Source organism: Myodes glareolus, chromosome 4 (genome assembly GCF_982192425.1).
Source record: "Myodes glareolus chromosome 4, mMyoGla1.1, whole genome shotgun sequence".
In the NCBI taxonomy this organism is placed as follows: domain Eukaryota; kingdom Metazoa; phylum Chordata; class Mammalia; order Rodentia; family Cricetidae; genus Myodes; species Myodes glareolus.
In genome coordinates this window covers 66,320,077-66,392,165 of record NC_142029.1, presented here as the reverse complement: position 1 = coordinate 66,392,165, position 72,089 = coordinate 66,320,077, and the positions used below count along the sequence as shown (strand labels likewise).

General features: G+C 38.8%; 1 protein-coding gene and 2 pseudogenes across 2 annotated transcripts; 2 read left to right on the top strand and 1 right to left on the bottom strand.

Moving 5' to 3' along the window:
* Positions 1–10,095: 10,095 nt before the first annotated feature.
* Positions 10,096–11,028, bottom strand: LOC125389153 (olfactory receptor 8B3-like). The gene has a single exon (XM_048417600.3). The coding sequence runs from the start codon at positions 11,026–11,028 to the stop codon at positions 10,096–10,098; it is 933 nt and encodes a 310-aa protein (XP_048273557.2).
* A 36,489-nt stretch (positions 11,029–47,517) lies between these two features.
* Positions 47,518–48,258, top strand: LOC125388772 (elongation factor 1-alpha 1 pseudogene; annotated as a pseudogene).
* A 3,279-nt stretch (positions 48,259–51,537) lies between these two features.
* Positions 51,538–69,151, top strand: LOC125388887 (centromere protein H pseudogene; annotated as a pseudogene). Its single transcript, XR_015737710.1, has 5 exons — positions 51,538–51,840; positions 59,090–59,185; positions 59,853–59,907; positions 61,434–61,577; positions 64,684–69,151. The product of XR_015737710.1 is annotated as a centromere protein H pseudogene (transcript).
* Positions 69,152–72,089: the final 2,938 nt, after the last annotated feature.

Sequence of the window (72,089 nt, the reverse complement as noted above, 5' to 3'; positions counted from 1 at the left end):
CAACACATACAGATTAACTTTGGAGTGGAGGGAAAAGTAATTCTATATCTAAATTCTGGTGTAATGCCATGTGGACTTAGATTTCATGCATAGAGCAGCAAACAAAATAGCACAAGTTAAAATTCATTCTGAAAAGTATCAGGTAAGATTATAACTGAAGTATTACTATATTCCTTAAAAAATTTTTATGAAATAATAAGAAAATTAAAGTATTAGTGAAGAAAGATATTTAGATTCTAAAGTTTATATCCCTTGAATCTAGGAAGAAACTATAGAAAAGACTTAATACCTGATATAATCTAGAAATACTTCTGAATTGCAGATAATATTTTGTAATTATTGCTTTGAGTGTTCACCAACAGCAAAGTAAATAACTGTGTTTTGATTTTCACCTGGCCACAAGAAAAGACAAGATTTTTTAAATTTAATTTTATTTAATTAACATTTTATTTTCATTTATTTTACATACTAATCACAGTTTCCTTTCCCTCCTTTTCCTGTTCTCTGCCACTAACTCCCATCTAACCCTCACCCTCCACTACTCCTCCTCCTTCATTCAGAAAGGCAAAGATGTCCCATTGGCTTGAACAAAACAAGGCACATCAAGTTGATAAAGGACCTAGTCTTCCCCTTGCACAAACTTGTCAAGGCAATCTATCATGGGAAACAGATTTCCAATGGTTTTAGTATCACTTAAATGGTTTAGTTCACTGGCTGATAAATGGGATAGAAATAGAGTTACTCCCTTTAAAAGGATTACATTTAAAAATCAAAAGGAATTGAGATGGTTCTCTTTACAGCTAGGATCAGGATATGCTTTTAGTTCCCTAGACACTCAAAATTTAATGCTAGTTTCTCTTTAGGGAAAATACTCCCTCTTGTAGAAATGGAAATATAACTGCTCAATTTACCCAATTAATTTTTAAAAATATATTTGTGCAGATATACATAAATATATGTATATATGTATAATATGTATAATTATATATACACAAATATACATAATTTTCTTTATTCTTCTCTCATACCATACATCTTGACTCTAGTCTCCTCTATTTCCTCTCATCCTAGTCAGAACAGTATTCCCATACCTATTTCCAGTCAGAATGATATTCCTCTGAAATACAAAGGATAACAAATGCTTCGATGAATGTTGAAAAGGGGAAATCCTTATAAACTTTCAATGGATGTGTAGATTAGTTTACCCCATGTTGAAAGCAGTCTGGAGTTTTCTTAGCAAATGATTGCTTATATAATACATTGAGGACCCAAAAGGAGTTTAAATCTTTCTATTGTGATACTTGCACATTCACATTCATTGCTATTTTAATTACAAAGGACAGAAAATAGAATCAACCTAGATGTTCTTCTGCTGTGGGACAATGGTCTTGTATTGTTTTATAAAATGCTGATTGGCCAGTAGTCAGGCAGGAAGCATAGGTGGGGCAACCAGGTAGGAAGTAGAGGCTGGGGTTATGAGAACAGGAGAACTCTGGGAAGGGGAAAGGGTAAGTTTTCAGTCATCACAGAGGAAGCCAGACACAGAGGATGCAAGATTAGAATGCCTCACTGATAAAAGGTACCAAGCCACGTGACTAACACAGACAAAAATTTTGGATTAATGTAAGATGTAAGACTTAATAAGAAGCCTGAGCTAATAGGCCAACCAGTTTATAATTAATGTAGACCTCTGTGTGTTTCCTTTGGATTAAATTACTGTGGGATCAGATTGGACAGAAACCTTGATCAACAAATGGTGCCAATATAGACAGTTAAATCCACTTAAAACCTGTTAGAGTTTGGGGGGAAAAAATCTATACACAAAAGAACAGAGTTAAGCATGGCTTCTTGGTAGCAACATTTTTTCAGGTATGCTCTGTTTGCTAGAAGCAAGTGCGTCTCATTTAAGATAGGTTTCCTGACTTAGCTTTAGCTGTAAAAACCTTGCAGATCTTTTAAGAGGATCTACCAACAAATTTTAAATGGTGTTTCTAGATAGCGGATAGCATGCTTCTTGGCAGTGGCAGGGACCTTGAAATGCCATAGTTGTGGCAATAAAAATGGATCTGGTAAGTATCTCTTGCCATGAGGCTAGACTCTCAGAAATCTAAGGAATGGGGTAGATTCAGCCATCAAAGTCACAGCTTTAATGATAGCCATATTGCTTAGCAAATTAAAGACTCATACAGTCAGAAAAAGAGAGATATACAGTAATGATAGATCAGAATAAGAAAACCTCTAAATAGATAAGAGTGTGTTTAAAAATATATGTAGAATTGAGAGAGAAAAGAAAAAGGATAAAGTCCTTAAAATAAAAAAGAAAGAAAGAGAGTAGCCAATTGTGGTAGCACATGCTGATAGTATTAGCTGAAGGAAGTAGAGGCAGGAGGATTGTGAATTCCAGGGCAGCCAGGCCATGGTGGTACACACCTTTAATCCCAGCACCTGGGAGACAGAGGTGGATCTCTGTGAGGTCAAGGACAGCCTGGTCTATAGAGTGAGTTTGAGGAAAACCAAAGATAGATAAAAAACCATGTCTCAAAAAGTCAAAAGTTAAAAATAAATATAAAAGAAATAAAGTTTAAAATAAAGCCACATAAAGATGAAACATACACAGAGATTTGGATACTGTATGTTACTGTGTTATTTTTGAATGGTTTGATGGCTAAGGAAGAAAGAACAGCTCTAAGAGATATTTGATTACAAATGCTGCTGGATTAATGCAACATATGCTTTGAAAATTCTTTAACCTCTAGAAAATAATGAGGACCCTAAGACAGACGTACATAGATCTAATCTACATGGGTAGTGGAAAATGGCAAGATCTCCTGAGTAAATGGGAGCATGAGGATCTTGGGAGAGGGTGGAAGGGGAGGGGAGAGGCAGGGAGGGGAGCAGAGAAAAATGTAGAGCTCAATAAAAATCAATAGAACAAAAACAAAAAAAATAAGTCAAAAGGTATGTTACTTTGGAGAAAAAGTTTTGCTTATGTTTATGCAGGAAATGAGAAGCTATCTATTCATTCAGGGTTAAGAAAAATCAGGTTTGAACAAGGAAGACACACTGAAAAATCTGAAATAGTAGCAGATGGTCCAGATGTCTGAATTCTTCATTCAAAACAGTTTCAAGACTCCTGGCTGAGATGACCAAGCCTCACAGAATACTCCAGTCAGGACTTGATAAAAATTCTAATTCTTTTTTAGGTCCACATAATATTATCAGCACCCCCAATCAGCAAGAAGTAGCCTGGGAAACTATGACCACATTCCCAAAAAAGGTATTGTGGATATTTATGTTTGTTTAGCGTGTTAGTTACAGGTTGTTATGGATAATGGTCTGGAAGAAAATCTAAACAAAGGAGATTAGATTCAGAGCTCTTGTTTTGGAAAAACAAAAAGGGGGGAGTGCTGTAGGACAATGGTCTTGTATTGTTTTAATAAAACACTGTTTGGCCAGTAGCCAAAAGTAAGGTGAGATGACTAGACAGGAAGTAGAGGCTGGGCAATAAGAAGAGAAGAATTCTGGGAAGAGGAAAGGGTCAGTTTTCAGTCATCACAGAGGAAGCAAGACACAGAGAAAGCAAGATGAGAAAGCCTCAGTGATAAAAGGTACCAAGCCACCTGGATAACACAGACAAGAATTATAGGTTAATATGAGCTATAAGAGTTAATAAGAAGCCTGAGCTAATAGGCCAACGAGTTTGTAATTAATGTAGGCCTCTGTGTGCATTTTTGGGACTGAACAGCTAAGGGACCAGGCAGGATAGAAACCTCTGTCAATATTCCTCCCCTGATTAATGGATATTGAAATTATGTTATATACATACAACAGAATATTGCATATGTATAAAGAAAATTGAGATTTCATTTATCTTGACAGACAGAAAATAATCCAATTTTATATATCATATTTTGCTTGTCTACTAATGTAAAGACATTGAATTTCCTTTCCTGTTTTTATCTATTGTAAACAGTATGCTATAAAATATATTCACATGCAGACACACAAGATTATATTTTAGCTTTTGTAATGCTGGTGATCAAACTTGGGGGTCTTAAGCTCTTACATATCTGCTCTATCTTCAGCTCTGGTGTAACTGTATAGCATTCATACTCTTGTAAACATTGAGAAGAGGTTCTAAATTATTGAATCTTCTACGTTTGTTTTTTTCTGCTTTTTTTTTAAATAGTAAACAAGATCTGTAGAATTATCATCTGATTGCACCTTTGGACTAAATATTTCTAGTGACTAATGATGGTATGCATTGTAAATGAACTCATTTACAATTTAGCTGTTTCTTTGGAGACATGTATATGTAATCCATGGCTTTTGCATTAGCAGGTTGTTATTGTTGGAAAAGAAGAGCTATCTGTTTTTCTATGGTTATACAATACTTTTTTCTGTGCAGTGATGCAACTTTTACTATTCTCATTTCTATGAAAAATACATGATAATAGCCACTTAAAAAATAGAAAAGCATTATATTTGACTCAAGGACCAAGGTAAAGAGTATCAGGGTAATCAAAGTGACAGAAGTGATGGGAAGCTGATCACACAGTGTCCAGAGTCAGGAATGAGAGAGGATTGCTGCTGCTCTGCTGAAATTATTCTTCTCATTTGGTCTGATATGTCAGCCCATGGAAAAATGCAACATCGAGCCAGGGTGTATCTTTCCATCTATTAACTCAACCTAGAAACTCCTGCATAACATGATGAGGAGGTTGTTTCCCAGATGATTACAGATCCACTCAAGTTATGGTATAGACCCTCACAATCATAGGAGAAGTATCTCCCCATGGTCAGACTCCTCTATTTTTCAATGGCTGCCTGTGTTTTCCACATTATTGTACAGAAGTCATCATCATATGTAGGACAGTGTAATTTTGGTCAAGTGTTTTCTTGAAAACACTTTTATTTTTACAAAGTTACTCTGTGTTTGACCCACTTGTAGTAACTGATAAACAGTGTTTCTAGGGTACAATATAATTTTTAATACCTACATTCAGTTATCCTAACTGAAGAGACTATCCAATCGATGGTATTAAGAACATAGTCAAACTATTTTTTTTTCAGTTAGACTTGTTTATTCAAGTATCCGAAAACACTCTTTCCACTCCTCCCCTCCTCCCAATACCCTCACGCTCCCCCCACTCCCTCTCCTCCTCCCTCACCATTCCCAAGAGCAGTCAGGGTTTCCTGCCCTGTGGGAAATCCAAGTTCCTCCCCCCTCCCTCCAGGTCCAGGAAGGTGAGCATCCAAACAGGCCAGGATCCCAAAAAGCCAGTCCATGCAGACGAAACAAGACCCAGTGCCATTGTCAATGGCTTCTCAGTCTTCATTTGGACCTTGGGGGCTCAGTTAGCCCCCATGTCAGCCACATTCAGAGAATCCGGTTTGATCAAATGCTCGTTCAGTCCCAGTCCAGCTGGCCTTGGTGAGCTCTCATTCGATCAGTCCCCTTGTATCAGTGGGTGAACGCACCCTTCGTGGTCCTGACTTCCAGTGCTCCAATGTGGGTCTCCGTCTCTATCTCCATCCATCCTCGGATGAAGGCCCCCTCTGATTTTGCTTTCCTTGCTCACGATCTCCCTCCCTCTGCTTCTCATTTGGACCTAGGGAGTTAAGTCCAGTGTTCCAATATGTGTCTTGTCTCTATCTCCATCCATCGCCATATGAAGGTTCTGTGGTGACATGCAAAATATTCATCAGTATGGTTATGGGCCAAGGCCAGTTCAGGCACCCTCTCCTCTGTTGCCCAGAGTACAATCTGGGGACCTCTCCTTGGGCCTGGGAACCCCTCCAGAATCAAGTCTCTTGCCAACCCTAAAATGGCTCCCTTAGTTGAGATATAAACTTCCCTGCTCCCAGAACCATCCTTCCTCCCTCCCCCCTGCCATTCCCCCAAGCCATCCCCAATCCTCCCCCTCTCCCCTTTCCCTAACCATCTCCCCTTACTTCCACTCCACACCCCCCCCCCGTGTACCCAAGTGTGCCTGGCAATCTTGCCTACTTCTAATATCCAGGAGGATAACTATATGATTTTCTTCAGGTTCACCTTCTTATTTAGCTTCTCTAGGATCACAAATTCTAGACTCAAAGACCTTTAACTATGGCTAGAAACCACTTATGAGTGAGTACATACCATATTCCTCCTTTTGGGTCTGGGTTACCTCACTCAGTAAAGTGTTTTCTATTTCCATCCATTTGCATGCAAAATTCAAGATGTCATTGTTTTTTTACCGCTGAGTAAAACTCTAATGTGTATATGTTCCACACCTTTTTTAACCATTCTTCTATTGAGGGGCACCTAGGTTGTTTCCAGGTTCTGGCTATTACAAATAGTGCTGCTATGAACATAGGTGAACAAATACTTTTGTAATATGATAGGGCATCTCTTAGGTATATTCCCAAGAGTGGAATTGCTGGGTCCTGAGGGAGGTTGACTCCCAGTTTCCTGAGAAACCGCCACACTAGTCAAACTATTTTTAAACAATTATCTAAGATCTTGTTTCTGTGCTCTCTATATTATACCATTTCTCCAATTACTTGGTCTTATTTTCCCAGCACACTCTTCTCTTAATCAGGCTTCTGGTGAGTTTTTAAATTTGGAAATGAAAGCAATTAAGGTTTTTTTTTCAAGAGGGCTTTGCATATTCAGAATTCATTAAAATTCTTAATGAATATTAAGATAAAAATGTCACTGGGATGTAATAGGGATAACCTTGATTGTACAGATGGCTTTGGAAAGTATTGGCACCATAGCATTAGTAAGATCTCTACTAAGTAAGGTTAGTTAATCTGACCAATTAACAGAGACTACCTATCCTTCTAGGTGCTTATACCACAACTTTTAAAGCAGAAATTTGTGGTTTTCTTCTACACACTTTTCTACTCAGGTTAATTCTTCAGTCTTTCCCTTTTGTGTGCAGGAGGAATGTGTATATTCCATTGGGTGTGTGTGCACAAGATATGTAGGCACACAGGTGCTCAGTGGCATGTCCATCTGTACTTGAATGAATGTGAAAGTAGGATATTAGTCAAGGCATATCTAAGTCAAGAGCAAAGGACGTTTTGGGTATTTTTGCATTAACTTCTTTTAGGAATGGTATGCAATTATTGTTGTATAAGTAGTTTAGGTCTTTGATTATGAATGGTATAGTAATTCCTCATTATTTTATTCTATGGGATTTTTTGGTATACACAATCATTAAGGTCCTTATTAAACTTTATCTTAGTTACTGGAAAAGAAAATTAATATGCTGTATATTCAGCCCAATGGTAAAGAACTTTCGGGCATAATTGAGACCACTGGATTAACCCCAGCCTGGGAGAATAATTATTGTTCTAAGAAGAGTTTGAGGAATTTAATTCAGTGAAGACTTCTATAAATGGTGTCAAAAATATACTGTCCTTATACAATATTAATATACTAGAATTTTATTGCACTTTACAAATCTATACAACCGAATTGAACTTTGTCTTCCCTCCTCTAATGGACATAAATGAAAATGCCTCCTTAGGTGTGGGAACAGGTTTATAAGTCTAAATTGCCCTGCAGTTTTGCAATGTGTCCATAGGTTCACTTCCATGAGATCCATTTTGTGCTACAAAGGCTAATTACAAACACTTGAACTTTTATTCTTTCTGTTTTCTTAAGTTTATTTATTGTTCATATATATAATAACCTTATAGTTTATAACAACATTTTATTGGGAAAATCACGACATATACAGAAGTACATAAATATTTTATAAGATTATGTAAAGTATGCAATATAGAACATTTTGGTGAAATTGGAAGTCTATGATGGTTATGTGCTTATACAAATAGGATATGGCTAAAACCCCTGACCCAAGATTCCTTCTTAGGAATTTTTTATTTGTTTTGTTTTTCTCATAATCAGTTTATACCCCAAGGATTAATACATATTAAGCAAATACTCAGCACTGATTTAATTCTTCAGCTTTCTTCTTATGCAGTTGTTTGCTAAATTTCCCATGGTGTCCTTGGTCTACTAAGTGCTTGCTCCATTAAGTATGGAAACAGATACTTACTAATGATTATTCTATATACCACCATCTTTTATCCTGACTATACTCAAATAACTTCCTGGCTTCCTTTACAGTTTTAGGATCTAAGCGAAACCTCAATATTTTCTAATTTCTCAAGTAAGGACAAAGAGCAAGCGGAAGGTGCACAATCTTCTGTTACGATGGTGTTTGTTTTGCTTTGACCTAGCTTGAAACACTTTGTTTCCACAAACAGTGGCAAATGTCTGTTCTGCAGAAGTGTACACGGTCATCTCTGCATGCTATTGTAGGCAATTGGACTATAGATATGTTTTACTACTACTCATAATGTTACATTAATATGAGAATTGTGATCATTTCTTTTAGGCAAAGAAAGGTTTGTTAAAAAGATTCACAGGATTCCACTCTCTCCCATGCAGTATGGAGGACAGCTTCTATCTAGAATGGAAAGTCTTGCAACAGTTAGTGCAATTTTTTTATGTTTCAGGTAGACAATTTAAAATGATTCCTCATTATAAACATTTCATCTACTCACACTGATTTACAAAAGAGAAAGCTATTTACAAAAGCCAGTTTTTAAAGAGTTGTGTGGAAATAATGTCTGTCATTGACACGTTTATTGCACTAGCACAGGCCATTTTGATTATATTTTGTTAAATTGCAGAGAAATTTTATATGTGAGTCCCATATGAAAGTCAAGTACTCCTAATCTTCCCAGGTTAAATTTTTCTTTATTGTCAATTAACTTGGGCCTTTTAAACTATCCAGAGAGATGTTTTAGTACCCACAATATTTCCAGGAAGTACAAGAAAATATAAAAAAAAAGTCATTGAAAGAAGATTCTATTGCCTGCCCTTCACTGTCTTGAATCTTCTTTCTAACTAACGTCTCAATGACCACACATTCTTTATTCCTAAACTATGCTGTCCTACTTTACATGGACTCAAGAAATATAGCCTGTTGTCATTTCCCAATAAGGCAATCTTTATTACCAAAAACAACATTAATGCACAGTCAGTATGGGTACTAATGGTAATGTGAGATTAATAAAGCAAGGGAAATATTTGCAGAGTTAGACAGAAGAAAGTTAAGATTCAGGCAGAAATATGATTTTTAAAACTCATCTGTGAATCTTTTCAGGGAAAGAGTCTTATTTTCTCCCTGTCTGTCTACTTAGTTCCCAATTTAATGACTTTTGTTGGCACAGTTTCTGTCCCATAACTTCTTTTCCTTAATTACTAGACCTCTAAAACTTTCAAATTATTTCATTTTAATTTTGCAGCTGAACTACAATCCCTACTGCAAAAACAAAAACAATAAAAATAAGAAAACTTGATGATAAAATATCCACTACAACAACACTAGATACATGTGTGCCCTGTAAACAAATAATAATGAAGGTCCAAAGCAGAAATGGTGTCTTTTGTTCATATTTCCTAAATAATAACAATATTAATAGGCAAAAATATTTAAATTAATAGCATGCTGGAAATCTGGAACCATTAGTTAATTCTACACTTTTAATTAAGCTATTGATTAGCAATAAGTCAAAATTGACACATTGGCAGTTGAAAGAGATATGATACTTTTCAATGGAAGATGTAAAGAAAAGAACAGAATCAGATGTTTGAATTACATATTCAGACATTCTTTCAAACTGAGAATCAGCATAGAGTTGATAATAACCTCCTAATATTACTTCATTTGACATTTTGAAGATCTCTTTTAGTTTATAAGAGGAAAAATAAGTTTGTAATGAATGTGGATAATATGTAAGTTCTCTTAGAGGTACTATGTTTAAATAAGAAATAGAATAGAAATGGCAGAAATGAAAAAATATGAATATGGCAAATCTGGTAATATTAAATGCAGAAGTCTCAAGTTTCTTTTTATGGTACACAAATCAAACTATTTTTCATAAGTATTCCAAGGGTTTCTGCTTGTTTAAAATTGAGAACAAGTAGAATATGTTTAAAAAACAGGTAAATTATACAGCTGAAACATTGTCCATGATTGGAAACTATCTCTGTGCCCAAAACAAGAGGCAAAACACAACTTTGAACTATCAAAAATTCTTCCTAATCAGGGTTTTTTTAAGGGCAAATTTAATATCTTTGTTCCTCAAGCTGTAGATTAATGGGTTCATCATGGGAACCACATTGCTATAAAAAACAGAAGAGACTTTTCCTACATTTATAGACCCAGCTGAGGAGGGTTTGAAATATGCAAGTGTACCTGTACTGAAAAAAAGAGAAACAGCAAGGATATGGGAGCTGCAGGTGTTAAAGGCTTTGGACCTACCCTCAGAGGAACTGATGTGGATGATGCTGGAAAAGATGAAACCATACGAGATAAATATAGTTGAAGTAGGAACAATCACGTCGATGCTCCCAACAATAAGAATTACAACCTGATAGACATATGTGCTCGTGCAGGAGAGCTGGAGCAAAGGAGGAACATCACAGAAGTAGTGGTTGATGGTGTTGGCATCACAGAATGTCAGTCTTAGCATGCACACAATGTGAGCCACAGCATTAGAAAATGCAATAAAGTAGGAACCAAACATAAGGTTCAAACATAGTTTTGGAGACATGACAGCATTATATAACAATGGATTACAGATAGCCATGTAGCGATCATATGCCATTGAAGTCAACACAAAGCACTCAGAAACCGCAAAGAAGACAAAGAAATAAACTTGGGTCATACATTCCAAATAAGATATTGCATTCTCCCTCGATACAAAGTTAATCAGCATCTGGGGAGTAAACACAGAACAGTAGCAGAGGTCTATAAATGACAAGTTGAAGAGAAAAAAGTACATAGGAGTGTGCAGGTGAGAATTCATCACGGTCAGAATTATCAAACACAAATTTCCCAAAACAGTGACCAAATACATTGCTAGGAACAGAAAGAACAAGGGCATTTGGAGTTCAGGCTGATCTGTTAATCCAATCAGAATAAATTTAGTCACCAGAGAGACATTTACTGAGTGCATTCTTCTCTAAGGTAATCTGTAGACACAGAAAACAGACCTGTATTAGAGGATGGTCTGTACTCTTCATGGATCCTTCTCACCTGTGACAGTTTGTTAGGAATGTTTCCTCTAGGCTGGACTAATCGCATAGGATCAGGTGGTGAAGCCACAAACAATCCTAAGTCAGAAAAGGAATTGATAATAAATTTCATTATGATTTCTGAAAAATATCACAAGATAAAGAATACATGAAGTAGGATTCAAACTTTTCCCATCACCAGTCTTTCCCCACTACAGCCCTCCCCACAAAAATTACATTGCATTGAGATGCCTGGACAGTATGCTTCTGGTCGCTGCTGCAAATTCTTTTTGCTGCAGTACAAAGGAAAAGCATGTGCATAAACTAAAAATAAAAGGAAATTAGAGAGGCTTGGCAAGAATGTTTCCAATCCCCTTGTCACAGAGTCATGAATCTGGATGTCTTGAATACTGACCACGCAGGAGAACCCCAGTGAAGATGCTGCAAGTTCACTGGCCAACACCTCTTAACACTCTCTGATCATCCTGAATGATTTCATCAGCCAGGTTCACTTAATTGCCATTTTACCCAGGAAAAGGAAGAAATTACCAAAGTCCATGACATATTTAGAGAAACATAAAGAACTTAAATTTGAGTGAAGGGGAGGTGGGGAATAACTCAAAGGAGTTGTGGAACAGGCAACAGTAATCAAAATACATCAGATGAAAAAAAAATTCTTCAACAAAATAAAACAAAAGTAGCAAATATTCATTAAAAAAAGAAAACATAGGAAATAAGAAGGACTATTAGTATACCTGGATTTCAGTACTCACAGTTTTCAGCCAAAATCTTAGAGCAGTCTTATTTACCCTTTTCCCTATTTATCTGGATAAATATTTCAGATTCAAGGATTTCAGATCTTTCAATTCAAAGTTCTTCACAAGCCTTAATTTTCCAAGATCAGTTTCTGAATTGCAGAATATTATTTGTGATTAAGACTTTGAATCTTTTTTGAAAGCAGAGAAAGAATCCTTTTACCTCAGGATGAGTGTTCTTATGAGCAGGGAAGAAGAATGTCTAGACCATTCCTCAAGAGAGCCTTTAAATCAGAGATGGAGCTGAGGAAAATATATTACACCCTGTGTCATCATCCTTATTTCCTGAGAGACCCACAATTAAACACTTCCTTTCTATTCACTCTGGAGAATATACAGCATGCAGTGTAGATATTGAGAAAGACTATTACCTCTCCAAAAAGCATAATATCAGCAGGGAAATCTGAGTTCTATGTTTTTCCTCTCTTGTTTCCTGAAATTAAGTAATATTTGTCCATAGGTCTTGCTGCTGATCTATTTCTGTCTGTTTCTGAAATTTGCGGAGTGCTGTAGAAGTTCACCTCCAGTGCTGTGGTATAAGAAACATTAGAGATACTAATCAAAAAACTATATTTCTGAAAAAAGATTGATACCAGAAGACATGCCTGCATGAAAGGGGGAGAAATCTCAAGGGGCCTCAACCCAAGATGAAGAACTTAAGATAATTAAGGAGTGTTGGGAATGCTAAAACTAGACTTTTTAGGAAAGAAACATATCACGATTTATTATTTGGTGTCAAATGGTCAGGAGTGAACTCATACAAAAAAGAAACATTACATTGACTGAGATGTTGTGTATATAGGTAGCAACAATTAAGGAAATAGAAGCCTGAAATTTAGAGAGAACATGTGGTGTGTGAGTAAGGTTTGGAGGCAGGAAAAAGAAAGAGAAAAATTACGTTATTATATTTTAAGTTTAAAAGATAGAAACATGAAATAGAAGCTCTAAAGATTTTTAATAAAAATAATTAAATAAAATATGAAAGATTCACTTTCCCTTCTCTTTAAATAAAACATCTACTGTTCCCTAACTAACTTGCTACAAATTAAATAAATTAATGACCTCTTTTTCTTTTATTTTATTACTACATATATCTGCAAAAATTTGTAAATTAATCTAGCCTCAATAAGACAAACACCATTTTTCCTTCATGGCACTAACAGATTTTATGTGTATACATGAATAATATATACACATATAATATTAATGTAGGGGGAAAAGTGGCACTAAAGCACACTGGGGTGCTGATACAGAAAATGAGATGGGAGGATATATGGTGGAATTACGATCAATGAGTCAATGAAAATCTTCTTATGTCACATATTTACAATAAATGCACATATTTGCAATAAATATAGAAAGTGTTAGTTTTGATGGTTAATAAATATATATATATATATCACAAACAGCATTACATACAATTTTTTAATTTTTTTAATTTATTAAAAATTCCCACCTCCTCCCCGCCTCCCTTTTCCCTTCCCACCTCCCCCTCCCTCTCTAGTCCTAAGAATAGTCAGGGTTCCCTGCCCCGTGGGAAGTCCAAGGTCCTCCCCCCTCATTCTAGGTCTATAAAGGTGAGCATCCAAACAAACCAGGCTTCCACAAAGTCAGTCCATGAAGTAGAGTCAATACCCAGTGCCATTGTCCCTGGCTTCTCAGTCAGCCTTCATTGTCAGCCACATTCAGAGTGTCCAGTTTGATCACATGCTCCATCACTCCCAGTCCAGCTGGCCTTGGTGAGTTTCCATTAGATCGGTCCCACCGTCTCAGTGGGTGAACGCACCCCTCGCGGTCCTGACTTCCTTGCTCATGTTCTCCCTCCTTCTGCTCCTCATTAGGACCTTGGGAGCTCTTTGGCCTGGAGAAGGAGGGGGAAGGAGAGTGGGGGGAGGGGAGGGAAGGAAGTGGAAATTTTTAATAAAAAAAATAAATAAAAAGATATTCATCAGTGTGGCTTTAGGATAGGGTCAGTTCAGGCACGCTCTCCTCAGCTGCCCAAGGAACAAGCTGGGAACATCTCCTTGGACACCTGGGAACCCCTCTAGAGTCAAGTCTCTTGCCAACCCTAAAATGGCTCCCTTAATTAAGATATCTACTTCCCTGCTCCCATATCCACCCTTCTTCCATCCCAACCATCCCATTCTCCAAAGCTCTCCCCATCCTCCCTTTCTTTCTTCTCTCTCCCCCTCTCCCCTTCCTTTCTAAAACTCAAGAATCTTAGTAACTATTGAATGTTTCCTACTTTTTCAGTCCCAGTCCGGCTGGCCCTGGTAAACTCTCATCAGATCCGTTCCCTTGTATCAGTGGGTGATAGCATCCCTCGCAGTATTGATTTCGTTTTTCATGTTCCTCCTCCTTCCGCTCCCCCTCCGGACCTCGGGGGGCTCAATCCGGTGCTCCAATGTGGGCCTCCGACTGCATAGCCGTCCTTCGCCAGAGGAAGGATCTATGGTGATAAGCAAAATATACATCAGTATGGTCATGGGCCACGGCCGATTCAGGCACCCTCTCCTCTGTCCAGAGAGCAATCTGGGGGATTTCTCCTTGGACCTGGGATCCCATATATAATCAAGTCTCCTGTAAACCCTAAAATGGCTCCCTTAGTTGAAATATATTGTTCCCTGATCCCATATTCATCCGACCTCCCTCCCCCCCCCATCCCCGGCCACCAAGCTTTCCCCGTTCCTCCCCTACTCCCTTCTCTCTAGTCCTCTCCCCCTCCATCGACCCTCCCACCCCCCCATGCACCCGAGGTTACTTGGGACTCATGTATATTTCCTACCTCCTGGTGGATAGCTAAATAATCTTCATCAGGTTCATCTTCTTATTTAGCTTCTCTAGGATCACGAATAATAGGCTCAAAGACCTTTAATTATGGTTAGAATCCACTTATGAGTGAATACATACCGTGTTCCTCTTTTTGGGTCTGGCTTACCTCACTCAGTAAAGCGTTTTCTATTTCCATCCATTTGCATGCAAAATTCAAGATGTCATTGTTTTTTACCGCCGAGTAAAACTCTAATGTATATATGTTCCTACTTTTTCAATGTGTAAAAGAAAATTATCTTGACTAAATTAAGATACCACCATCTGAAATTTGAAATCACAGAAGATTACATATTATTTGGGCTTACTGGAAGTCCCAGACATTTTGTTCAATATAGGTATACAGAAAGATGGGCCGATAGTCAAATATAGAAACAGAGCAGCAGAGAAGTAGATATAACATTTTCTAAGAAGAAAAAGTAGAATACAAAGCTGCCAATCAAATGTGTTTACTAAATAGGCATTAAACTTGTACCCAAAAGTACTGGAATGAAGACGTATATATCCAGCCAAATCTTCCACTTTGTCAAGGTTTTTCTCAGTACAAATTTAACACTTACCTCACTTGAGTATAGTCTAAATAAGGTGGGTCATAGCATCTCTTGGTACTGTATGCAGAATTTATATTCTTGATTTACCCTAATAAAAGTAACTTTCATTTATATGTGTATGTGTGTGTTTTATAGTTCTGTGAACAAGGATGCTCAAACACACCACAAAGACACATGCCCAACTATGTTCATATTTATTTGTAATAACCAGAACTGGAAAACAACCTAAATGTTCCTCGACCAAAGAATGGATAATGGAAATGTGGTACATTTACACAATGGAGTATTACACTGTGGGAAAAAAATCATCTTGAAATTTTCAAATAAGTGGATAGATCTAGAAAACATCATATTGAGTGAGACAACACACAGACCTAGAAAGACAAATAGAGTATTTACTCACTTGTAAACAGAGACTTCTTGTTTGCTTCCCAGTTGCCCAGACCTGAAATAATCACAAAGAAATTATATTAAATACAACACATCTTTGCCAATTGCTAAATCATATTGCTAGCTAGTTCTTAAATTAACCTATTTCCATTATTTTATTTATTTTATAATTTACTGATTTACTGATAAGGTTTCAGTATCTGTCTCCTGCGGTGGCTACATGACATCTCTTTGCCTTCATCTACTCTCTCTTCCTCTATTTGCTTGGAATTCCTGAATTACAATATTTAGTGCTGCAATAGGCCCGAAGAGCTTCTTTATTAACTAATGGTATTCACAGTATGCAAAGGGAAATCTCACATCTCCTCTCCTTTTCTGCCTAAGTAAAAGGAACGTTTTAAGTTTAACTTAGTAAAATTACATAAAATCCATGAAAGTTTACAGAAGGATATAATGGTACCTAAGTAAACAAGAAGTGCATTATAAGCAACTTCCAAAGTTCTAGAATTAACAGAGATATCTTGCTGCCCAGACAGTCACACAAAGTTCTTCTTTAACATTGGGGCATCCAGTTTTCAGCCTATAGGCCCATAGTATCTGGCAGAATTTTCCACGAAGCAGGACATTTCAAGACATTTCAATATAGTTCTGCCTATATTGGCAGTTTGTCAGTCACTTTCTTCTATGTCCTACAGAATGTCTCACAGACTCTTTCATGAAGCAGAAATAAAGGACTGTCTCAACTTCTTTAGGCAAGTTGAACAGTCATTTTTCTGTGGGTCCTCCATGTCCGTTTCATACAGAATAACATCAAGTAGTCCAGGCAAAAGCAGTTTCTTGCCTAAATATCTAGAAAACTCCATAAGGAGACTTAGCTACCTATCTTCCTCTTGAAGTAATTGGTGCTGCCAGGAGCAGATGTGTCTCATGTGTCAAAAAAAGTCCTAAGATTTTAAAATATTATAAATGTCATATTCTGTTAGTTTTTGAAAGTTTTGAAGAATAACTATCCATCTGAAATATATTTCTGTATATATAGAAAACATAACTAATAGAACTACAGGTTTGATTATTATAGATGATTATACATTAACCTGTATTTTTAAATTATTTTTTTTTGAAAGTAATTTTATTAAATTATAAAAGTTTCCATTTACACCCCTCTTCCCAACACCCTCCCACTCCCCCCCTCCCTCTCCTCCTCCCTCTTTGCCCCTAAGGGCAGTCAGGGTTTCCAGCCCTGTGGGAAGTTCAAGTTCGTCCCCCCTCCCTCCAGGTCCAGGAAGGTGAGTATCCAAACCGACTGGATCCCCAAAATCCAGTATATGCAGAGGAAACTAGTCCCAGTGTCATTGTCCATGGCTTCTCAGAAAGACTCCGGGCCAGCCACATTCAGAGAATCCAGCCACATTCAGAGAATCTGGTTGGATCACATGCTCGTTCAGTCGCAGTCCAACTGCCCTTGGTAAACTCTCATTAGATCCAACCCCTTGTATCAGTGGGTGATAGCATCCCTCGCAGTCCTTCGTCATTTTCTTCGTCCTTATGCTCCTCATTTGGATCTTGGGGGGCTCAGGCCGGTGCTCCAATGTGGATCTCCGTCTGTATCGCCATCCATCGCCAGATGAAGGATCTATGGTGATAAGCAAAGTATTCATCAGTATGGTTATGGGCCAAGGCCGGTTCAGGCACCCTCTCCTCTGTCCAGAGAACAATCTGGGGATCTCTCCTTGGACCTGGGATCCCATATATAATCAAGTTTCCTATAAACCCTAAAATGACTCCCTTAGTTGAAATATATTCTTCCCTGATCCCTTATTCATCCTTCCTCCCTTCCCCCCATCCCGGTCAACCGAGCTTTCTCCATTCCTCCCCTACTCCCTTCTCTCTAACCCTCTCCCCTTCCAACAACCCTCCCACCCCTCCCCATGCACCCAAGGTTACCTGGGACTCTTGAATATTTCCTACCTCCTGGCGGATAGCTACATAATCTTCATCAGGATTGTCTTCTTATTTAGCTTCTCTAGGATCACGAAAAATAAGCTCAAAGACCTTTAAATTATGGTTAGAATCCACTTATGAGTGAATACATACCGTGTTCCTCTTTTTGGGTCTGGCTTACCTCACTCAGTAAAGCGTTTTCTATGTCCATCCATTTGCATGCAAAATTCAAGATGTCATTATTTTTTACCGCTGAGTAAAACTCTAATGTGTATATGTTCCACACCTTTTTTAACCATTCTTCTATTGAGGGGCACCTCGGCTGTTTCCAGGTTCTGGCTATTACAAATAGTGCTGCTATGAACATAGTTGAACAAATGCTTTTGTTGTATGCTAGGGAATCTCTAGGGTATATTCCCAAGAGTGGAATTGCTGGGTCCTGAGGGAGGTTGACTCCCAGTTTCCTGAGAAACCGCCACACTGATTTCCACAGTGGCTGCACAAGTTTGCATTCCCACCAACAATGGATGAGTGATCCCCTCACCCCACATCCTCTCCAGCATAGGCTATCATTGGTGTTTTTGACTTTAGCTATTCTGACAGGTGTAAGATGGTATCTCAAAGTGGTTTTGATTTGCATTTCCCTGATCGCTAAGGAGGTTGAGCATGACCTTAAGTGTCTTCTGGCCATTCGAAGTTCATCTGTTGAGAATTCTCTGTTCAGTTCAGTACCCCATTTTTTAATTGGGTTATTTAGAGATTTAGTGCCTAGTTTCTTGAGTTCTTTGTATATTTTGGAGATCAGACCTTTGTCTGATGAGGGGTTGGTGAAGATCTTCTCCCAGTCAGAAGGCAGCCTTTTTGTCTTACTGACAGTGTCCTTTGCTTTACAGAAGCTTCTCAGTTTCAGTAGATCCCATTTATTCATTGTTTCTCTTATTGTCTGTGCTGCTGGGGTCCTACTTAGGAAGAGGCCTCCTGTGCCTATATCTTGTAGACTACTTCCCACTTTCTCTTCTATCAGGTTCAAAGTGGACGGATTAATGTTGATGTCTTTAATCCATTTGGACCTGAGTTTTGTGCATGGTGATAGGTATGGATCTACTTTCATCCTTCTACAGGTTGACATCCAGTTATGCCAGCACCATTTGTTAAAGATGCTTTCCTTCTTCCATTGTATACCTTTAGCTCCCTTGTCAAAAATTAGGTGCTCATAGGTTTGTGGGTTAATATCCGGGTCTTCTATTCGATTCCATAGGTCGACTTCTCTGTTCTTATGCCAATACCAAGCTGTTTTCAATACTGTAGCTCTGAAATAGAGTTTGAAGTCAGGGATGGTAATGCCTCCTGAAGTTCCTTTATTGTATAAGATTGTTTTGGCTATCCTGGGTTTTTTGTTTTTCCAAATAAACTTGATTATTGTTTTCTCAAGGTCTGTGAAGAAGTTTGATGGGATTTTGATGGGGATTGCATTGAATCTATAGATTGCTTTTGGTAGAATTGCCATTTTTACTATGTTGATCCTCCCAATCCAAGAACAAGGGAGATCTTTCCATTTTCTGGTATCCTCCTCAATTTCTTTCTTCAAAGACTTAAAGTTCTTGTCAAATAGGTCTTTCACTTCCTTGGTTAGAGTAACCCCAAGATATTTTATGCTATTTGTGGCTATCGTGAAAGGTGATGTTTCTCTGATTTCCCTCTCTGCTTCTTTATCCTTTGTGTATAGGAGGGCCACTGATTTTTTGGAGTTGATCTTGTATCCTGCCACGTTACTAAAGGTGTTTATCAGCTGTAGGAGTTCTTTGGTAGAGTTTTTGGGGTCACTTATGTACACTATCATATCGTCAGCAAATAACGAAAGTTTAACTTCATCCTTTCCAATTCGAATCCCCTTGATCTCCTTATGTTGTCTTATTGCTATTGCTAGAACTTCAAGCAGTATATTGAAGAGGTATGGAGAGAGTGGACAGCCTTGTCGTGTTCCTGATTTTAGTGGAAAGGCTTTGAGTTTCTCTTCATTCAATTTGATGTTAGCTGTCGGCTTGCTGTATATTGCTTTTATTATATTTAGGTATGATCCTTGTATCCCCAGTCTCTCCAACACCTTTATCATAAATGGGTGTTGAATTTTGTCAAATGCTTTTTCAGCATCCAATGAAATGATCATATGATTTTTTTCTTTCAGTTTATTTATATGATGGATTACATTGATAGATTTGCGTATGTTGAACCAGCCCTGCATCTCTGGGATGAAGCCTACTTGATCATAATGGATAATTTTTCTAATGTGTTCCTGGATTCGGTTTGCCAGGATTTTATTGAGAATTTTCGCGTCGATGTTCATGAGTGAGATTGGCCTGTAATTCTCTTTCTTGGTTGTGTCTTTGTGTGGTTTTGGTATTAGGGTGACTGTAGCTTCATAAAAGGAGTTTGGCAATGACTCTTCTGTTTCTATATTATGGAATACATTAAGGAGTATAGGAATTAGCTCTTCCTGGAAATTCTGGTAGAATTCTGCATTGAAACCATCGGGTCCTGGACTTTTTTTGGTAGGGAGATTTCTGATAACAGCTTCTAGTTCTTCACGACTAACAGGTCTATTTAGATTATTCACCTGTTCTTGGTTCAACTTTGGTATATGGTACTTATCTAAAAAAAATGTCCATTTCTTTTACATTTTCCAACTTTGTGGCATATAAACTTTCGTAGTAAGATCTAATGATTCTCTGAATTTCCTCTGTGTCTGTGGTTATATCCCCCTTTTCATTTCTGATCCTATTAATTTGCATGTGCTCTCTCTGCCGTTTGATTAGTTTGGATAGGGGTTTGTCAATCTTGTTGATTTTCTCCAAGAACCAGCTTTTTGATTCATTGATTCTTTGGATTGTTTTCTCTGTTTCTATTTTGTTGATTTCAGCCCTCAGTTTGATTATTTCCAGTCTTCTACTCCTCCTGGGTGAATCAGCTTCTTTTTTTCTAGAGCTTTCAAGTGTGCTGTTAGGTCTCCAATGTGTGCTTTCTCCGTTTTCTTTATTTGGGCACCTATTGCTATGAACTTTCCTCTTAGCACTGCTTTCATAGTGTCCCATAGGTTTGAGTATGTTGTGTCATTGTTTTCATTAAATTCAAGGAAGACTTTAATTTCTTTCTTTATTTCTTCCTTGATCCAGGGGTGATTTAGTAGTTAACTGTTCAACTTCCATGAGTTTGTTGACTTCCTGGGGTAGCATTGTTGTTGAATTCTAATTTTAATCCATGGTGATCTGACAAGACACAGGTGGTTACTAATATTTTTTTGTATCTGTGGGAGTTTGCTTTGTTGCCGAGTATGTGGTCAATCTTCGAGAAGGTTCCATGAACTGCAGAGAAGAAGGTATATTCTTTCCTATTTGGGTGGAGTGTTCTATAGATGTCTGTTAAGTCCATTTGATTCAATACCTCCAATAAATCTCTTAATTCTCTGTTTGGTTTCTGTCTGATTGACCTGTCCATTGGTGAGAGAGGAGTGTTGAAGTCTCCTACAATTAGCGTGTGTGGTTTGATGACTGCCTTGAGTTCTAGAAGAGTTTCTTTTACATATGTGGGTGCCTTTATATTAAGGGCATAGATATTCAGGATTGAGACTTCTTCCTGATGAGTTGTTCCTGTTATGAGTATGAAATGTCCATCTCCATCTCTTCTGATTGATTTTAGTTTGAAGTCGATTTTGTTAGATATTAGAATGGCCACACCCGCTTGTTTCTTAGGTCCATTTGCTTGGAAGACCTTTTCCCAACCCTTTACTCTGAGTAGGTGTCTGTCTTTGTGGTTGAGGTGTGTTTCTTATAAACAGCAGAATGTTGGATCCTGTTTTCGTATCCAATCTCTAAGTCTGTGCCTCTTTATAGGTGAATTGAGTCCATTGATATTAAGAGATATTAATGACCATTGGTTGTTGACTCCAGTCATTTTTTTTGGTGGTAATAGAGTGTATGTGTTTTCCTTCTTTGAATTGTGCTAGTGAAGGGTCGCTAGATGTCTGAATTATTGTAGTCAGTGTTGGCAATGTTGGATTCCTTGGGATGTAATTTTCCTTCTAGTATTCTCTGTAAGGCTGGATTAGTAGTTACATATTGTTTAAATTTGTTTTTATCCTGGAATATTTTGTTTTCTCCGTTGATAGTGAACGAAAGCTTGGCTGGGTAAAGTAGTCTGGGCTTGCATCCATGGTCCCTTAATTTCTGCAGTACCTCTATCCAGGACCTTCTGGCTTTCATGGTTTCTATAGAGAAGTCTGGTGTAAGTCTGATAGGTTTACCTTTATAGGTTACTTGACCTTTTTCCTTTGCAGCTCTTAATATCCTTTCTTTAATCTGACTGCTTTGTGTTTTGATTATTATATGGCGAGGGGACGTTTTTTTCTGATCCAGTCTATTCGGTGTTCTGTATGCTTCTTGCACCTTCATAGGAATATCCCTCTTTAGGATGGAAAAGTTTTCTTCTATAATTTTGTTGAATATATCTTCTGGACCTTTGATCTGCATTTCTTCTCCTTCTTCTACTCCTATTATTCTTAGATTTGGTTTTTTTATTATGTCCCATATTTCCTGAATGTTTTGTGATGAGAATTTGTTGGATTTGCTGTTTTCTTTGGTCAGGGCATTTATTTTCTCTATGGTGTCTTCATAATCTGAGATTCGTTCTTCTATCTCTTGTATTCTATTGGTTAAGCTTGATTCTGTAGTCTCCGTTCATTTACCTAGATTTTCCATATCCAGCCGGCCCTCAGTTTGTGTTTTCTTCACTGCCTCCATTTCAGTTTTCAATTCTTGCACTGATTCCATTACCTGTTTGATTGCTTTTTCTTGGTTTCCCAGGGTATCATTTACGAATTTACTCATTTCTTCAAACTTTTTGTTATATTTGTCTTCCATTTCTTTACTCATTTCTTCCATTTTTTTGTTATATTTCTCTTCTAATTCTTTAAGTGAGTTATTCATACCCTGTTTAAGAGACTCTATTGCTTTCATAATGACACTGTTTTCCACTTCTTCCGGAATAGGGCGTTCAAGTCCTTCTGTCGTAAGATCGCTGGGATCTGGTGTTTTCATGTTGTTTTTCAGATTGTTGGAGGAATTCTTGCCTTGGCGCCTGCCCATCTCTTCCTTCAGATGCTCTCCAATGGCTCTTCCCTCCGCTGGGTCTTCTTCTACTGGATTAGTGTCCCTTGCTATCCAGGAAACACTTTGCCTGCAGTCTTAGCTCGCTGCAGGCAGGCTACTAGAACAAAAGGACTTCCTTCCCTTTGCACTCACCACCTATCCAGACTCATGGTGCCCACCCTGGCTGAGATGGAGGAATTTAAGCCCCGAAGAAGGGAGAGAGGAGGGGAGGGGTTCGAGGCCAAAAGCTGGGATGGCGTAGCAGGAGAGAGGGATTAGCTGGGGGAAGCTGCCCCTTTGGAGTAGCCAGGGAGATAAGGATGGCGGGAATATTGTGTGTCCCCTCACCGGTCCACACACTTACCCCTGCACAGGATCAGAGCCCCTCGCTGGTCAGAAGAGTCCCTGCCTGCGGTCTTAGCTGCTGCAGGCCGGCTATCAGAACAAAGGGACTCCCGTCCCTCTGCTCTCACCGCCTGCCCCCTGTATTTTTAAATTATACATTACATTTTTGAATGAGATGCACAAACGCCTTAATCAAGAGCAGAAATATAACAAAATTGACCTTAAATTTCTATCAGTAAACCAAGATCTATATCAATGGAAAGTATTCATTTCTATAGAATATTCATGTTTAAATGTAAACAAATATTTATAAACAATATTTGGAAATTTGGGTGTAATTCTTTCCAAACTGTTCCTTGACTTTTGTTGGCTGAAGTATTTGGAGGTTCACAAAGTTCTTTTTTGGGGTCTTGTTACACCAAGTCACATAATCCAAGAAGGAACACAGGTTCTCCTCTTCTGTGGAAACAGAAGCAGAACCTCTTTTTCAAAGCAACGTATTGTTAAACCAAAAATTTTAAGTCAACATATCTTTAAAATATATATGTTGGTTTAGATTAGCAGCCCATACAATATAATGTCTCTCTGTATTTAGTTCATTCACAGTCAAAAAACTCAAAGAAAACATAATAATGTACATAATCCAGAATCTCTGTGTGTATTCCATCTTCACTGCTTATTTTTCTTTATTCCTTTAATCTATGACTCTCTGTAATCTGTTACTTTAAAGATTTTGTTTTATTTTTTCTAAATTCCTTTTCCCCTCACTCTCAAGCTTATGTACAGTTTTTAAACACATTGTGGCCCATTCAGAACTTTGTTTTTATCCAAACCTGTCTTTATTGCATATTTTACTATTTTTTGACCAGGAGTGCTTTTAAAATGCTAAAGCAGTGTGGCTAGGGCTAAGGCTGCTCTGTCTTTTGGCTTTCCCCATCCAACATGATGGAGATATGTTTATTGCCAGCTCTACAAGATGAACCATGCTCTCAACTCCAGCTCTAGGGTTGCAGGGGTTCTATGTCTCTGTGAAGCAATTTGTAGCACACTGCTCACAGACCTCATTTAAATACAGGACCTCCCAAAAGAGCCAGAGGTCATTCTGCCAGCACAAAACAAGAAACCATTTTCTAAAGAAACTCTGAAGTTTTTAACCACTAAAACTGAGTCAGGAACCCACTTAAAGGAGCCACAGTATCCCTTCTCGCCACTAGCAAACAGAGTCCATCTGAGAAAAACATGCTGCTACCAAAAAGCTGCACTAAACACTGTTCTTTTGTGTCTAAAATTCCTTTTCCAAGCTCTCTCAGGTGTTATGTGGATATAGTTGGCCCACATTGGTTTGCCAATTTGTTAGTGGAGACTGCTTATTTGTTTCCCAGCCACCCAGACCCAAAATAGTCACTCATACACTAATGTATTAATTAAATTAAATTAGTGTGCTAATTAAAGCACTGCTTGGCCTATTAGCTTATGCATATTTCTAGGTACCTCTTACATATTAAATTAACCCATTTCTCTAATTTTATATTTTAGCACAAGACTTGTTGTTCAACATTAAGGTTCCAGTGCCTGTCTTCCACAGCAGCTACATGGCATCTCTTTGACTTTGCCTAATCTCTCTTCCTCTATTTGCTCATATTTCCCCCTTGCCCTATTCTATACTACAGTATGACCAAAGATGATTCTTTATTAACAATAGTATTCACAGCATACAGAGGGGAATCCCACATCACTCACTCATAAGTGGCTTTTAGACATAAAGCAATGAAAGAAATCAACCTATAGCCCACAACCTCAACTAATCTAGACAACAAAGAGTACCCTAAGAGTACATGGATCTAATCTGCATGGGAAGTAGAAAAAAGATAAGATCTTCTGAGTAAACTGAGAGTGTGAATATCATGGTAGAAGGTAGAAGAAGTGGGGGAGGAAGGAAGTGGAGTTCAGTAAAATATATAGCTCAATAAAAGCAACAAATAATGGGGCTGGAGAGATGGCTCAGTGGTTAAGAGCACAGGCTGCTCTTCCAGAGGTCCTGAGTTCAATTCCCAGCAACAACATGGTGGCTCACAACCATCTGAAATAAGATCTGGTGCCCTCTTCTGGCGCACGGGCATACATGGAGGCAGAATGCTGTATACATAATAAAAATAAATAATAAAAAATGGCAAACTGGAGCATTAAGAGGCATCTCAGGGAGTGGCACTGTTAGGACGGGTGGCCTCGTAGGAGTATGTGTGGACTTGTTGGAGGAAGTGTACCACTGTGGAGATGGGCTTTGACATCTCACATATGCTCAAAATACTATTCAGTATCTGTGATTACTTTATATGGCCAGTACTGGATGATAGAACTCTCAGTTACCTCACCAGCACCATGTTTGCCTGCGTGCACCATGCTCTACTGTGTTGAAATGGACTAAACCTCTGAAAATGTGAAGCACACCATTAAGTATTTTCCCTTCCTAAGTGTTCCTGTGATCATGCTGTCTCTTCACAGCATTAGAAACCCTAACTAAGACGTATGTGTTGATAATGTCTGAGTGCAATTCTTTTTTTGTTGTTTGATTTTGTGTTCTGAAATGTCACTGAATTTCTTTGCCATTTTTAGCATTTTTTTTTCAGTTCTGCCTTTAAGACTGTGTAGACTTAATATCATTTTATTTGCAGAGACAATTTAACTTTTTGTTCCCTTCAATTTAATTAGAGCTCATGATTGATGCCTTTAATTTACTTTCCTGGGATACATGTCAGGGCTAGAACTCCCAGCATTGTCAGGAACAGAAGTTTGGGAGTGAGAATCCTTTTCTTCTTGTTCCCTCTACCTCTCCACAACCACAGCTTCCACGCTTCCTGGATATGATCTTTATTAGGATGAGAAATTTTTCATTTATAACTAATTTGTTGCATGTCTTTATTATAAGAAAAGGCTTCATTTAGCCAATTACTCTTTTTACATCGATCAAGACAACCAGAAAGTTTTGTAATTCCTTGTGTTAATATAGGTGAATATATTTAATGGTTTGTTGATAACAAACCATGTTGACTGAGGTTTTTGTACTGCCTGGTTTCCGCAGTCATTAGTCCCAAAGAAGTCACACAGAGGTCTACATTAATTATAAGCTGATGGGCCTAGTATCTCAGCCTTCTTATTAACTTTTTTTTTTTGGCAAAAATTCAACTGGGCAATGTTTAGTTTCTAATCAAGTCTCTACATTTCCACTGACTCTTTTCCACCTCTCCATGAGAGAGTATTGTGAGAAATTTTTTTTTCAAGTTTCCAATTGGTTGTTTTTATTGAAACTGAGAGGAATTTGACAATCTTACACATAACTAGAAGGGTATGATTCAGTAAGAACTTTATATGAAACAATTCAAAAGTATAAATTTCAATCTCAAAAGTACATAAACATTAACATTTCTATCTGTAGTAATAGACTATAAATATATAATTAGAAGATGCAAAATAATAAAAAAGACTCACCATTGCTTGCAATAGCAAAGTATTAGGTAAAAAGATAAAATGGCTGTCTAACTGTCCACATGTATTTTTTTTCAAAGTTTATTAAAATATAAAAGTTTCCATTTTCGCCCCTTCTCCCAACACCCTCCCACTCCCCCCACTCCCTCTCCTCTTCCCTCTCCATCCCTAAGAGCAGTCAGGGTTTCCTGCCCTGTGGGTAGTTCAAGTTCCTCCCCGCTCCCTCCAGGACCAGGAAGGTGAGTATCTAATCAGACTGGATCCCCAAAAATCCAGAATATGCAGAGGAATCAAGTCCCAGAGTCATTGTCAATGGCTTTTTAGAAAGACTTCGGGCCAGCCACATTCACTTATTTTAGCCCACAATTCTTGTCTGTGTTAGCCATGTGGCTTGGTACCTTTTTTGGCAAGGCAATCACATCTTGTGTCCTCTGTATCTGGGTCACGACTGGAGACTGAGCTTCCCTTTTCCCAAAGTTCTTCTGTTCTTATTGCCCTGCCTCTAATTCCTGCTTGGTTGCCCTGGCTCTACATCCTGCCTGGATACTGACCAATCAGCATTTTATTAAAAATAATACAAGTGAGAGGGTACAGACCATTGTCCCACAGCAAAACCAATCTTATATTCTATAAATTAAATTGATAATCATGTTTAAACCATTTATACAGTTTTGAATAATCTGCTAATATTGTTTATAAAACCACTGTGTTTGATCATAGTGATAATGGCATATAGATATAGATATAGACTTAAGTCTATTATATATTGACTTAAGGGCTGCAAAAGTTATATTCTTTAAATTTAATTTCTTTAGTTCAAGTGGTCAGGCAATTAGTCCTGTATTATAATGGCTCCTTGACCTGGCCATCCATGTTAACTCTTCAATATTAATTGCTTTTTTATTTTTCTGTTTATTTTCATGTACTACATTCTAGACACATATAATTGACATTCAAATCTCTTTGTAATAAAGGTTAAAGACATTCACAATGTATAAGTGTATCTATTATACTAAGTTATATGTTAAAAATGCAAACAAACCTCAAACTAACTGGTTGAAATGAATGTGTGTGTTGGGAGATTGCTCAGTCTGTAAAGTACTTGTTGCATAACATGAGCACCTATGTTATGTACCCAACAGGTAGTTATAATCTCCGTGCTGGGCATGCAGTGAGAGTATATATCCTGTGGCTAGTTGGCAACCATGGGAGTCAGTGAGATGCTTTCTCAAAAAGAAAAAAGGAAAGAAAGGAGGAGAATAGCTGAGGAAAGCACCATGTGTCAGTATCTATCCTTTAAATACAGGAATATATATTTGTGCAAATGCAAACACACAAGAGATACGAATGTTCACTTGTCCTTCATGTATACTTCTCAAGGGAAGCAATCTGGCATGGGTGTGGGTGATTTGTAAAATAATGTTTCTGGAGAAACAAACTCTTTCCTGTCACATGCAATTATGTCAATTATCACTGAAAATGTAGCCTTTATCCTAGCCCAAACAGACACTCAAGCATTGTCAATGATGTTTCAAGCAGAATAATGAATAAAAGAGGAAATTAGAATGTGGTGTTATCACACAGCATGTCTACCTCTGTCTCTTTAACTAGACTTTTGGCAAGAGAACATGGTGTCAAAAGGAATCTTCAAAACTAGCTATTTTTCAGGCATCATTGTACACTTGGATAATCCCAGCACTAAGAGAATGAATGATAGAGGGTTGGTGCAAGTTTGAAACCAGCCTGAGTGGTATAGTGGATTCTAGTTTCGGGTACTTAGTGAAAGTCTGTAAATAAAATTGAGTCTCATCTCAAATGTATTCGCCAAGGTCTGAGGTCATTACCATTGACAGCAGTTTCTTTTCTGGTGTAGAGATTCTCTAGGGTCTTTATATTGCAATTTAAGCTAGATGATATCAATTTGTTTATTAGAACGTTTACTTTGTTGTAGTGTTTTGAACCCGTTTCATTTAAAGCAACAAAATATTTACAATGCTGGGGATTCTCAAGAATTCAGTATCTGCTTCCCTTTTGATATGCAATCATCCCCTCATGTGATTCTAGTCACTTAAATCCCTTGGAATTTCTACCTGAAAACTTGTACCCCATAGAGTTAACAGAAAATAACTGTATTTACCCTATTCCTAATTAGCAGTTATTTCTCTTCATGTGGCTTTTATTAACAGGAAAACAAGTCTCTTGAGTTCCTACCAGGAAAGAAGTTAATTCACTCTTCGGATCATGAGAATAAAACCATCACCAGCCTTTCTTTTTACTGTGTATGGACCTCCTATCACCTCACATCAGAGTGTGGAAATTTTGATTCAGTAAAATTGTTACAAATAACTTTATGATCCTAATGAATAGCGTGTAAGCACATAACATTACAACTTAAAGCTTTATTTTAAAAAGCTTGCTACTTTTTAACATATTATAATAATATGTTAAACACTTTGTCACTGTGAATTTTACTGCTGATGATTATTGCCAGAGCAAAAACAATTACTTCTCTCCTGATGAATCTGAACTCCTTTTGCATTTTGCATTACCATGCTAGTAGCAGTATAGTTCCAGACAGGTAATACAGTGGATTCCCTGATAATGTGTGGAGTTCAGATAATTGACCTAACAATCTGGGTAGTTTCTTCACACGTCACGCAGAAGTTCTGTTGTGTGCTACATCACAAGAGTGCCATGAAGATAAAATGTTTCTAGAACATGAACGAACAATAAATCTTAACTATTTTATGTCCTTTCCATGTGTTATTTTGCCTTAACTAACTGAATATTTTAAATTATTTATTTCTTTCCCAATTTAGCTCATCTGAGTCTTATTTTTTATTTTGGATGCTCTGAGTCTATCTGCTATCTTGAAAAAAATGTGCTATTGCAGAGCAGGCCTGTTTTTCTAAATAATGATTTACTGTAATTCCTCATTTTGTTAAAAGTATTGTGTGTTTGTGTGTGTATGTGTATGTGTGTGTGAACATTTATACATTGGTGCAGGTATGTATGGGGTGCTCATGTAAATGTGTTTGCATTTATCTGGAAGATGAATGTAAGCTTCAGGTGTTAACCCTCAAGTAACCTCGCATTTTGAAACAGACTTTCTCATTAGCTGGGACTCTCTAAGCAGGCTAGTGGTTGTTCAGAGAGTCTTAGGGACTTACCTTCTGCCTCCTACCTTCTACTGAGATTACCAATACAGACTGTCCTGACCACATTTTTCTAAGAATTTCTAGGACTTGATCTCAGGTCCTCATGTTGCAATGTGCTCTGGGGTAGTTCAGAGATTCCCCAGTCTGATCATAAATAAATTTAACAAAGAGGCTTTTATTTATATATAGGTGGAGTTCTACACCTGGGACTTGGAATTCTAAACTGCAACCACCAGACACCTCAATCAGGATCTTTATAAGGCAAAGAACACAAAGGTCATCACATACTAAAAAAGCTTCTGTTTACATAGGCAAAAGCATCAGCCCAAACACAGGACATCATAGGATGACCATGTTGTTTTAGTTTAATTGTATTTATTCATTTTTATGTGCACTTGTGTGTGTGTGAGTGTAGTGTGTCTGTGTCTGTCTGCATCAGCTTGTGTGTGTTAGTGTGTGTATCTTGTTTGGTGTGCATGTGTGTGTGTGTGTATGTACATGTGTGTGTGTGTCTTTGCACTCATGCCGTGGTGTGGAAGTCAGATAAAACTTCCAGAAGTCAGTTTTTATTTGCACCATGTGGGTCTCAAGGATAGAATTCAGATCACTTGACTTGGAAGCAAGATCTTTACACTACTGAACCATCCCACTCAAATGATGACACACTCCTATCTCTAAATCAGTGGTTCTCAAACTGTGGGTCACAACACCTTTGAGAGTCAAATGGCCCTTTCACAGGGGTTGCTTATCAGATATCCTGCATATCAAATATTTACATTGAGATTCATAGCAGTAGCAAAATTATGACTATGAAGTAGCAATGAAAATAACTTCATGGTTGGGGATCACCACAACAGGATGAACTGTGTTAAAGGGTCTCAGCATTAGGAAGGTTGAGAACCACTACATTTCTAATGGCTTTCTTTTCGTAGTATTCCATATAAACTACTCAAATCTGGTGTTTAATACCCTGCAGTGTCCCAAAATCATTTCCCTCTCAGTTCCATCTGACAACAGTCAAACAGTCATTGTGCCCCACATAGGCTGTTACTTAACTTCTCCTTGCAGATGTAAAACTTCTTGCATAGAAAGAATTTTTGAATTCTTTTTTAAAAAAATTAAAATGCATTAAAAATGGCAGACAAACTAGGGTGTCCCCACATTGGGTGCCAATTTGATTTAATTGAAAAAAAGATAGTTATAATTATAGTTTTTCTTAGTTATAAAAATATATAAAGAGACAAGATAAAGTAGATATAAATGTTGTAACTGTAATTCTTACTTGATACCTGACTTGTTTTATGTAATTTTACTATGTTGAAGTTAAAACCTTCCTTTTTGTAAACAGAAAATGGGAGAGGATGGGGGATTCCCCTCCATATGCTGTGAATACCTTTGGTTAATAAAAAAAAAAAACTATCCTGGGCCTAAGCAGGACAGAATAGAAGTAAACGGGGAAAACTAAACTGAATGCTGGGAGAAAGACTGCAGAGTCAGGGGAAGCCGTGTAACCCCCATGGAGACAGATGCCAAACCTTGCCAGTAAGCCACAGCCACATGACAATACACAGATGAATAGAAATAGGTTAAATTAAGATGTAAGTGTTAGCCAATAAGAAGCCAGAGTTAATGGGCCAAGAAGTGATATAATTAATACAGTTTCTGTGTGGTTATTTCAGGAGTCTGGGAAGCCAGGAAAGGAACAAGCAGTCACCTACTACACTAGGGATGACCCACAGGAATCCACAAGGATGACCCCAGCCAAGACCCTAAGCAATAGAGGAGAGGGTACCTGAACTGACCTTTCCTTGCCATCAGATTGGTGACTACCCTAATTGTCATCATAGAACCTCTATCCAGTAACGGATTGAAGCAGATGTAGAGACTCACAGCCAAGCTCTAGGAGTCTAGTGGAAGAGAGGGAAGAGGGATTATATTAGGAAAGGTGAGGGATCCAGATCATGACAGGAAACCCATAGAGACAGCTGACTCTAGCTACTGTGGGCTGTGGTTAGAGCACCTCCATTTCTAATGCCAGTCTCCTGGGACTCTAGTTTGCTGATGATATACAGTGACAACCCTAAAATACATGACCCCCCCACCAGAAAATTCATATATGCTTTCTCCCGTTAACAGCTTTTTTTATCTGGAGCCTGCCTTACCCATATGCTTGGATTTTGCTTCCATGAGGGTACCTGCTTCCACCACTGATTTTGTCCTCTTGGCAAAGATAGCCACAGGAGATTTTGCAATTTGCATAAATAGTCAACCCCAGGGAGAAAAGTACTTTGCATTACCATATACCTCCCCCGAGGCTGATGGTACCAAGGAACTCTCACTCAGAAATTGACCCATAGCCAGGATCAAGGGCACTTTGTCAATACAATGCCTAAATGCTTCATTGATGCCCTGTACAACTTCGCACCCAAACATCCGCTATTTATGTGATGTTACAATCTTCGTGGAAGTTGAGATGTCTGCTCCGAATGGATCCTACAATTTCAAAGACGTTTGTCTGCCCACTGCCCTTGACAACTTTCTGGGGTTCAATCCTTCTGAAATAAATCCAGAGGACAATACCCCTCCTCCTATATTATCTGCAGGATCAACGCCTGATAGTGACTGGCCACTCCAACCACTTTGGGGCTTTCAACATATTTGTAACTGTGGTCTGCTTAAATCTCAGATATTTTGTGATGATGCAGGGAGTTGGTTTTTTGCCTCCACTTATGGTGATAACTCACATTCTTTCAAGAAAACCTTCCTTACTGCCGTGCCAGCACAACCTGAATGCCTAGACAGGCAGAGGGGCAGGATGCTGGGTTTGATACATGGAGTCTTCTTTTCAGGTGGAAGAACAGCAACCTTTATTTAATTAATAAATAGGACCTCCTGAAACTGAGACACTTCTGTAAAACAAGGGGATACCTGCACAAATAAAGACAGAATGGTCCAGCATATGTTTTTAATGAAATGAAACTGGTTTTGCTTATTATAATATAAAGCATATTACAGGTATACCACACAATCCTTCAGGTCAGGCAGTTATAGAAAGCTCAAATCAAACGATAAAGGATAATTTGAACAAACAGAAAGGGATGAAAAATACCCCCAGAAATAGATTGCATAATGCTTTATTAACCTTGAATTTTCTTAATGCTAATGAGAACAGTGCCTGCAGAGAGACATTGGATAATGGGAAAAAAAATTCTAAATTAAATCAGCCAGTGTATTTCAAGCATGTGTTGACCTCAGAATGAAAACCAAGAGATGTGCTATGTTGGGGAAGGGGTTTCCCTCTTGTTTCCACAGGAGAAGAAAAGCTATAGATGCCATCAAAATTAATCAAAATTCAGTTTGAAAAGGAGAAACCTCTTGATAAAGAGAAGTGACAGTTCATCCACATAATCAACAATCCAGAGGTGATAAGGAAACCTCATAGGTTGGAACAGGGTTCTCTGTTCTTGTCTTTGCAGGAAAATACCATCTTCTAAGTCAAGAAACTTTGAACATCTAGATACTTAATGAAAAAAAGATAACTTTCCAGAAAGAGTCATCAAGCAAGGAGAAATCTGACTTATAAGACCAATATCCTCTCCAGGGTAAGATCTTATTAACATACATATAATGGTAGTCACCAATTATTAAAATGAAAAACTGGCTTTGGAGATGGATGTGGCTATACTCTAAATCCAAGCATGTTGTTAAAAGAAAATTTCAGAGTTTCTGTCTCATATCAGGAACCAGTTGGTATGAAACAGAAGAAAGATAAAATCTAGAGATTGCTCTTATCAAAACTCTGTTTTCAAAATTTAACTTCTTCCCATATCCGTTTTTGTAAAATTCTGGTGTGGGAAGTCTTTTGGTGAATATATGTCTATAGAAATTCAACCTCTCTATTTTGATATGAATAATGCTTAAGTTTTCCACAATCAACAATAAATTTTCCTGCTGTAATCTTTGAAGTCTCCAGGAAGAAGATGGGACCCCATAACAACTATTCAACTTGGTTGATATGATGTAATTATGAAAATGGCACCACATTAAAATATGTATTATATTATAAATTGCTCAAAATGAATCCAACTTGGTTAGCTGAGATGGTGCACCTTCTTACAATGTTCTGGCCAGAACTTCAAATAAGAATTTCAGAAAAACCCTACTGATTACTCAGAGACAATCTGCAATTACACCAAATAGTAATTGAAACTTAACCATCATTTTGGTTCTTACAGGTTCCCATAGAAATAACATCATTCCCCATTTGAGTTGGAAGTAATTTCAGAAAACGACATTCCCCTCTCCCAACAAAGTTTATCCTCAGGATTAGGGACATCTGCTAAGGGTTAGTTATAAGTGGTATAGGGTTGGGTTGGAAATGAAGTAGACTTAGGGATGTTTTTTGACTAAAAAAAGGATTGGATGGGATAATAGGTAGGTTAATATGTTACTTGTGAGCTATCATTTATAGACAATTTACATTGGTATAGATTCTTGTATATAGATACAAATTCAAATTATAGATGTTATATTGAATATATTCCTATTTCTGTTTACCATATTTGTGTACCTTTGTGAAGTTATTTCTGACATATTGAAGGCACGCATGTTTCTACCTCTGCTTAAGATATCTTGTATATTGAGACAAATTTAGAATATATTTATCATATTGCACTATACATTTCTACCTCTGATCAAGATACATCATATATATATAGTTTACATTTTGAGGTCATTGTCCTCATTTGCTGCATATTTGTTTAAAGACTTTAATTTTTTAATATAAAGTATTAGCCTTTAAGTTATATAGTTAATACAACTATATATCAGTATTAGTTCATGTTTGTAATACTTATAGTTAGACTAGTCAGGTTGCATTCCCACCAGCAATGCAGAAGTGTTCCCTTTACTCCACAATTTCTCCAGCATAAGTTGTCATCAGTGTTTTTGATCTTGGCAAGCTCATACAACCCCTTTGGAAGACAGAGTGGCAATTTCTCAGAAAATTAGGAAACAACCTTCCTCAAGACCCAGTAATACCACTTTGGGGTATATAGTCAAAGGATGCTCAATTGTGCCACAAGGACATGTGCTCAACTATGATCATAGCAGCATTGTTTGTCATAGACAGAACCTGGAAACAACCTAAATGCCACTCAACCAAAGAATGGATAAGGAAAATATGGTTCATTTACACAGTAAGTACTACACAGCAGAAAAAAAATAACGACATCTTGAATCTTGCAGGAAAATGGATAGAGCCTGAAAACATTATTTTGAGTGAGGTAACCCAGACACAGAAAGACAATTATCACATGTACTCATTCATAGGTGGTTTTAAACATAAAGCAAAGAAAACCAGCTTACAAACCACAACACCAGAGGCAGGAAGGGGATCAGAGAAAAATGTAAAGCTCAATAAAAATTAATTTAAAAAAAGGAAAAAGCAGTTTGGCAATATTTTTTCTTTTTATTGTGTGAAATGATTTGAGGAGAATTGGTATTAGTTCTTCTTTGAAAGTCTTATAGAATTCTGAGCTGAAACCATCTGGTCCTGGGCTTTTTTGGTTGTGAGACTTTTGATGACTGTTTCTATTTCTTCAGCAGTTATAGGTCTGTTTAGTTTGCTTATATGGTCTTGATTTAATTTTGGTAAGTGATATTTATCCAGAAAGTTGTCCAATTCCTTTAAGTTTTTCCAATTTTGTGGAGTATAGGTTTTTGAAATATGACCTGATGATTCTCTGTATTTCCGCCATGTCTGTTGTTTTGTCCCCCTTTTCATTTCTGATTTTATTAATTTGGATATTCTCTCTCTGCCTTTTGGTTAGTTTGGATAAAGATTTGTCTATTTTGTTGGTTTTCTCAAAGATCCAACTCTTTGTCTCGTTGACTCTTTGTATTGCTCTGTTTGTTTCTATTTTGTTGGTTTCAGCTCTCAATTTGATTATTTCCCTCCATCTAGTTCTCTTAGGTAAGTTTGCTTCTTTTGTTCTAAAGTTTTCAAATGTTCTGTTAATTCACTAGTGTGGGATTTTTCCAGCTTCTTTATGTCGATGTTTAGTGCTATAAACTTTTCTCTTAATACTGCTTTCATAGGGTCCCATAAATTTGGGTATGTTGTGTGGTCATTTTCATTGAATTTTAGGAAGTCTGTCATTTCTCCCTTTATTTCTTCCTTGACCCATGGATGATTCAGGTGAGTATTGTTTATTTTCCATGTGTTTGTGGGTTTTCTGGAATTGGTATTGCTGTTGACTTCTAGTTTTAAAGCATGTTGATCTGATAAGGTAAATTGGGTTATTCCAATTTTTTGTATTTGTTGAGGTCTGTTTTGTTACTGAGTAGGTGGTCAATTTTTGAGAAGATTCCATGGGGTGCTGAGAAGGAGGTATATTCTTTTCTGTTTGGATGGAATATTCTGCAGATGTCTGTTAAGTCCATTTGAGTCATAACACCTGTTAGTTCCCTTATTTCTCTGTGCATTTTTTCTCTGACTGACCTGTTCAGTGGTGAGAGGGGAGTATTGAAGTCTCCCACTATTAGTGTGTGGAGTTTAATGTACGACTTAAGCTTTAGAAGTATTTCTTTGACATATGAGGCTGCCCTTGTATTTGGGGCATAGATGTTCAGTATTGAGATTTCCTCTTGATGAATTTTTCCTCTGACTAATATGAAATATCCTTCTTTGTCTCCTTTGATTGATTTTAGTTTGAAGTCTATTTTGTTAGATATTAGGATAGCTACACCACTTGTTTCTTAGATCCATTTGATTGGAATATTTTCCCAAACCTTTACTCTGAGACAATGACTGTATTTGAAGTTAAGATGTGTTTCTTATATACAGAAGAAGGATGAATTCTGTTTTCATAACCAATCTGTTAGCATGTGCCCTTTTATAGGTGAGTTGAGTCCATTTATATTAAGGGATATTAATGGCCAGTGATTGCTATCTTTTGTTAATTTACTTTTCATTGTTGGTAATGTAAATTTGTACATTTTACCCTTCTTTGGGATTTGTGGCTATGAGACCATCAATTGTCTGTGTTTTTGGTGGTGTATCCAACTTCCTTGGGTTGGGTTGGAGTTTTCCTTCTAGTATTTTGTGTAGGGCTGGGTTTGTGGCTAGGTATTGGTTAAATATGGTTTGGTCATGGAATATCTTGTTTTGTCTTTCTATGGTGATTGAAAGTTTTGCTGGGTATAGTAGTCTGGGCTGGCATCCATGGTCTCTTAATTTCTGCATAATGCTTGACCACAACCTTCTGGCTTTCATTGTCTCCAATGAGAAGTCAGGTATAATTCTGATAGATCTGCTTTTATATGTTACTTGACTTTGTCCTTTGCAGCTCTTAATATTCTTTCTTTACTCTGTATGTTTAGTGTTTTGATTATTATGTAGTGAGGGGTCTCTTTTTTGGATCCAATCTATTTGGTGTTCTGTAAGCTTCTTTTATCTTCATAGGCATATCTTTCTTTAGGTTGGGAAAGTTTTCTTCTATGAATTTGTTAAATATATTTTCTGTGCTTTTGAGTTGAACTTCTCCTTCTTCTATATCTATTATTCTTGGGATTGACTTTTTCATGGTGTCCCCTATTTCCTGGATATTTTGAGTTAAGTTTTTGTTAGATTTAATGTTTTCTTTAACTGCTGAGTCTATTTCCTCTATTTGTATCTTCAGCGCTTGAGATTCTCTCTTCCATCTCTTGTATTCTGCTGTTCATGTTTGCGTTTCTGGTTTCTGATTGTTTTCTCATGATTTCTGTTTCTATAATTCCTTCAGCTTGTGCTTTCTTTATTGTCTCTAATTCAGTTTTCAAGTCTTGAATAGTTTCTCTCATATGTTTGATTGCTTTTATTTGAATTTCTTTTAAGGATTTGCTGATGTTTTCCGATTTTTTTTGTTTGTCTTTTCCTCCATTTCTTTGAGGGAATTCTCATTTTCTCTTTAAGAATTTCAAACATTCTCCCGAAGTTATTTTTATGTCATTTTCTTCTGCTTCATCTATATTTGGTTGTTCAAGTCTTGCTGTTGTAGGATCTTTAGGTTGTACTGGTGTCGTGCTGCTCTTTGCGATGTTGCATGTGTTCTTACTATGTCTACTCATCTTTTCCTCTAATAGGCATGGTTGGGGCTGTCTGAGATTCTGTTGATTAATCTTCTAGGTGCCAGTGAATCCAAGTCTCAGATGGTTGTTCCTCGTGGTACAATCAATGCCATGGTTCTAATTACCCAGTTGGTCACTCCTTGTTCCTGGAGATCACTCAACAATCCCACACTTTGCTCCACTTCCTTGGAGTTTGCTGTCTCAGGCTTGCTCTAGCCTAGGCTGTTGGCTCAGACCTGTTTCTGTAAATGTTTCTGGTCTGGATCTGTTCCCGTAGAGGTCCCTGGCTTGGGGTTGGTTCTGAAAAGGTCTCTTGCTCTGGTCTAGTCCCTCAGAGTTCTCAGGCTTGGGTGCACCCAGACCCCTAGAAGACCTGGCTCAGGCCTAGTTCTTCAGAGGGCCTAGATTCAAGTCCAGACCCTCAGCGGTCTCTGGCTCTGGCTTACTCACTCAGTGGTTCCACCCCTCCTTAGTTGCTTTTCTATTGCTGTGAATGGATTCCATGACCAAGGCAACTTTTAAAAGAGAGCATTTCATTCAGGGCTCACAGTTACAGAGGATCAGAGGTCATCACCATTATGGTGAAGAACATGGCAGCAGGCAGGCAAACGTGGCACTGGAGCAGTAGCTGAGACATGAACATGAAGCTCACAACTGATTCAGGAAGCAGAAATAGAAAGAGCTAAGTGGGAAATGGTATGTGCTTTTGAAATCTCAAAGCTTGTGGAAACACAAAAGCCCCTGAATAGCAAAATTTCCAGATTTAAAAAATATAATGATCAAGTATGACCATCCCTGACTTCAAATCATACTATAGAACCATAGGGACAAAAGCACACAGGTCACCAGAACAGACATCCTGAATATAAACCCACAAAGAAACAGCCACTTGACTCACAAGAAGTCAAAAATGCAGTGTAGAAAGAAGCAACCTCTTTGCCATTGATTAAATAAAGACTGATGATTCATGGGTAGAGAAAAAAATGTTGCATCCAAAAATCACCCCCACTTAGATTTTAAAGCTTGATACAGGACCTTGTATTCTGAAACCATTATAAGAAAAATAAGGGAAAGCAATGCAGGATGTAGACACAGGAAATGCTTTCTCAATAAGACTCCAGTCCCTCAAGATCCAATGTCAGCCATTGACAAACGTGATCTCATATAACTAAAAAGCTTCTTGACAGCAAAGGAAAGTAAATGAAGTGAAGAGATAGTACACAGAATGGAACAAGACCTTTGCTAGCTATACAACTGATAAAGGGTCTATAAAAAACAAACCAAGTTAAAAGAACTCTTAAGAATTAAAAAAATCAAACAACCTGACCAAGAAATGAGTTACTGAAATGAACAGACAGATCTCAAAACACAGAAAAGGAAAGGTCAATGAGCAGCAGGGCAGTGGTGGCACATACCTTTAATTCCAGTACTCTACCGGCAGGGAAACGCAGTTCTCTATGAGTTTGAGGCCAGCCTGGTCTACAGTCTACAAAGTGAGTTTCAGAGCATCCAGTGGTACACAAAGAAAGCCTGTCTCAAAAAAAAATCAAAATAATGAGTCAATGAGCATATGTAACAATAATAACAGAAGAAGATAAGATCATGAATCTGAGATGGAACTGGAGAGGAACATAAGAAGCGTTGGAGGGGAAAGAGGAAGGGGAGAAATGATGTAAATACAACACTCAGTAGGAAATTCTAGACAGAGACGAGGGGAGAATCTGAGATGAGTTGAGGGAAGAGAAAGCATGATCAAAATATAGTGGATGAATAAACTGAATTAAAAGGCCTGTTTATTGTATACTCTTTACATGTATATGTATATTTAGGTGCATAGCCATCAAATAAATTCAAACCAAAGCTATAGTGCAATTCCATCTTACCCCAGTCAGAATGACATCACTTTCCTCCTCCCTTTCCTCCTTCCAGACTCATCTAGCTGCTCTTCCTCAAACTCCTCCCGTGACCTCCAACTCTCAAGTTTCTTTTTATAGTTTATAAAAGTTTTCTTTTATAGCTTCTTTTTCTTTATCATTATTACATAAATATGTGTATATGCACAAATACACAAGTGTGTGTGACATCAGTACTTGTATATGGGAATACACACACACACACAACATGCAGACAGCCCAGCCCCAGAAAGAAAACTACAGAAACTAATGACAGCTTGGAAAAGGATAGCTAGCTTTTCCCAGGTATGAAGCCCCTCCCCCATAATGGGTTGTTCAATGAAGAATGGTCAGTCCTGAAACCATATACAGAAATAATAAACAACCCTTTAAATAAAAACTAAAAAAAGAAAAACGACCTACTTTGTGACCCAGTTGTAACATTATTTGATATTTATCCAAAGGGCTCCACATAAACATAGATCATAAAATGTTTTCTGAAGCCAGGCGTGGTGGCACACCCCTTTAATTCAGGAATTCTAGATGCTGAGACATACAGATATCTGTGAGTTCGAGGCCTGCCTGGTCTAGAGAATGGGTTCCAGGACAGCCAAAGGTACACAGAGAAACCATGTCTAGAAAAACATAGATAGGTAGATAGATGATAGATAGATAGATAGATAGATAGATAGATAGATAGATAGATAGATAGATAGATAGATAGAGATAAAGAGATAATACTTTCTGCAGAAGCATGAGGCCCTGAGTGGGATCCACAGCTCCCAGGTAAAGACCAAGGCACAGGGTCATGTGTTTGTGGCTGTGGCAATAGGAATGTGAAGACATCAGGATTTCCGATCCTCCCAGGCAGTCAGCAGAACCTCGCTGATGATACCCATGTCTCATGGGAGAGGTTGTCTCTAAAGAGAAGAGTGAAGAAGGCTCATTAAGGTTGCAAAGCTGGATAATAAGAAAGAGCACTGTGGTGCTGACTCCGAGAAGTGAAATGGCTGTTGAAAATATGAACTCACAGTAACTGTAATGACTGTCACAAAAACAAAACAATTAAAAATTCCAGCATGGGAGGCTGGAGAGATGGCCCAGGGGTTAAGAGCCCTGCCTGCTCTTTCAATTCCCAACCACCATGGTAGCTCACTGCCATCTATAATGAGATCTGGTGCCCTCTTCTGGCCTGCAGCCGTACATGCAGGCAGAATATTGGATATGTAATTAAAAAATCTTGGGGGAAAAGCTCAGCATAGGGCGGATCCAGTCTGTCTGGACACTCACCTTCCTGGACCTGGAGGGAGGGGGGAGGAACTTGAACTTCCCACAGGGCAGGAAACCCTGACTGCTCTTAGGGATGGAGAGGGAGGAGGAGAGGGAGTGGGGGGAGTGGGAGGGTGGTGGGAGGAGGGGCGGAAATGGAAACTTTTATAATTTAATAAAATTACTTTCAAAAAAAATCAGCATAGGGTCAATCATGAGTCCTACCCTTTAATAATAAGCTATTGATAGTTGGTGGCTTCTAATAGAGATAGACAGATATTATTCTTTACGGTTGTGGCCCTAGTGAGTTGACCATTCTCCAGTGGATGGCCGCACACCCAGGAGTTTATAAACAATACAAATTGGAACCATCCAATATTTTAAGAGAACGAGAACTTGTAAGGAGTGAGTGAAAGATCTGGGAGGAGTTAGGGGAAGATTGAGGAATGAGGAGCTGGAGCCATGGCTCAGTGGTTAAGAGTGCTGGCTATTCTTCCAGAGGATCTAGGTTCAATTCCCAGCACTTACATGGGAGCTCACAACTGTCTCTAACTCCTGTTCCAGAAAACCCCACACCTTCACACAGACATAGATGCAGGCTAAACACCAATGTACATAAAATACAAGTAAATAACTTTCTTTAAAAAAGTGAAGAATGGAGATAATCAAAACACAATATATGAATTTTTCATCATAGATCCTTCATTGAGTAACTGGTGGGACCAGATGCAGAGATCCACAATCAAACATAAGGCCAAGCTCTATGAATCGTATCAAAGAGAGGGATGATGAGGAATACATGAGCAAGGAAGGTCAAGATCATGATGGGGAAATCCACAGAGACAGCAGATTCAAACTCATGGGAACTCACAAACTCTACACAGACAGCTGTGGAGCCTCCGTGGGATGGAACTAGATCCTCTGCATGTAGGAGACAGTTGTATATCTTGGTCGGTCTGAGGGGCCCCAGGCAGTGGGACCAGGGTCTATCCCTGGCATACAAGCTAGGCTTTTGGAACCCACTCCCTCTGGTGGGATGCCATGCTCAGCCTTAATGGGGACAGGAGGGAGGCTGGGTCTGGCCTCTAGTTATGTACCAAGCTTTGTTGACTCCCCATGGGAGGCCTTACCCTTTGGGAGCAGTGAATGGGAAGTCGGCTGGGGGAGGGCGGTAAGAAGGGGTAGGAGAAAGGATGGGAGGGAAAACTGTGGTTGGAATATAAAATGAAATTTTAAAACAGAAATAAATTAAATTAAAAGAATTAATAAAAAAATATTCTGAGAGCCTTGAGAGATGGCTTAGTGGTTAAGGGCACTTATTGCTCTTGCAGAGGATCCATTTTCAATTCCCAGTACCTATGAGGTGGCTCACAACTATCTGTAACTCCAGTTCCAGGGGTCTGAACCTCTCTTCTGACCTTCACCAGCGCCAGGCAAGCATGTGGGACACATACATTCATTCGGGCAAAACATTCAAATATATAAAATTAACAAAAAGAAAATATGTTTGAAGGGCTCAATAAATGGTTTACCAGTTAAGGCCTCTTGCTGTCCTTCCAGAGGATCCAGGTGCAGTTTCCAGAACCCCACGTGGAGGCTCACAACAGCCAGAAGTTTGTTTTTGATTCTTTGTTTTTGTTTTTGGAAAGAGGTAGCAGAGAAACAACATGAAGTTGGGTGAGTAGGGATGTGAGGAGGATCTTGGAGAAGTTGGCAGAGAGGAAAAAACATAACCAAATATATTGTATGAAGAAAATAATTTTTAAAAACCCAGCAGGGATGAGAGAGAGGCTCCTAAAGCCCCAGACGTACACATGGGGCTATGGACTGCCGATGGTTACTGGATCAGGAGAGAGTGTTCTCGATAGAAGAGTGGCCATTAGCAGACTGCCTAGGCCCCAGTGAACGGCCTCAGACTCGTGAGCATAGGGGCAGCACTGAGTGGATGAAATGACTTAAGTCTTTTTTTTTAAAGCACATGAAGTTAGGATAGAGGTGTTTGGAGGATGCTAAGGGAAGTGGATATGATCAAGATATGTTGTATGCAATTTTCAAAAAAATAAAGAAAATGTTATTTCAAAAATCAGCGAATATCAAAAACAGGTTTATGAGGAAAGATACTAAGGCTGATACCTGGCTCCCACATGTCATGCACAAGTGTGCACATGACAGGAAGACCTTTAGGTGGGGGTTTCCTGCCCAGCAGCTGCTCCCAAATAATCAGTCAGAAAGTTAATATTAATTGTAAATGCTCAGCCAATGGCTGGACTTGTTACTAGCTAACTCTTACATTTAAATTAACCCATATTTCTTATCTATGCTTTGCCATGTGGCTTGGTACCTTTTCTCAGCACGGCATGTCCATCTTGCTTTTCTCTGTATCTCCTCAAAACGCAGATTTCACCCTACTTCCTCCCAGCATTTTCTGTTTGGCTCTCCCGCCTAACTTTACCCTGTTCAGCTATGGAGCCTGTCTATTAAAGCTATCATAGTGACATACATTCATACAGCGTAAAGGAATGTTCCACACAGACCCAGAACTGATTGCACTGAAGCTAGTCATGGATATACTCCTGCTTATAGGGAAACCAGGAGGATTGGTTCACAGCACTCCAGGATCTCTCTCTTTTTTTAGACTTACTTTATTTAATGTGTTTTGGAGTTTTGCCTGCACCACATGTGTGCTGTGCATCCCAGGCCAAAAAAGGGCATGGGATCCCCTGTAACTGTAGATGGTTGTGAGCCACCCTGTGGGTGCTGGGTTTTGAACCAGGGTCCAGTGCGAGAGCAGCAAGTGCTCTTAACCTGTGAGCCCCAGAACTATCTCTCTTTGTTTGTTTGTTTGTTTGTTTTGTTGTGGTTTTTTGTTTTGTTTTGTTTTGTTTTTGAGACAGGGTTTCTCTGTATAACAGCACTAGCTGCCCTGGAACTAGCTCTATAGACCAGGGTAACCACGAGAAATCCACCAGAGTCCAAGTGTAATGATTTTCTTTTCTTCAGAGTGAAGTTAGACATTTATTAGGTGGGTTATGGAGGGGATGGAAAAGGGGGGGGGGGGGAAGGGGAGAAGTGGGGAGAGGCAGAAGCTGCTTCTTCCCAGAGGAAGACTGAGAAGAAAGACTTAAGGCTGCCAGCAGGGAGGGAGTGGGCGTGACTTGCCTCTTAAAGAAACAGAACAACCATTACAGCTAGGATTAAAGGCATGCTCCACCACCACCAGGCAATCTCTTAATATGCTGATTAGAAGTCTCTTTGTGACTGTCATGATGTGAACCAGCCTCTGCATGATGACTCTCCTCTGTTTACACAAGAGAACCAGCATCTCCACACCTCAGGCCTCTCCTCCCCTCTGTCTCCTGCACACAAGCCGTGCCCAGCTGTGTTCTTTTAATGATTGAACAACTTTGTCACTATTTATTGATTTTACACACCTGAGAAAAATCCAAGATTGGAGAGATTAGTACCAATTTAATGACACTCACAGAAGTTGTGAAATAGAATCAAACCAGATCTTCATTCACTGATAAATGGATAAAAGACAATGTAGTACGTTTACACAGTATAATATGACCTAACTGGGAAGGAAGGAGGAAGGGAGGAAGGGAGGGAGGAATGGAGGGAGGAAAGAAGAGAAGTGAAAATGAAAAGGAAAAAAAAGAAAAGAAAAGAAAAAGAAAAAGAAACTTAAGAAATCTGCTGGTGAATGGATGAACAGGGACAACTCTTTTGAAGAAATTTCTGAAAGTGTTAACATCACTGTGAACAAAGTCAAGTTGCTGGGGAAGGTGCTCTCAGTGGCTCTAGAGAGAGAAAGGACAGATGAGATGGAGAAGCGGGTTCTTTTTATTATTATTATTACTTTCTAAATAATACCAATCTTAAGTCCCACTTCCTCCCCTCCTTCCACTTCCCTCCCGCTCCCCCACACACCCTCCCCCTCCATCATCCTCCAATCCTAAGAGAGGGCAAGGTACCCTGCCCTGTGGGAAGTCCAAGGCCCACCTCCCTACATCCAGGCTGAGCAAGGTATGCATCCAAAGAGAATAGGATCCCCAAAAGCCAGTACATGAAGTCATGAAGTAAAGACAAATCCCAATGCCATTGTCATTGGCCCCTCAGTCTGCCCCAATCGTCAACACGTTCTTATGACCTGAGTGCAGCTTTAAGCACTGGCTTTGCAGCAGATCAAGGGGATGGAGGACTGTATGAAGCTGTGGGACACCAGTCAGAGTCTGGTGCCAGCCCGGACCCTCCATTATTTCTCTTGACCAGACCCCAACAAAAACTATCTCTCTTTCTGGACCAGCGTGGAAATATGGAAATAAAGACACAACTCACATGGCTTTATCAGGAAGGAGATTTTCAGTGGTCCATCATGAAGTCCTGAGTTCACATCCTGAAGAATTCCTCTTGCTTTATTCTCCAAACAGCTTTTATATCAAAGCATAAGCTGAGTGGGAAATACACCAGCATTCTGTCTCCTAGGTAACCAGGTGAATGGCTTTTGTCATGTCCACAACTACCTGTAGGCTCTGTACACTACCTGCCAGTAGGTTGAATTAGCATCCCTATCAGGCATCCTCCAAATTACAAAGAAAGGAGCAACAACATCCTGACCTTTTCTTAGGTAGTGAAGGCCTGTCTGGTAGGCTATGTGACCATCCTCAGATATTGACTATGGCTTCAGAGACTGGCTGCCACACCATATAGAAATATGGACCTATAGACACCAGGCACAAGACACCTTTACCTAATCCCCCAGTGTCCTGCAACCCCTGCCTCACCCAGCAGACCCATTTCTGTGGTCCCTGACCTCAGCAGAGATCTGCATGTATCAGGATGAGTGTTGGGATGCTGCTGAGAGTAATAACGGCCCTTGCCTTAAATCAAAGGGCTGTTGTCCTTGATGGGGTGTGATTTCTTGAAGAAGACTCCTGCATAGGGTGTGAAAAGCTGACCCAGATGATGACACAAGGGGAAATGGGGACGAGGACCGTGCAAGCTCCACTCCAGCACATCTGCCTGGGTGGGCTTTTTCCAACATGGTTTCTATAATAAATGACATCGTTTTTGATGTGATTTCTGTTTTCAATGTACTGAGAAATACTTGTGTAATTTCTCTAAAATTAACAATTACTACAAAAAAGGGAAAATTTTCCGCAAAATGAGCTATGATTTTCAGGGTTGTTTATCACCCGCACCCTGTATGTCTGATAGAGACAGATCTGTATTTGTGATGATTGTGCCTATGGCCCTATGGCCCTATGGCCCTATGGGCCTTATGGCCCTACAGACCTAGGGCCCTATGGCCTGAGCCATTATGTGGTTGCCAGGTATTGAACTAAGGACGTTTGGAAGAGAAGGCAATGCTCTTAACCCCTGAGCCATCTCTCCAGCCCCTTCTTTCTGGTGCCAGAAGAGGGCATAGACCTCATTACTGATGGTTGTGAGCCATTATATGATTGCCAGAAATTTAACTCAGTACATTTGGAAGAGCAGGCAATGCTCTTAACCCCTGAGCCATCTCTCCAACCCCTTTTTCAGGACGTTTGGAAGAGCAGGCAATGCTCTTAACCACTGAGCCATCTCCCCTGTAGAGGGCCGCAGCCACATTCTCCATTACAAGATGGCGCTGACATCCGGCTTCACCGCCAGGTGAACGCACATGTGCTCGGTAATTTCCACTGAGTCCCCGCCTACTCCCGAGGCATCACCTGGGCTAATTGGACAGTTGACCAATCCAAGAGTGACACGTCCAAAGCAAGGTCTGTTTCCTGTATAAGGGATGGGTTCCTTCATATCTGGGTCTCCGCCATGTTGGCTGATGCTCTCTCTCCCAAGGGGCATTAAAGCTATTTCTGCAGAAGGATCCTGTGTCCCGCGTGGTTCTTGCTGGCGAGAGGAAGCGTGGGGCACTCCCCAGCACCTTCTTTCTGTTGCCAGAAGAGGGCACCAGACCTCATGACAGAAAAGTCAAAGGGAAACAGTTTGGAAAATGGTTCTTTCACTAGTGGAACAGAGTCTGAATACCAGAATTCACTGAGGATCTATTTACACCATAGTTTGATTGCACACAACCCACACTTTCACTCCCATACATATGCATACTCTCACACACATTCCCAATCTTTAATTAAAAAAAAATGTAAAACCATCAAGAGTGACTGCCCTTAAAATAATTTGTAAAATGCCTAGAGCTGGGCTAAATTTCAACCTTATAACAGATCCTGCAGATAAGTGGTTGCCAGGAATTGAACACAGGATGTTTAGGAAGAGTAGGCAATGAAAAAGTGTGGATCCCTTGAACCAAGGCATATTAGCACTTGTCTCCAGCATGTTGTAACCATTCCAACCAGAAACTGGCACAAATGATACCGTGTCAGGGTTGTAGCCAATTTTCTTAATGTAGGTGCTGACTTCCGTAACAATTTCCTCATATCTCTTCTGGCTGTAGGGTGCCTCGGTGGAATCCATTTTGTTGACACCAACAATTAGCTGTTTCACTCACAGGGTGTAAGCCAGAAGTGCATGCCAGATGGTAGTGCCAGTGGAAACACCCTGTTGGAAGCTTTGGATTGTATCCTGCCACCAACTCATCCAACTGACAAGTCTCTGCGACTGACCCTCCAGGATGTCTATAAAATTGGTGGTATTGGGACTGTCCCTGTGGGCCGAGTGGAGACCGATATTTTAAAACCTGGCATGGTGGTGACCTTTGCTTCAGTCAATGTGACAACAGAAGTAAAGTCTGTTGAAATGCACCATGAAGCTTTGAGTGAAGCTCTTCCAGGGGACAATGTGGGCTTCAATGTGAAGAGCATGTCTGTCAAAGACGTTAGATGTAGCAACGTTGCTGGTGACAGCAAAAATGACTCACCAAATGAAGCTGCTGGCTTCACTGCTCAGGTGATTATCCTGAACCACCCAGGCCAAATTAGTGCTAGCTATGCTCCTGTACTAGACTGTCACACAGTTCACATAGCATGCAAGTTTGCTGAGCTTAAAGAAAAGATTGCTCGTCGTTCTAGCAAGAAGCTGGAAGTTGGTCCTAAATTCTTGAAACCCGGTGATGCAGCCATTGTTGATATGGTTCCTGGCAAACCCATGTGTGTTGAGAGCTTCTCTGACTATCCTCCCACTGGGTTGTTTTGCTGTTTGTGACATGAGGCAGACAGTTGCCGTGGACAAGAAGGCTGCTGGAGCTAGCAAGGTCACCAAGTCTGCCCAGAAAGCTCGAAAGGCAAAATGAATATTATCCCTAGCACCTGCAGCCCAGTCTTAATCAGTGGTGGAAGAACAACCTCAGAACTGTTTGTCTCAATTGGCCAGTTAAGCTTAATAGTAAAAGACTGGTTAATGATAACAATGCATCGTAAAACCTTCAGAAGGAAAGGAGAACGTTTTGTGGACCATTGTGTGTGTGTGTGTGTGTGTGTGTGTGTGTGTGTCAATTTTAAGTTATTAGTTTTCAAAATCAGTACTTTTTAGTGGAAATAACTTGACCAAAAATCTGTCACAGAATTTTGAGACCCATTAAAACAAGTTTAATGAGAAAAAAAGAAAAAGTGTGGAAAGAAAAATTAAATTTTGATGAAATTCAAATTATCTTTCATGGATTATGTTTGCCCAATCCACATATTTTCTTCAATGTTTTCTGGCTTACAGTTTTAGATTTTACGTTTAGTTTTACAATAAATTGTGTGTATGTGTGTGTGCATGCGTAACTGTGTGTCTGGGTGCATGCATGTGTGCGTGCCTGCACATGTAGAGACCAGAGGTCAATGTCAGGCATCTTTGTCCACATTTTTTTCAAGACAGGGTTTTTCTGTGTGTCACTGTCTGTCCTGGAACTCGCTTGGTAGATCAGATTTACCTTAAACTCACAGAGATCTGCCTGTCTCTGCCTCCTAAGTACTGGGAGTAAAGGCATGTGCAGGATTGCTCACTGAACCTGGAGCCCCATTCAATTGGACTGGCTAGCTAATGAGCTCCAGGGGTCCACCTATCTTTGCCTCCCCAGCACTAGGATCATGTTCTAGTATCCATTGTCCTTACTTTGATAAAATACCCCAATTTAAAGTAAGATAGAGGAAGAAAGGGTTTATTTGGTTTCCAATTCCAGATTACATCTCACCATTGAGGGAAGTCACAGTAGGAATTCAAGGCAGAACCTTAAAAGTTGTCATTCTTGCTCTTCCACGTGGCAGTCTCAGACCTTGGAACTCACTTTTCAGACAAGAAGCACAGCAGAACATTGATAATGGTGCTTGTTAGCTGGCCTGCACTCTGGCTTATACTAACCTATCTTTTTCATACAGTTCAGGACCACCTGCTTAGGTATGGTGCTACCCAGAGTGGGCTAGGCCTGTCTACACCAATTAGTAATCAAGGCAATACCCCACAGACTGCCAACAAGCAATTTTGATCTAGGTAATCCCTCAGGTGATGCTAGGTTGTGACAAGATGACATTTAAAATTAACCAGTACAGATTACAAGTGCATACCACTATGCCTGGCTTGGAGATGGAACTCAGGTCTTCATTTCTAGGCAGGAGGTACTTTGCCAGTGAAGCCATATCTTCAACCCTATAACTATTTTTCAGGTAATTTCTTGAATGTGTTAGGTATAATGCCTAGTTCCATTTTTTCATATGGAGCTAAAACAATGCCAGAAAGATTCATTTTAAAAAGCTATCCTTTCTCCACTGTGTTACTTTTGTGAATCACTAATTTTCCACCTTTGTGTGACTTTGAGTTTTGTTTTACTCCATTGATATATTTGAAATGACTGTCTACCAATATCATGACATTATGACTACTAAAACCTTTATAATAAGTCTTAAATAAAATCAGGCATAAAATCAAAATCAAATTTTGTCCCTTTTATTTTGTTTTTGTTTGGTTATTCTAGGTCTTTCCATATTTTCACAAGAATTTCAGAATTAGTTTGTTATTTTTCTAAAGAAAATGTATTTTCCTTTAATATGTATAAAATATATAAACTCAAGACAAAATTTACTATATATATCATATAGATATACAATTTTGCTATATATCTACAAAGAAACCAGCAAAGCTAAGAAAGAAATAGATGGAATGACACGTTCTTGTTCTACTGTCTAGTTTTGTTTCTAAAGAGAAATCGTTACTATCTTTATTTTTGTCTTTAGGTACGTCTAATTTTTAGATTTTTTTTTCTGTATCACTGCTTTTGATCAATTTATTATCCACTTTGTAGTTTTCTTTTATGTGTGTGTGCTCACATTTTATTGAGCTTCTGAAACTGAAGGAAAAGATGAAGTCTGTGGATAAATATGTCGGTCGGAGGACTGAAAAAGTGATGAAAGTTGATAGAAGTTTTCTTTTCCTTCTCCTTCTGCTCCTCCTCTTCCTACTTCTTTTTTCTCTCTCTCCCTTTCTCTTTTTGTTTTTTCGAGACAAGGTTTCTCTGTGTAACAGTCCTAGCTATCCTGGAACTAGCTCTTGTAAGATCAGGCTGGCCTTGAACTCACGGAAATCCGTCTGGAAGTTTTTTTTAAATTATCAATGAAGTAAGAAGCAAGACCATAGGCGGCTATGAGGTTAGAGAAAGAGATTAAATAAGAACGTATACCACATTCACCAAGGGAGTGAGAGAATTAATGAAGCAGGGACCTGTAACAAAATGTTCAATCAGTAGGTGGCCTACCTAAAATTAGTGGGCGCGAATTTAAAGTCAGCACGGGCATTCGTCAGTGTCGGCAACCTGCCAGGTGACTGCAGCAATTTGGAGAGGAGGGGATGGTTGTGTTGACTAATACATCCACACCAAAACAGATTGGGGAGTCTCTGAGGGCGGTTCCTTGCACCTAGATGACTGAATATACACTATTGATCCATGCGTAGCTCTTTCTTAACCACGAAAAGTCAGGGGCTACAAAGGAAGTTACCAAGTAAAGTCCTTAACACGATCAGCGAAGTTATACACATCCTGGCTCCAGTTCGCCAAGCACAACCACCAAGTTCTCTCAACTTCTATGCATTTTGGCATACATCCTTGCGGAGCTAATTTCCTCGGTAGAAATGTTCTTTCTCCTTTGATGATCTACTCCTCCTTGAATTTCAGCTTTTCTGAGAAATTAAAATATTCCTGTAGGGGCATTATCTAGTTTGTGTGGTTCTTCCTTAGCATTTGCCAGTGTTTTCACCGTAACCGTTTCTGTCGTCAATAGCTTTCTGCTGCGGTGCTATAAACTTCCTGAGGGCCGGGTCTGTTCTTCGTTCCTAGTGAACCCAGCGCGTTTGGCACACTGGTAGATGGTAAGAAATATTTTTAAGTAAACGAACAAAAGTGAAAACAAGTAAGTGTGGTATGTAGACCCGCAGAGCCCCGAGCGGACGGAAGCAGGACAAGCTAAAACACCGCCCCAGCCATCCACATGCTCGGGCTCTGCGATGCCTCCGAGGGGCTCGCCGGATATACGCAACGGCGTGGGGGCGGGAATCTGGTAACCCTGGCAACATCCCGGAAGCCACTTTCCGCGTTCCCCTGTTGCGGGCTCTGCAGTTCAGGAGGCTGAAGTTTTAGTCGGGGTGGAGGCAGCAGTCGGCCAGCGGCAAGGCAGGCTGGGTGAAGGGGGCAGACCTGACGTCCGCGCGTAAGGCGAGGGGAAGCGGCCGGCGCCTCAGTCTTCCAGGCACTCAGCGCCGCAAGGCTGCTCTCCTCGCAGAGCCGGAGTGCGTTTCCGGGGAGGTCTTGGTGCTCCCTCTGCGGGGGCGCCCTTCCGTGCGCACGCGCGATCGTTCGGGCGCCCCGCAGGCGGCAAAACCCCGAGGCTATCCGGTGTTCCAGGTGTTTATTGTCCTGCCAGGGAGTGGCAGAGTCCTCGGGGTGTTGGGACAGGGCGTGTCCTTTCAGTACAGCGGTTAGAGCTGGGTTTCGAAGAAAGGGCCGCTTTAGAGTTTGGAGCAGGCTTGGGATTGGAAATCAGAAGTCTGAAGTTGCTCCAAAGGGCGCTTGGCGTTGTGTGAGAAGGTCGGAGCTTCACCTTCGTGTGGGAGGGCCCTTAAGAGTGGGCTCCATTAAGATCTCAGGAAGAAGGAAAATGAGATCTGTCTCCCCGTAGCAGGGTAAAATTGATGGCAGGGACAGTGTTCTGGTTGCCCTCCAGTCTTTCATACTAGTTAAGGTGAATCTAGTAGAATTCCACCCCCGTCGCTCCCACAAAGCCCGGAAGGGCTTCCCGTGGTCTTTAGTATAGCGCTCACATTGCTGTGGCCCTCTGCCTTCTTGACTTTTCTCGGGCTTGCCTCCCTTTCAAGACGTTGCTGTTGAGAGTGAACACAGTTCTGGAAATGGTCTTTCCCCCTCGCACATTTTTTTTCTGCTCCTCTTATTCATTCTTAATCTTCAGCCTCGACTTTGTGGAGGGAATTGAGGAGAGGAGGTAGCTTTTCATCACGTGTACTAGGTACTTGACATAAAGAATCGACTATCTATGCTTGCTTTTTCTATTTTTAACATGTGGTTTAGTTATGGTCCTTTGCGAATCCCACCTCTGTGAGGGCATAGACTGTTTCTCTTGTTTTATTTGATGTCTGGCTCTTAGCAAGTACTCTTAAGTTATTTGATGAGTGCAGTGAATGAATGAGGGAAAAAGAAACCTTACAGGAAATTAATAACAAAATTATTCCTAGTTGAGATGGAGCAGAGTAGATAAGTTAAGCTATGGATAACCGTAATGTTTTTAAATATAATTTGAAATAAAAATTCCCTCCCTCTTAAAGAGTTGCTTGTTTTGAGCCAAGCAGAGCTAATCCATTTTAGTGGTTTCCTAGCATGTTCCTTATAGTCAGTCACACTCTCAGTGGCAGTTTTCTGCTCTCTTCGTTATTATTTATGTCACTTTGAGCAATGTCATTACATTCTCTAAGCCTTATTCAAGTCATGTGAGAGAATTAATAATTGCCACGGATATCATCAACACTTAAATGAGACTTAGTATGTGTCAGGCGGGGGGGGGGGGGGGGTTCCAAGCTGCTCCCATATTTAATCAGTTTCATTTTAGAGTCAGTGATAAAGCCCACAGGCGAATCCGTACAATCGGTGATTCCAGGCTGTACTCTTAGCCACTGTACCATGTTGTCTTTAAGCCAGTGTGTGCCTGGCGGAGCTGTGGGGTTAGTGGTGAGGCTCTTCATTAATGCTGCACATGCATTAACATCGCTGAGGTTGTGCATGCAGTTCTATAGACCACTTGTTTACAACGAACTTTTTCTTTTTGCAGATGTGTATGATATATATGTGTGTGTACGTGTGTGTGTGTGTAAGAGTTTGATAATGGGTCGGGTGTCTTTGTCACTTTTTCTCTTCCTTTTATATTGAAGTACGGTCTCTCCCTTGAATCTAGAATTTGCTGATTTGGTAATATAACTAGCCTGTTTGGGGATTGCCTACCTCTTCCTCCTGAGCCCTGAGATTACAGGGCTACCTTGCCTTCCTGGTGTTTACATGTGTACCATGGATTGGAATTCAGGTCTGTACTTTTAAGGCAAGAACTTTACCTACCAAACCATCTTCTTAGCTCTACATTTAACTTTTTTTCTGTCATTAAATGTTTTAAATACAATTTTTTGATATATAATTTGTCTGCAGATTCACTGCCGTTTTGTATTTCTGAATAGTATATTGAAGATCTGAGTGGGTAAAATATACCAGACTTCTTTTCTTTGAACAATATTATATTTTCTATACTTTAGAAAACAACAGCTTTGAGATATAATTCATGTGCCATAAAATTCATCCTTTACGTAAGTACATTCACGGTTATAAAGCCATCATCAGCGAATCCCAGAACATTTTCATCTCTTCTCCCACCCCAGGAGAAAAACAAACTACGCCTGCCTTCTTCCAGGAAACCACCAGCACACTTGATCTTCCTGTGTGTGCGCCTAGTCTGTACTTACATTAAATAGCACCGTGTGATATGTGGCTTTTGTGCTTAGTTTTCTCATAGTTAATATATTCAAACTTCATCCACATTGTAGCATACACCAGTACTTTATTCCTTATTGCTAAACATTACCCCATTGTATCGATATATCACATACATTTATACACTGATCGGTTAATTTTGAAATGTTTCTGCTTTTGTCTGTTAAATATGTTGTTATGGATGTTCATTTACAAATTCTGTGGACTAATGGTTTTAATTCTCTTGAGTATTTATGTGGGAGAATTGAGGTCATGTGGTTTAAATTTCTGAATAACTTCCCACTGGTCTTCCAAAATGCCTATATAAATTTATGTTCCAATCAACAAATACATGAATATTTCACTTTCTCCATAGTCAGTACTGGTCTGGTCCTTTTTTAAAAAAATCACCCTAGAGTGATTTTTGACTTATATTTAATTATGTTGGTCATTTTTAAAAACAGGTCCTTTTATTTTGCGTGTGAATGTTTAGCCTGAATGTCTGCATGTGCACCACACACTGCCTGGTGCCTTTGGAGGTCAGAAGATGGTGCTAGATCCCTGGACTGGAATTGCAAGTGGTTGTGAGCCATCATGTAGGTGATGGGAATTGAACTGCAGTTCTCTGAAAGAGCAGCAAAGATTCTTAACAGCTGAGTCATCTCACTGGCCCCTATCTTGATGAACTTCTTATGTGCTTATTGGCCATCTGCAGTATCTTAGTTGAAGATGTCTTTTCAGTTTGTAAATTGGGTTGTTTGAGTAGTCCTATTATGACGTTTCTTTGTATAGTCTAGATATAAGGTAAATGATTTGCAAATACCTTTGCCACTCATTAGTTACCTTTTCATTTTCTTGATTGTACCTTTGAGTAGTCTTTAAAAATTTTGGTGAACCATGCCATCCTCCTCACATCTTGGTTTCTTGTGATTTTGTCTCAATACTCCAGAAACTGTTACTTGACCTGAGGTTCACAACTATTTATACTCAGGTTTTCTTCTAAGAGTTCTATAGGTTTAGCTCTAACATTTTAATTATATGACTAGTTTTAAGCTAATTTTTATAACCTATATGAGGTAGGAACCTGATTTTTTCACAGAATTACTGAAAATGATAATCTTTGAATTAAATTGTTTTGACTCCTCTGTTGGAAAATAACTGTAATTGCAGTGGTTCATTTAGACCTTTGCCTGTTCCATGTCTTGTTACGTGTTGGCTATGTTTACCACAGGTGAACGTCATAGTTGGTTAGCTCTTTGCCCCTTAGTTTTCTCATCTTTAAAATGAATCAAAGTATTAATTTCTTTATGGAGTTCTTGGTTCTTTGTTTGTTTTGTTGTTGTTTTGAGACGGAGTTTCTTTGTGTCTCCCTGGCTGTCCTGGAACTAGCTCTGTAGACCAACCTGGCCTCGAACTCACAGAGATCCACCAGCCTCTGCCTCCTGAGTGCTGAGATTAAAAGTATGTGTCACTACTGCCCGACTGAGCCTCTTGTACTAAAGACACTAAGATGCGAAACTTATAGAGCCTATAGCGAGTGCTCAGCTGTCTTCACTGATGCTTTCACGACCTCCACTGCCGCTGTTATTGCCATCACCATCATAAAACTTAATTGTTGGTAACAGATGGCGCTGAGAAGATTGTGTTCATAAGTACAAGACCGAAACCATATACCTTTTTTTTCACATTGTAAAACTTCAATTCAAAATTGAACAGAGACCTTAATGAAAGACATGAACCTCCTCGAGGAAACCAGGGAAACACAGGATATGGGCACAGGCAAAGACTTTCTGTATAAGACTGTTGATAAATGTGGGCTGATGAGGGGTTCAGTGGGTTAGAGCCGAACCTAACACCTGAGTTTATCCCTGAGGCCCATGCGGTGGAAGGAGGAAGCCAACTCCTGCAAATTGTTCTCGGGCCTCATACATGTATGGTGGCATGTGCTCCTTCCTCTCCCCCAGAGGGCAATAATAATGCAGTAAAAGAATTGAAAAATGATGCTGCGCCCTATTAAAAAACTGCACAGTTGGAACTCAGAGAGTGACGAAACAGCTTACAGTATGGGTAGAAGTCTGTTTCCATGGTGTATTTCAGTTATTTAACAAGTGATTAATACCCAGAAATATAAAACTTTAAAAATCTAAACACCAAAAGAAGACATTGATTAATTGTTGGTCAAATGAACTGAACAGACAGTTTTCAAAACAAGTACCCATGACCAATAAATACATGAGAATAATGTTCAAGAGCTAGAGAGATGGCTCAATCATTAACACCTGTGTACTGTTTTTCTAGAGGACTACGTTTGGTTCCTAGCACCCATGTGGGGTGGTTCATGACCACCCATAACTCCAGCTTTAGCAATTCTGACACCCTCTTCTGGCTTCTGTGTGCATCCACGCATGTCTGACATTCTCTCTCTCTCTCTCTCTCTCTCTCTCTCTCTCTCTCTCACACACACACACACACACACACACACACAGTTCTTTAAAAAACTGTTCAGTATCTTCAACCATCAGTGAAATGCAAGTCAAAGTTACGTTGAGATTCTGTCTCACTAGAATGACTATGTCATCAAGAAAACAACAACAAATAATAGTGAGGACACTGGGAGCAGGAGAAGAGCCCGTGTATATTGTTGTTGGGAATGTAATTAGTGCAACCAGTATGGAAGTTCTTCAATCTTGTGATCCAGCTGTACCACTCCTGGGTACATACCAAAAGTAAGGATACCACAGCATATCTGTGCATCCATGTTTATCATGACACTGTCCTCAGTAGTTGTTATGGGTTCTACCTAGATGCCCATCAACAGATAATTGGATAAAAGTATGTGCAAGGGAGTGTTATTCAGTCACAAAAAGAATGTAATCAAATTATATGTGCAGGCAAGTAGAACTAGAAATTATGTTAAATATAGACCCAGAAAGATAAATATTATGTTTTCTTTCTAGATTTAAAGAAAAAGATGTGAAAGTAGAAGGGAGGTTATTTGTAAAGAGGCATAGGACCAATTGGAGGGGGAGAAGAGAGGGCAGTTGGGAAGTGATAGAATCAAATACTTTATGGACATGAATGAAAATGGTTCACAAATCATTATATATATGTGTGTGTGTGTGTGTGTGTGTGTGTGTGTGTGTGTGTGTGTGTGTGTGTTAATAAAACCTGAAAAAAATAGGTAAATAGAAAGGGCCTAGTCGTGGGAAAACAAGTCCTAATTGTTGAACTGGCATAGAACTCAGTGTAAGGGAACTCGCCTGGCGTATGTTACATCTGGCATCAGTCTGAGTTCTGTACCACAGAAAAAGACAAAATAACGTGCTTTTTTCTAACCATTTGTGACTTACCTCCTTTGCTGGATTGTAAGCTCTGAAATTAGACACATGTTTAAAGAGTAAACGTAATAGGAGGAAGACAATATAGAGAGCTAGTGAGATTATTGTAGAGAAGCACTGGAGTTTAGGTGTCTTTACTATAGCAGATTATTTTATTAAAAGTACTTAATGAAAAGGGAAGGCAGTGGAGCTTAAGGGCAGAACACTTGCCTAGCATGTGCTAGGCCCTGTGTTTATCTCATCTTCATTGTGGCGAGGGGGGAAGAGGTGATAATAAACACTGTAGGCTAGTTGGAAATTTTATATAATTATTTTGGTTGGTTACACTTACATACATTAGTGATTGATTGAGTCACCATGGTCACAATAAGGAGAGAAAAGCATTTCTTTCTCCTTGAGATCATTTAACCGAGAGCAAAGGCCAAATCTGAATTCTCTGCTCATGCTCTCTGTTTCTTTTGTCCTCTGTCTGTTGAACGAGTGAATTTGTGCTTGCCTGAAGGCTGTCTTGTAAGTCTGTCCCTGTGTTTATGTTTTGGTCTACATGTGTGTGTGTGTGATTGTGTTTGTGTGTGTGTGTCTTATGTGCTCACTTGCATCTGTCTGTATTTCTGTGTGTCTATCTTTAATAAAAGGCTTTGTTCTGTATTTACTGAACAGTACAGAAAGTATCACATGGGGAAAGAATGGGGTACTTTATAGAAATCTTTAACAGATTTTTACAAGGGTTTACATCACTAGCCCCCAGTGATCCTAACTGACCCAGATAAGAAACTACTGCAAACACCATTGTTTATCAGCCATTTCCATAAATAGATACTCATTTTAGAAGGTTGCTTTCGACCTCAGCAGAGGGTACACATTCATTGTTCTGGGTCAGGGGCATGAAGAGTACATAATTTGTGACCATAGCTCTCCCATTAGCTTAGACTGCAAAAAGGTGGTTACGTGGGAAATCCAAGGCAATTAAGGTTGACATTCCATTGTTCCCTTAAAGACAGATTAAACAGACAGGGTAAGTGCACCCTAAGATTGCAATCTTGTAAGTGACTTTCGCTTTGGCTGTGAGGTCCAGTAAAAGTTCCAGACTCTTAGAATGTGAGATATTTTCATGTTGCATTGCCACAGTGGTAAAGAGGTTGTGGAACAGAAGTCAGGCTTGTTTTTGTTTTGTTTTCGCAGTCATAATGTATTGATTGCAAAAACCTTGGTTTGCAAGGACTGTGGACTGTGACTCTTTCCCTAACTTTTCATGATGTTTAGTCCCACATGGTGATTTTGATTGTCAGCTAATGCTGGTGATTTACGAAATCGTCTCCATTCGGTGCTGTGTGAAGATTTGTTAGAGGTGGAATCAGACTCTCTAAAGGATTTACTCCTCCGGAGTGAGCACATGTGTGCCTGGTAGGGATGAGCGTTAGCATGCTTAGGACTGTGCTTTCCTTCCTCATGTTGCCCAGTTCCTGGCATTTTTCTTTTAATTGTGAATGTTGTATCTGATGGCAGATATAACCATTTAAGTTTTCTATTTTAGGTCATAATTTCTATATTTCTAAAGTTCTTTATTAAGAAACAAGTTTTGTTATTTAAGACCTTTTTATTGTGATTTGGTTTTACTTTACTATTAATTGTAAAATGAGAAAACCAAATATTTTGATAGCCTATTCCTTTCAACATGATTAAATTCTTCTGTTACTTTGAGAGTGATTTTGTTTGTCCTAGGTGTCCCCTTCTCTATGATACATAAATATTTGTCTGTATTTTTTTAAAAAAAATATTACTATTCCTAGATGTCATTAATCAGAGTGAATCGTTTTGGTCCCTGGGGAAGTGGAAGAAAAACTCTGAAAGTAAAGAAGAAAGCTGCAGCGAGGCAAGAATGGGATGTAAGTCTCGGGACAGTGAGTAAGGTCTTCTGGGGAGTGGACGCCATGGTTCTGGGCATGTGAAGTAAGTCTCGGGACAGTGAGTAAGGTCTTCTGTGGGGTAGATGTCATGACTCTTGTATGTGGTATGATGGAGCGCAGCTGTAGAAGGCTCAGGGGTGTTTCTGGACGTGTGTTTGATCTTGGAAGGAAGAGAAGGATATTTGCACCGCCTTCAGAGTACATATACTAAGGGCAGTAACCTCGTTCCTTCCTGGAATTAGAGTTTTAGTGAGATAGAAACTGTGTCTTTGGAAAAGGTCCCTCTGCAGCTTGCTGCAGTCACCACACTTTGTAGGTTACCTCGAGGGATCCTAGTGTGTGGGCATTATAGCTTCAGTTAAGCTGAATTGTTTTGAACATATGCTGCCCTGTTTTACTCCTTATTTTAAAATAAGAAAGTGCTTTATTTCCTGTATAACACCTAAAAATAGGTTACTTTCTAGAAGATATTTAAAAGTGATCTGTTTTAACATTATAGAGACAATAGTGGTTCCAAAGGTCTTAGGACTTTCAATCAATTTCCAGCTACTAAAACTCAGTAACTATTAGTAATTTATAAGGAAACATTTTTAAAGCTCATTCTTTCTTTCTTCCTTTTTCCTTTCTTTCTTTCTTTTTTTAAAAGAATACTGTAAATGGTCTATGGTCTAACAGTTCACCAGGCAACTCCTGAAGATCTGGTAAGTTTAACCCTGAAAAAGTCCTGGACTCTATGTTTTAGTTGGTGTCTGGCGTCTAGCCTTCAGACAGAGGAAGTTGATTAGCTTTATTTAATCTGTTCACATCTGTGTAAAACCTAAAAGTCTATCTTAAGAAATTTCTGATTTTACTAAGGCTTATTAGCTACTGTTAGAATCTTACTGAACATTTTTGGTTTACAGTCTTACCACTTAACTAGAATTGATCTGAACGTCTGTTTGTCTTTTCTGTCTGGAAATATCTTCAGCATTTTATTACTGGTGTTATTGTTATTTTCAAGGCAGGCCTGTACTGGGTAACCCTGGCTAGTCTGTCCATGGCAGTGACTAATCTACTTTCTGTCTCTCTAGATTTGCCTAGCCTTGACTTTTCTTACCAATAGAATGCAGTATGTGGGCTCTTATGTATAGCCTCTTTTTCTAGCATATTTTAAAGATCCATCCATGTTATAGTATGTATAACTACTTCATTCTTTCCTGTTGTGAAATAGGATTGCATTGAATGAAGATTCCAGATTTGATTTATCTGTTAGTCAGTTGTACATCTGGTTTATGCTTCTTATCTATTATGAGTAATACCATTGTGAATGTTCATGTAAAAGTCTCTGCCTGCATAGCAGGCAGTTGTGTATATCTGGAATAGAATGACTAGGTCTTGCATCTTCATATTGCACTTTATGAATAACTGCTAAACTGTTTCCCAAAGTGCTTATATGATTTAAATCCCGTGGACCTTCCAGTTTATATTTTAATTCTCCTCATGGGTATAAAGTACTGTCTCATTGTGATTCTGATTTGCATATTCACAATTCTTAATTGCTAGTCTTTGTGGTAGTTTGCATGTTAGCATGATTAAAACTGCATTAGATGACCCAGGTTTTGTTCGTGTTTACAGTTCTGAGCACTAGCGTATTTGTAAAGGCAAATGTCCACTTTTCTTCCTCAGTCACCCTATGGATTCTTTCCTTCCAACTGTTTAGGAGCTCTGACTCCTATCTCCTCTGCCTCAGGACTCTCCTTCCCTGGATAACTGCATCATCTGTGATCTCACTTCCACATGGTGCCCCTTCAGAGCTATGCAAACAGTGCCTCATTGACTTGGAAGTGATGCAGTTATCATGAAAGGGGTGTGCTTTGCCAAAGATGGCTGTGCTGGATTTGGTACCCTTTATATCATGTGTAAAGTGTCGGCGAATTAATGTTGTAACACTTGTTGGATAAGTTTTAACTTGTGAATTGAAGATTGGTAGCCTATAACTGAAGTAAAAGTTAATATTTTTGTGTGGCTTTAGGTTAGACCTCCAAGTTCTAGGTATTTCTCTCTTAGATCATTTTTTTTGAAGACTATCAAAGTTTTAGCCAAGAATGTACACACATGCATGCACACATGCACACACGTTGAACCTGTAAGGAATAAGAAGTTGTGAACTAGTGTAAGTGGTCTTACATAGGAGCAGGCAACTTCTTTGTTACTGAAGGCATTTTTTACAGTTTTTCCTTCTGCATAGGTACACCGTCATGAGATACATAAGTCAAAGAATAGAGCATTGGTGCACTGGGAACTTCAAGAAAAAGCTTTGAAGATAAAATGGAAGAAACAGAAACCAGAAACTTCAAATCTTGAAAAAAGAAGATTATCTGTCATGAAAGAGGTAGTACAAAAATTCATTGTTTTTAGAGTTCTTTTTCTCTTGGGTTAACTTCATGAGAGACTCTAGTACTTACTGCAACCTTAACAATGAGCTCCTTGGGGACTTTGCGGAAAATAGCGGGGTGGGTGGAGTCTAGTGCATAGAGCAGCAGGGTGGGTGGAGTCTAGTGCAGAAAACAGGGTGGGTGGAGCCTAGTGCAGAGAGCAGCAGGGTGGGTGGAGCCTAGTGCAGAGAGCAGCAGCAGGGTGGGTAGAGTCTAGTTTGCTGCCTTAAATGTTCTCTCCACAACTCATTAGCTCTATAGCCTTAGATTATGTAACTCCTTGGCCTGGAATTTTTCTTTTTCCCCATTTCTCCTTCTCCCTTTCAAAAACTAGCTTACAAAGTAGCATGTTTCTTCTGCCATTGTCATAATACTCAGCTGTGGATGGTTAACTCCCACCCCACCTCCCCCATTTCCCCCTTCCTCCTGTCCCACCTAATCTTCTACCTCCAGTATTCCCCTTTCGTTTTTATATCACATGTATTCTCACATTTTTTCCAGTTTCATAACCTCCATCCACACTTACTCCCACTTAAATACACATACTTAACAATTAGAAGCAAGGGTCCACACATGAGAGAGACATACAGCGCTTGTTTATCTGGGTCTGGGTTACATAATTTTTCAGTTCTATTCATTTGTTTTTATAAACTTTGTAGCTTCATTTTTCTTACATTAACTTGATTTTTTTATCTTTAAAATCTTGGCTGTGTTGACAGGCAATGATGGGTACACGCCTTTAATAGCACTTGGGAGGCAGGGACAGGCAGATCTCTGTGAGTTCGAGGATAGCCTGGTCTACAGAGTGAGTTCCAGGACAGCCAGGGCAGTTACACAGAAAAATTCTGCTTCAAAAAACAAATCAAAACAACAACAACAAAATACTTGGCTGTGCTATAAATTTTAATTTTTTTGGAAAAAAAATTATGTGTATGATGCTTAGCCTTCATGTATGTCTGTGCATCATGCACATGCTTGGTTCTTGTGGAGGCCAGAAGGAGGTATCAGATCCCCTAGAACTGGAGTCACAGACGGTTGTGAGCTGCCATGTGGGTGCTGAAAATTGAATCCAGGTCCTCAGGAAGAACAACCAATGCTCTTAACCACTGAGCCATTGCTCTAGCCCTCCAGCTTTCAAAGAGATTACCACAGTCTTTGGCAAATACTGCTCTATATTCAGAAACTGCTGTGATTATGTCTCAGCTCAACAGTATAGTAGTATAGTACCTAACAAAAATGAAATAAAATTAATTTTGTGTGGCTGTTGATCTAGATCGTCAGCCATTTACCTCTGACTTAACCTTTTGCCTGCCTGGGTGTTTGAAGAAGTAATCAGATGTGTCCAGTGGGTGGGCTGGGAAGTTAGAAGGAATTATAGCAGAGCGACTTTGCTTTCTCTTTTGAACTGAAGTCACAGTGAAGGAATGTGCTGTGTGTGTGGCTTCTTGACCAGGCTAAGCTTACAGTGTGTGCTTTCTGCATGACTTTTCATGGTGGTTTTAAGTCACAGGCTGCCTTTTGAGAAATCCCTTAAGAGTTCTTAGAGCAGTGGTTCTCAATCCCTTTGGGTCAACTGATCTTTCACAGGAGTCACCTAAAACCATCGGAAAACACGGATATTTACATTATGATTTATAACAGTCGCAAATTTACAATTATTAAGTAGCAACGAAAGTAATTGTATGGTTGGGGTCACCACAGCGTGAGGAGTAGAACAGTATTAAAGGACTGCAGTATCAGGAGGGTTGAGAGCCACGGTCTTACAGAAGTCTTATGGATCAGGAAGAACAGTATCTGCCAAATAAATGTTTCCATGACTTGAAAAAGAAACAGTGGTTCGGAGAATGTGACATTGCATCTTGTGATCTTGGACCACTCACACACATCTGATACCAGTTCTTATTGAAAGGCCCCAGTCCAAAGGTCCACAAAAGCCAATGAGGATCACTGTTTTAGAAAACTCACAGAAGAGGAACTGCCATTTAGTTTTGTGCAGGGTTGAGGAAGGAGCCATGGCCTTGCTCTCCTTGATGTTGCTTTACCATTAAATGGGTAAGGCTGGGCTTCTCATCACCTAACATCAGAGGGAAGCTCTGTGAAAATGGAATTACCCGTCAAGGGGCGCAGACTTTGGCAGGTGGAATCGATGCAGCTGGCCCCGCAGGAAGCAGGTGGTGTGTGGAAGGAATTGTGGCATGCTGGGTAGGGTTGCTTTGTTAATTTGAAATATAATTATTAGAAAGTCTCTGAGTGAAGTGCTGTGTGTTAAATAGTAAAAACACTTGTAAGAATTCTTCCCTGAATATCTGTGATCATAAGATGTCTAATAAATCCTATCTATCATCTATCTATCTATCTGTTAAAAAAAAGATGTCTTCTTATGAAAATTTATGTACCAAGGCTTAGGATGTTTGTTGGGCTTCTTGGAGACTTATCTGCTGCAGTAAAATTGGCACACAATAGTAGTTATATAAATATACCTAAAATATTTTTGTTTTGTTATATAGACAGCATAAAATCACAGCATAAAGAAGTATGGATTTTTCTTGTAATCCCAAAATAAACCAACGTACTGTTTTGCTATCCATATACAAGTATAATATATACACATGGTATATAGTACATAGTAACTCGTCATGACAATCAATGTTATTGGTTTATGTATTTTCCTTACTACACATTTTTGCTATTTTGTGATGTATTCCTTCTGTATATAAAAATAAGTACCCAGTAGTGTGTCAAGTTGTGCTGGCTCTCAGAAGCCCCTTTTTTCTTCTGTTTAGCATGTTCCTTGATTGCATAAATGGACTGTTTTGAGTGATAGACTATATCATTCATAGTTATGAAAAATGATTGTATGGTGGCTCACAGAATTATGTCATCACCAAACACTGGGAGTCTCAGAATGTATCCCATTGTTATGTCATTCTTGAAGCTGTATGTATAAAACTTCATATTTGGAAAGTCAAAAAACTATGTGAAAATATGTTATGCTCCTTCTTTATTGAAGCCTCGATATTTGAGTACTATTCTAATATTTTTCTAATATCCATTTGTTTATAGGTCAGGAAAGACAGATAAGATGAAAGATGGAAACTCAGAGGCAGCTGAGATAAATTCTGAGATTTTGGGAATGTTCCCATAGAGATCAAGCCTATGGCCTCTGCAATGGAGCAGTCGGGGGAGAAGCCTGCGGCAGAGGCTGAGGACTGCGGAGAGGCTGAGAGCACAGACACAACAGCAGCTCTTAGAATACAAGTCAGTGATTAATGCAAATGAAGAAAAAACTCCTGAACAGACCATGCAAGAAAAACAAATGGAAGTTAAAATTGAAGACCTGGAAAATGAAATTGAAGATGTAAAAAGTAATTTCGAAATGAAAAATCTTGCACTAAACAGGATGAAGCTTTCAGCTGCTCTTAGACATAAGTTGGAGAAGATGGGCGCTGAGAGTAGTGTGCTCACTGATGACATGAAGCAAATATTAAAATTACAGAAGTTGATAATGAAGTCCCAGGAGGAGTCTGTGGAATTAGAGGGAAAACTGCTTGACGTTAGAAAGAAGAGACTTCAATTAAAACAAGCTTCAAAAACTAAGCTTTTCGAGATACAAACTGAGAGGAACAAAGAGAAAGAGGATTTGGACAACATGGAAGATTTGGAAATGATAAAGACCATGCAGAAAAAACTGCAGACAGAGATAAAGATTACTACAGTCATTCAACATGTGTTCCAGGGCCTTATTTTGGGGAGTCAAATCAACTGGGCAGAGGATTCTGCCCTCAAGGAAATTGTGCTGCAGCTGGAGAAGGATCTCACCACTATCTAATAAGGATCCTGCTTCAGCAACTCAACATTGATTTTGCGCCCACTCTTTCATATAAATAGCAGAATTCATGGGAAATGTAAGAGCTGGTTTTGGAACTTCTCTGATACTTCAGCTCTGAGGGCCCGGGTTGGTGTTATGACGTGATTCTTTTGTTTGAAATATGATGACTAAAGTGACTGGAATACGCTGCAGGAGTCTGAGCATTGCGGTCTTGGAAAGAGGCATCTGCTCCAGCTGCTATAGAATGTGGACATCTCCACAGCCATTTTCCCGGGAGTCCCTTTCAGGATGCTTTTATGCATCTGTGCATTGGTTTGTCAACCAGCACATTAGAAAGGATCCGAGTATGAAGTGTTGATTGTTTTAAGTACAGTTGTGATTGTGACTTTGTCTCTTTTTCCCTTCTCTATTTAGCATGCATTTTACTTTTATAAGTTAATGAATTAAAAGAATAAATGTTATCTTATTAATTAAAAAAAAATTCTGAGATTTTGTAATCAGAATGACAATGGTGTATAAGTTCACAGGTGAGCATAAAGTAGAGCAATGCATATGAATCCCTTTATCCCCTCAGCATGAGCACAGTTGCTGAATTGAGGCCATTTAGGAATATCAGAGTGAAGAGTTAATGTGTTTCAGAGAAAACAAGCAAAGGGAAATGATGAGTTTGCTTTGCTTTCTTTGGCATTATGATGCTGTGTCTCTGTGAATAAACTTGCTATAGAAATGGAGATAAATTTCATTGAAGTTCACTTTAAAAGCCTAAAGATGAACCCTAGAAAAAGTCTAATTTGGAACCCTAGAAAAAGGAATTCTTAATTGTCTTGTGCAGACAGTCAAGCAACATTTTCAGTGTTCTCTTTCTCACTTTCTCTGACTCTGAATCTTTCTTTTTCTCTCCCTTTCTCTCCCTTTCTCTCCCTCCCTATCTCCAAATAGAACACGTCTATTATCATATTACATATATACTCTGTAAGTACTTTATAACACCACGTCTATTATCATATTACATATATACTCTGTAAGTACTTTATTACTTAGTTGAGTGAAATGATATGTAAAGCATGAGCTTACAAATACACAAAAATTTTATGAACCGAGTAAGGCAGTGGCTCTTCTATGAAATTATACTTCTGTAAAGTGTTACCAGCAAAGATATTCTGTATATATTTCTTTAGGAATTTTGGTTAGTTTCTAAAATAAAAACAACTTAATAATTAGCTGTATAATATAATGTATTATCAAAAAGCTATATATTTGCAGTTATAAATGTCATTTCCCTTCAACTTAATTTGAAGACAAAATTCTGATGAATTTACATGTATTATTTGAATATATATTTCTCTGGTTTGAACATCTATAGACATTAAAAGGAGAGAATTTCCATCAATAAAGACCTCAAAGTTATCATAGTGTAAATACAATTATGGAGTGTTGAGAATCAGTGGATTCAAAATAATACAAGATGTTCTGTTAAGACAAGGTTTCCCGAGAATACACCAAAGCTTTGTAATCAATAATGTAATACTTTTTCCAAAATATTGATAGATAACAGAAACTCAGTGATTATTCAATAGAAAGCTAAGGTACTGAGAATAATAGGTACACACACACACACACACACACACACACACACACACACACATACACACACACACACACACAAAATAATGAAATTTATGGTATAAATACTGAGTTTTCAAAGACTGAGTTATTTTATAGTCTCTTACATTTTGAAACAAACCTATAAAATTGAACCAACTAATAAATCAGACAAATCTGGTTTATTACTCACAGAAAGAAAACAAGAAAAAGCAGAAAGCAAGGGATTCATGGCCAATTGTCCCCGAAAAGTTAAGGAACTCAGCCACAGTGAATGGAATCATCTCCATGTGTCCAAGAACCACTGCATCTTAGGGATCCCAAGGCACCCCATTACTGCTTTACATGCTTGATGTCACTTGGAGTGCTGTGTTAAAGCATTGTTGATTACCTTGTTCCATGACAAAAGAAGACATGGTCTGGGATGTTATGGACTCATTCTTATCTCAGTATATTGTGTTTTGCCAAATTTACAGTTTTTTATAGAGACTATTGAAACAGGAAGTCCCACCCTAAATTTGGATAGCATATGCGACATGCACTCCTTGTCCAGCAAGAAGGAATGGTCACAAAATCAAGAATCCTTCTCAATCACAATTTATTGGAGGAACTTGATTAAAAAGGGGAATGGGGAAAAGGGATGACGAGAGAGAGCGGAAAAACCCAAAGGCAGCTGCTTTTCTAGGGTGAGAGGCTCGAATGCTGATTGGTTGATGCCACTCTGCTAGGGCCCAAGGCCACAGGACAGGTCAGGGAATCAAGTCTCTGAAATGCAAAACAAGGCCCCAAGCACACTGGCCTGCACAGCAACATCAAAGGATTTGTATACCTCCAGGCTGTAGGACCGCTGGCACTATCTCGCCAAGGCGACATCCTGGCGGCTCCTTACAAGCATATTTTATTGTTGTGTCAGAGAACAGGACATAGAGGAAAGACTAACCCAGACCACTGGTGTGGGAGAATTGTCTGTATTCTGTCAATCATGTATTTTAATAAAACGCTGATTGGCCAGGCAGGAAGTATAGGCAGGTCAACCAGACAGGAAGTAGAGGCGGGGTGATGAGAACAGGAGGAGGCTAGGAAGGAGGAAGCACATTCCTCCATTCCTGCCCAGATCACCAAAGAAGCAACATGTGAGCTGACAGCTGAAAAAGGTACCAAGCCATATGGCTAACACAGAGTAGAATTATGGGTTACCATAAGATGTAAGAATTAGTTAATAAGAAGATGGAGCTAATGGGCCAATCAGTTTTTAATCTTATGGAGGCTTGTGAGTGATTTTCTTTGGGACTTGCCGGCTGTGGAGTACCGGGTGGGACAGATACCCCAACAAGCCAGCCCCTCATGTTACAGACCACATCCTGTAAGTCAACCGAATAAATTATTTTTCAATATACACGCATTCATTCTATCACTTCTGTTCCTTTAGAGACACTGAGTAGTAAAGATTGTAGTACCAGTAGTGCATTTGATACCAAGAAGTTGTTGTGAAGAACCCAACCATGGACATTTTTGGAAGAATTTTGAAGTCTCTGAACTATAATAGTTGTTGAAAAGTGTAAGCAGAAATTCATGAGCCATTTCAGTTGGAGCCTGAGGATGTAGTGATGAGAGCAACATGGAAAGTGGAGTTTCAGGTCTTGAGGTTTCTGAGAATAATATAAGCAAGTGGAGTAGAGGCATCTATCTAAAATTTTGACGAAGAATCTTGATGTTTAATGCCTGTGTCCATAGAACTTGCTTGCATTTGAATTTTAAAAAATAATGTCTAAATTTTTGTTAGAGAAAATGTTAGAGTACGTATAATTGAGTCTTTGGCATGAAGATTATTGATAATACTTATCATACTTAGATATGCTATATAAAGTGCAAATAGAACAGAAAGAATTATGAAATGTTTATGAGTTTGGAGAGAAAAATAGCACCAGGAACCTTAACTTTACAGTCACAGTCTGTGCCTTTTTGTCATTGCTTGGAGATCAGAACCATTAAGAAGAAACCCTCTCTGCAGTGGGTCAAAGGGAAGGGTGAATTCGAGGCAAGATACTACCAACTAAGCTTCCAACTTCTGAAACAGAGCCTAAGTCACTCCTTCTTATAAAGTAACTACTTATATTAATTTTTTCTTTCTTTTAATGGGAAAACAGGGAGGGGAGAGAAGAGACTGGTTTCTGGAGACAGGAGCAGCAGAAGAGAAAGACACACACACACACACTCTTAGAAAAGTTTATTTTTTTATCCTTATTGACTTTATGAAACAATTTAAATGGTTATGATTTTACCCTTTAAAAGTATCTTTCTCATTTCTATAATATATTATTTTTGTTTGATTTTTCTCCTTTATATTTTTGCAAATGTTGTTAATGAATTTCAACACATTTGCTCTTCCACTTTTCGAGATACTCTCCACACACTTCTCATTTTCTTTTTCATCTTCCACAATTTTTTTTCCTCTGTCTATTAGCTACTGATTAGAATTATCCAGGATATACTGTGTATCATGGAATATGTTGGATATCAGTAGTTGCTTTGGGAACTCCTTCAGCCAATAGCCTTTAAGATATCAGTCCACTGGGGCATGGACTCTCGTACTATAAATGCAGACGTAAAGCTTGTATAGCCTCTCTCTCTCGGCTGCTGGATTTGGTTCCTGTTCCCTGCTTGTGCAGAGGACTGTGATGTGTGAGTCTGTCTGTAAGTAAAGAACCCCTTATTATACTCAATTCTGAGCTATGTGGGACTACTCTATGTTGTTCATCTACAAGAAGTACATGATGTGGTTCATTCACAATTAAAGAGACAAAATTAACAAGAGTAGAGTTATAGTCAGTATTTATGAAATAATTGGAGAAAATAGTGGAGACAATTAATGTTAGTAAGAAAGAAGTGATTTTTTTCAAGAAAACACGAGTGAATAATGATTAGATTCAGAAAAAAAATCATGCTTAATTGTGAATGATATCTACATAGGAAAATTAGATGTCCAAAATGGGATGTTGGTTTTGCAAAAACGAATGTGGAATAGACAAGCAATATGAAAGAAAGTATTCTTATTACCCATAAGAAAAGTGGAAGAGGGGCTGGAGAGATGGCTCAGTGGTTAAGAGCATTGCCTGCTCTTCCAAAGGTCCTGAGTTCAATTCCCAGCAACCACATGGTGGCTCACAACCATCTGTAATGAGCTCTTCTGGCCTGCAGACATACACACAGACAAAATATTGTATACATAATAAATAAATAAATAAATATTTTTTAAAAAAAAGAAAAAAAAGAAAAGTGGAAGAATAGAGTCATGAATAAATGATTGAATGTGAGACTTGGAAGCATTAAATATAAACAATTATTTTAATTTTATAAACATTGCTTTGATAAAAACTGAAAAAGAGTAATCTGGTGGCAAATGAGTGATAATGAAGGATCATCGAATACAGAAAGGTCAGGGAACAAACAATGAAACTCCAAAATTGTAAAGCATGGGCTTAGTTTGGAGGTGAGGTGATTAACAAAAATAGAATATTCTAAGATGATTCAATTCCTGAGGTGGTTATATCTTATTTATAGTTTCAGTAACACATTGTTAAAATAATACTTTGATAAATAGATGATGACATTTTCAAGAGATGAGCTTCTATTTGAACAACTTCTACCACATATTGATGATTAAACTTTCATCCACACTGTAACATAAGGCATTATTTATGTGGATGTGGGATGCTGGTATAAACAATTCTATTACCACTTTAGTTCACAACTATCTACAGCACTAACAATCATATACAGTACATAACACTTTATTATTTTTAATTCCTAAAAATTTTGATTTTTCTATTTAAATGACTGAAAGTCACTGAGTATAAAAAATGATATAAACTTACATATGAGATCATAAAACTAAAAGGAAAGAAAATAGTTCATCATCTACATATATATTTCACACACCTGTTTCAAGTGAAGCATTTCTAAGCTCATTCCAGATAGAAAGGACAAGTCCGATTGGCTGTCAGATTATTATACTTTAAGCAAATAGAGACCTTATAATCACCACAAATATGTTTCATAGTAACAATGCCTCTTTTCAGTATAATAGTATTTTTTACATACCAGACATGCTGGTTGCTACTTTTATATAATAAATCAGCAGGGAGAGGTGGTGCACGTCTTTAATCCCAGTACTCGGGATACAGAGACAGGTGGATCTCTGTGAACTTGAGGTCAGCCTGGACTACACAGCGAGTTCCAGAAAAGGCTCCCAAAGCTGTAGAGAAACCCTGTCTCAACAAACAAAAAACAAAACCAAACCAAACAATCAGACTATCAGACATTTTTTAAATTTTATAGGTTTCAATATAGCTTATAAAATCAGTGAATACTTAGGCATTTTTTAGTCTTTTACTTTAATGGTGATAAAAAACTTCATTTTGTTATGAATGAAAATATTATTAGAAATGTACTTCTGAGTTGCCTTTGATGGCACATGCTTTTAATCCCAGCCATTAAGAGGCAGGGGCAGGTGGAGTTCTGTGAGTTTGAGACCAATTTAGGATACATATTGAGGTTAGTTGGTGTTGTTTAGAAAGACCCTGTCTCAAAACTAAAGAGCACCTCCTGAGGTTGGGCCTAAAATTATAGGTAAATGAATGGATGAATGGGCAAATATAAATAAATAAATAAATAAATAAATAACAACCAAAAAATTATACAGGTCTAGGTAACCTGGACTCAGACTCAGAATGACCAACACTGCATATTCTCTGCCACCTGTGCTAATGAGGAGTAAACACAGAACCAAGAAAGTACAAAGAGAACACCACTGATGTTTTGAGGAAGAACAGACAGAATTGGGAAAGAACAAATCAGAACTGAGAATAGAATAGTGAGGTACAGTTGATATGAAACTGCCAAAGAAAAAACAATCCTTACATGCTTACAATCTGATATTGTGCTAGCTAGCTAGCTTTATGGTAACTTTAGGAAAGTTTTGTCACCTGAGTGGAGATAGCATCAAGTGGGGAATTTCTCCACGAGATCAACCTGTAAG

What these genes read in the sequence shown, in the direction of transcription:
- LOC125389153 (XM_048417600.3), bottom strand. Translation starts at nt 11,028, where the DNA reads ATGCACTCAGTAAATGTCTCTCTGGTGACTAAATTTATTCTGATTGGA.